A 72,089-nucleotide genomic window follows, 5' to 3' on the forward strand; every position below is an offset into this window, starting at 1 on the left:
ACCCACAAAGCCAACACGGAGCAATGGGCGGAGTGCGGAGATCCATACAGTTCTGGTCAAAGCTCCCGCTCTCCATGATGGGGAGGGCGGCGATAGCTAAAATGATAATCCTCCCCAGGTTCCTCTACTATTTCACCAACGTGGTGTATTACATTCCCCCACCCTTTTTCAGGACACTCGACTCTCTGATCAGGGACTTCCTCTGGGGACGAGCCCGCCACCGACTCACACTAAATACCCTCACACTCCCTTACGCAGAGGGCGGCATTCAGCTCCCCGACTTCCAGAGATACTTTCTGGCGGCTCAGTCGACACACCTAGCAAAATGGCTCTCAGATGAACCTTCAGCTGAGCTAGAACTTCTATCCCACTCCTCTTCACCACTGTATCCCAAGGAGCTGCTCTGGAACCCTCGACTTGGACCCCCCAACCCACCCACTATACTAGAGGTTGGAAGACGGGTATGGAACAAGGTGAGATCCGTGGCGGGCCTGCAACGCTCTTATACACCCGACACCCCCATGATGACGGATGTCTGCAAAACCTCCACCGACCTGGCAACTATGAGGAGATGGGAGAACCATGGTCTCTACACATGGGGGGACATGTTTCATGATGGCCTCTTCAGGGACTTCGAGTCGCTTCGAGAAGGAGATGGACTGCCACTGGGCCATTTCCTCTGGTACCAAAAAGTGAGACATGTGGCCAGAAAGAACTGGGTCGCATGGCCTGAGGAACCAGAAACTCACCCCCTCCTGAGAGAAATGTATGACGTTGGTGACGGATGGAGACCGACGTCCAGGTTGTACACTCAACTGAACAATCGACCCAACCCAAAGAGCGCCCGGCTGAAGGTAAAATGGGAGGCAGACCTCCGGACTGAAATCACAGAGGCCGAATGGGCGAGAGCCCTGATATATCCAAAGGAGGTATCCAGAAACGCCAGGTTTAGACTGATCCAACTGAACGTACTCTACAGAACGTATATGACCCCTCACCGGATATCCACCTTCAACAACAAAGCGGACTCAAGGTGCCCCTGGTGCTCCTCAGACCTGGCGGACATGATTCACATGTTTTGGACTTGTTCCAAATCTCAGAAACTCTGGCAGGCCGCTGAACGGACCTGCAGGAATGCTGGCCTAGAAACTTACGAGTGGACACCCAAGGAGTGCCTACTGGGCACCTACCCGAGACTTGGTAAAATCAAACACTTGACGAAGCTTATGGATATGGCCTGCCTTCTAGTTAAGAGAACATTTGCCATGGCCTGGAAGGCCCCAGCGGGCCCCAGGTATGACCCCTGGATCAGGGAAATGGAAAGATGGACTACGGCTGAGACTGTAGCTTGGGAGGAGGGAAACAGATGCGGCGGCGACGATGTGAGCAATGTGCTGGAGGCCTGGAAAGCCCTCCTTAGAGAAATGGTCCTTGCAACGAGCTACAAACCTCCTTGAACCCATCCCCCTTGCATCCTAGAAAGCAACAGACACTACAGATTAGCCCACCACACCCAAGGGCTCCACCCAGCAACTGTACTGAGGGAGCAAAGCTGATACCCGCCTCCGGACCCATTCCCCGAACCTGGCGACATCGATTAAGAAACCACACCGAGAGTTGGGACAGTCACTGTTACTGTTATTGTTATTTCTTTTCTCTTCTTTTCTCTTTTTTCCTTAGTTTGTTTGTTCTTTATTAATAGTTTTGTCGTTGGTTATAAGCTGATCACCATATCACATTTGCGCCAGTTATTGCATTTTGAATGTAACTGCTTCCAGAATCTTATCCTTGTACTAGTTTATTCACAAATGCCAATAAAGACATTTAAAAATAAATAAAATTACTCATAAAGGTAGTCCCCTGATCTGTTAGGATTTCCTTCTGGAACCCAACCTGTAAGAAATGGGGGATTAACTGTTTAAGAATGTGTTGCGTCTTATTATTGTGTAAAGGGAATGCCTTGGGATAGTGAGTTGCACAATCCACTATCACCGATATATGCCAGTTCCCTAGCTATGATGGTTCAAGGGACCCTACTGTGTCCATGCCTATCTGTGAAAAGGGCACATCATTGATTGGTAAGGGTTGCAATGGAGCTGGAGGTGGTATCTGAAAACGAGTCTTCTGGCATAAGGCTAAAGTAAGCACAGAGTTGTTTACTTCGATCCCTCACCAATAAAAATGGCTTAATGGTTGGGCTTGGGTTTTAGCTGTCCCCAAGTGACCGCCTGTTAGATAGGAGTGAGGAATCTCTAACAATATTTCCTTGTGACTACTTGTGACCAATGATTGCCATCAGGACCAATATTGCCTCCATATAGTAGCCCAGTTTTCAGGAAGAAATAGCCCCCCCTTTCTCTCTGCCCTCCTCCTCCTCAGGTAACACCTTAAGGAAGGGTTCTCCAAGGAAGGGATAATTTCTTTGGGCAAATGCCAAGTCTGGGATAATTTCATCTTCTCCTCTAAGTGCTCTATGTGGAATTAGCTCAGATGTAGAGGGGGTATCTATGTCTGCCTCTCCAATAGCTAGGTTTCCCCTCCTGGTCTTATACGTGTTTTTAATTTCCCTTGTCTTGGGACATAGAGCCCTCTCTGGAATCCCCTGAGCTATTTTTTCTCCTACCTTTAGTTGATATGCCTCCTTTCCGCTGTTTGAACCAAAACTTTGGTGTTGCCTCTACAATCAGGATCTAGTACACCAGTTAACATGTTTAGAACATATCGCCAGTATAGGTCTGATTGTGAGTTGAGTCTATTGTAGGTTCCGTTTGGGGGTATTAGGACCAAATCAGTTGGTGTGAAAACGCAGGGTTGTATCCACTCTCCCATGCTACTACATAAATCATACCCAATCAAATTGTTTTTAGCTACTGATGGATCGGATGCTCTGTTGGTATGCTTCTCAAACCTGAGGGTCCCCCACTTTGTGTCAACTGAGCACGATCCCACTGCTGATATCATATGTAAGGAGTCAGTAATGAAACTTAGACACAAGTTGGACAGGTTTTTGGTTGAAGACTTTTATTGATAAAAAGGATTGGAACAAAACATCTCTGTTCCTTCCTAAACCAAAACAAAGGGTCTGCCTGTGTCAGGATGTCAACATCTATACTGTCCAGTGTGCAAAGTTCTATTCTGGCCCTCACACTAAAACAAAACTCTGCAGTGAAACGAGAAATGTCTTTAACCTTGGAAGGATTAGAAAAGTGTTCACAAAAGAAGAATACATGGATCCAACATAAATGTACTTCCATGATATAGATCCTGGTTCCAGAGGGTGGTTCCCTTCCCCAGGCTTCGTCTTGGCTCTCTGAAGTTTCGCATACAACAGTTCTTTGTGCCTTTCTAGGCTCACACCAATTGACTTAGAAACTTGTTTGACTTTGCAACTGTATTTCCAGAACAGTTGGTATACTTTTCTACTCTCCTGGTTCACATATCTCTTTTCTAGTCCTGATAGTCCCTCTAAGGATCTCTTTATATCATACAGTTATTGTTGCCTGGTATACTCCCATATCAGGGATTCTTGCTTTCACACGCTTGTGGTTGCCTGTTATACTTGCCTGCCAGGACATCTGCTGTTCGCACACTCGTGATTGCCTGGTATACTCTCCTGCCAGGAATTCTGCTGTTCACACACTTGTAATTGCCTGGTGTAATTTCTTGCCAGGTCTTCTTGTTTTCACACGGGACATTTGGTCTTCCCCAAAGTTGCAAATCTTCACATGGGGCTTCTGCCCTACCCCAAATTTTCAAACACTCTTGGCTTGTCAATCTGTCCTCTAGATATATTATCTGGTTTGGGTTCTCCCCATATCTGCATAACATATATCCTTTTGCTTGAAAGGAGTTTGTTTGTTGCTTAATCCCCCTTTTTACATTAAGGTAATTGGTTCCCTCTCACTTGTTTTTTGTGTGTTAACTACTTTCACTCGCCCCATGGTCCCCAGTGGCTCATCATGGACTCACTGGCTCTTGATGTCATTTTTTGTTTCTTCCGCAGTCAACCAGAGAAGCAAGACCATCTGCTTTCTTTTTTCGACCTCCTCATGTTCATTCCTTTGTCTCTTATGGCTTCTACTCCATGCGTCTGCTTCTCCCTGGGATCTGGTAAGTAAAGCGCTGCTCTCTTTGACCTGAAAACACCCAGGGAATTTCACTGGCACCTAGCATTCCCACATCGTGTCTTTCTTGCACAGCCTTTCCATATTCATTGGTGAGCCACCTGGCTCCATCACACCGGTAACTGCCTTTCGGTTTCTTCATCTTCACAGAGAGATGTGGCTCTTTCCACCAGCAGCAGAGCTTGTATGCCTGCCTCAGTTGTATTTTAAAGTTCCTGGCACAGGTGTTTTTGCGAGCAACAAATGCAGCTCTTGCTAAGCTTGTAGCTTCTCTCGCTCTGTACTGCTCGTTTCCTCGTCTTCATCCCAGTGTTTTGGTCATTCTGGGGGATGAAGTTCACTTTTGAGAAATGTTTTGAAAACTGAAATAACCATTTCGCAAAGTCTTAAATTGTGAATGAGTTCTGGATGGTTGGTTAGTGGAACTGAAGAGGGTAATGTTCCCTAGTCTTCATGTGAGAAGGACTGGATGTATCACAATGTGCCATGAGGCTGTTGGATATGGAAGGGGTATTTTCAACAGAAAATGGGGGATACCATGTCTCATCCGATGACATCTCCCTGGAGGCTGTCCCCCCCATGTGATCCTCCTTCATATAGTCACCCACAGGGTCAGGATCATGTAGCGGCTGCCATCTGCTCGCCACATAGGAGGAGGTCACTGCCGGGGAATCAGTGATGACTCCATCGGATTCATCACAGCTACTAATTTTAATTTTTGTTTTTCTTTCTTTGAATGTGAATTTGATGTCAATGTGATATCAAGACATAAAATAAACCGTAATGCATTGCTATTGATATGATATGATATGAGGTGGCATTCATAACGCGCGTGTACACAAGTGTTTCTAGACAAGGAGGGAAAACAAGGGAGGACACAATAACGTTCTTACTGGGCCTTGTGTCATTCAGATTGTGCAAGAGGGAATGGGAGAAGTGACCGCGGGGAGGGGAAAGGGGCAGTGCAGTTAACTCACTAGTGCAGCCAGAGGGTGGCTCATAAGTGCAGAGAGAAGGGACGGTAAGGTTGCAGATTCAAACCCTTAAGTGCTGGGGAACCCGTAGGCAGTGCAAGGGCAACTGGACATGCAGGAGCCTGGGCCTGAATTCAGATGTTGACCAGGTGACCATTGCGCAAAGCAGTCAGGTGCATCAGCAGGGGAGAGCAAGGGAGAAAACGAAAAGAAAGGTTTTGAGTTGCTTCCAGAACCAGAAGTGGTTCTCCTCAAGTTTGAGAGAGGCAGGGACCCTGTTCCATTGGGAGGCTCCAGCCGAGGAAATAGAGCTTCCCCCAACTCTCTGCTTGGAGAAGCTTCTGACCCTCAGAGAGTTGGAGATGGATGAGCAGAGAGCTCGAGAAGGAAGAGGTTTTGGCAGAGAACATTGGAGGCAGTGCAGGCCCAGGCCCCAGAAAGCCTTGTGGACAATACAGATGGTCTTGAAGTTGATCCTTGCAACCACGGGGAGTCAGTGAAGAGATTTCAGAGCTGGAAAGATATGATCCCTGGGCTTGAGGCTAAGGACAAGTCTCACAGTCCTGTTCAGGATGTAACGCTCAAAGAGTAGAGGCAGTAAGATTTAGAAAGAGGCTGTTGCAATAGTCCAGCCTAGAGAGGACCAGAGCTCTGGAGACAGTGAGCTTTTGGGGGAAGTGAGAACATGAAGAATACCTCTGAGGAGATGCAGCTGATAGTTTGACTTCTTAGAGACGTCGGAAATATGAGGAGAGAAGGAGAGGGTGGAGTCGAAGATCACCCCAAAGTTCCCAGCCTCACAGGAAGGAGCAGGAAGAGGATTCAGAGTGGGTGGCCAGAGGGAGAGAGAGAGAAAGAGAGAGAAGAAAGAAGGGAGCAGGAGTCCTAATGAGGAGGGTCTCAGTCTTACTGGCATTAAAGCAGAGATCATTAATGGCATATCATTCCTGAATTGCGGCCAGAGAGTCTGGTATTAGAGAAAAAGCAGAGGTGGCTGAGGGGAGCCTGAAAGAGTGCTTAGTGTCATCCATGTAACATTGATAATTGGAGCAGAAAGTAGCAGTGCGGTGGGAAAGAGGTGCCAGGTGGTGGTTGAAGAGCCAGGGAGAGAGGTTAGGCCCCTTGGGAACACCAGAAGTAGAGAGAGAGGTAGAAGAGAGGAAAGACCCCACATGGACCTGGGAGGGTCGGTCAGTAAAACAGTTCAACCAGGCCAGGGCCTGATCAGTAACACCAAGGTTGTCCTGGAGACGATTGAGCAGAATGACATGGTTGACCATGTCAAAAGCAGAGGATAGATCAAGGAGAGCGAGCACAGAAGGGAGATTAGAGTCAAGATTGGAGAGTAAGTCCTCATGGGTGTTCAGGAGAGCAGTTTCTGTGCTTCTGGCAGCTCTAAAGCCGTACTGGTTGTCATGGAGGCAACCAACAGATTCTGTATGTAGATTAAGCTGGGAGATGGCCAGCTTTTCCAAGAGTTTTGCCCAAGAAAGCAGTGATAGAGATCGGGCGATAGTTAGCTGGAGAGGATGGATCCACAGAAGGCTTCTTTAGAAGTGGGGGGGCACAAGAGAGTACTTAAGGGATGAGGGGAAAGTTCCAGTGGCAAAAGAGTGATTGTAGAAAACAGCCAACGCTGGAGCAAGGGTGTGTATGTGGTCCGTGATTGTTCTGGATGAGCAGGGGAGAACCTGCTTTGATGAGGCTTTTCATAGATGCAATACAATGCTAATTAGTCGTGTTTCATTTCATTTATGATGTGTCAGTAAGTGCAACATGATTTCGAGAGTGATGGCAGTCTGTGTTTATGTGAGACCCAGCGCTGTGCTGCAGTCGCATTGTCAGCCGAGTTTGCAGACTGTTCAGAAGATGCAGACATTCCCAAGCTGGTCTGACACATAGTCCGAGTACATTGTATCAATTCAGGTGCAAGCAAGGGCTGTCTCCATAAAGCTCATGTACAGAGCTTGTGGAGCAGAAGTCATTCCACCTGCTGGCTCTGGTAAACTAGGGCAACAGCACTGGGCACATTTTATTTGGGGGATTGCCAGTTCTGACATTTGAATGCTTGGTGAGGGAGCAGATGTGCTGTCTCTGATTTATTACTGGGGAGGGGACGGGGGCCTGGAAGCCTGACTTCTTCGGACCACCTGAAATTCAAATATGCCTTCAACACACAGGTTTGGATTTGTGGGCAGATTGTCTGCTAAATCCGTCCTGGGGGGGGAGTTTTAATGCACACATCCTTTAACACTGCAGTACAGTTTAGGGTGCTGGAGCATTTACAGTTTCATCCTGACAGCCAAGAGGGCAATTAGCGCGCACTTCAGGAATAGATTATTCGGAGCCAAAAAACAAAAGATCAGCACACTTGTTTTGCTCACATTTTACCAGGCGTCTGATAAGTCCAAATGCTGACTTCCTATAGCTATCGCCGTTTGCACTTGTCAAAACGCTCTCTAGAGTTCCAACTATTTCACCCTCACAAGTTCCTCACTCCTGCTGATTCATGAGTTTCTTGCTTCACTTCACACTCCCTTTAGTCGTGCCAGATTATGTCACTCACTATCACCTTGTCTTTTACCTTCATCCTGCCTAAACAATCTCTCCCTGCACCCCTCTCTCTTCAGCACACTCTTCCTTTGTTTACCTTGTTCCCCTTTTTCTCCTTCGCAACCCCCTCTTCAAAATTTTCTATAAACAGTTTCAACTTTCCCCTTCTTTCCCCAAACATTTTCTACCCCTCCCCTGAGCAGCTTTGCCATTTCATCCCTTTTTACTCTCTCCCTCCCCAATGCCACCCTTTTCTTCTACCTGTAGGATTTGCTCGACCCTCTGTAGCAAAGATGTGTAAGAGTCCCAACTCGGCATCCCGGGATTGACATACATCATGCAAGGTCACCATACTAAAATGACATGCACTCCGAACTAAAACAAAAAGCGCTTGAACTGCAGAAGGGGACACATGCACCTAATTCCTCCCTGCTTATCAAAGGTGGATTCAACAGATGGCAACACCAAAATCAACATCAGAAGACCATAGAGAAATCAGTCAGTGTGGAAGGGGAGTGTGTTTATCACTAGGATGTAAACACGTGTTTTACTTTCACTCTCAGAACTCTGTTGTAAGTATATTTACTAACTGAGCTATCACACGTGCAATAACAGCAAACATGTATCTGTATAAGTTATAATTAACTGCAAACAACATTCAAGGGCTTTAACAGGATTCTGCACCTGTAAACAAAATACACAGTTTTTCCTTGCTCTATTCTGGGGTAGAGAGTGTGGGTATGGGGCACTCTCCACTTCCTTTCTCCTTGTACTTCGCAGAGCTATGGAGGGAGGCCCAAGGCCCATAACTTCCCTAGTCATACTTCTAAAGCCAGTGCAACGGACAGTGCAGCGGCACCCTCACTTCAAAATAACATTCATGAGATGGATAAAAACGGACAAAACACACTCTATAGGTATAGCTTGTAAAGTAAATTAGTTGATGTGCTTCACTTACACTGCCACACATTGTTACACGAGACCTTGTGAATGGAATGGTCACTTCATTATAAAGAAAGCAATGCTAAACTGGTAAACTATTGCGGCTTTTCGGAAAAGCGTACAATGCATTGCATAATTTGCCCAAGGTCACATACTTTAGTTGGTGGTGAAGCTGTGATTTTAGTACAATTTACAATTCAACCACTGACTGAACACACATATTCTCACCTCCAGCTGGTAAAATATACCACCTGACAAATATAGAAATAATGATGGTTTACTTGCCATTCTGAATGGACGCAATAGTAGTGGAATGCAAATGTTTCATGGTTAGACTGCTCAGAAAAAAGGGAAAAGGGTTTATTGCACAGATTTCGGTACCCAACTAGATGTGTGTGTGGGGGCTTTTAAGTTGAAAAACAAAAACAACAGTTCTGATCACCCAAACCTTAACGTTAAATCAGGGAGACTTCCCATTCCTCCCTGACGAGGGTCTTCCCTTTCGAATATGCAGAGACCTGTTAAGATATTTAAGAGTGTTCTAGGTTTGTTGGGGTGACACATGCTAATCATAGTTCTGGAGAGCAGTGGGGAGTGGTGGAGTATGAAGAGGGTGAGGAGGGCACCAATTGAAAGTTTAGTCTTGTAGTAGTTGCTTAGATTAAGAAAATCATGAATTTTCTATAAAGAACATTCTTTTATAATGTTCTCGCCTGGAGCTGCCAATCCAAAAAATGGTCCTGTAGCACTAGGACCTAATCGAACAAAAAACCTCCAGGAAACAAAGTGACTCCACTTTGTTAGGAAAGGCGCTTCACAGTTAGCCCCAGTTAGGTTGCTAAATATTTAGTATGCTGTAGATTAAGTATCAAGTTTTCGATATGAAAGTAATGAAATTCAAAAAATTGTTTGATTCTTGGCAGGAATTGTTTAATTCACATTCCTGTAATATTTGCTGCCAAGGTTTGTCTTTGTAAATCACACAATGAGTTTGCATCTCAAATTGCCCATAATACTCTGGTGCCAATGCATTTAGGATAAAACCTTCATCAGGGCGGTATTATAGCAAAAAACAAATTATATAGCATGACTTATATTTCATCATTGTTAACAGTATATGTATACACATAACAGCCATTATTTAAAGGTAATTACAAAAGCACATACCAATCCGCGAGCCACGTTCATTTGAAGAGATAATGAACAAAAATAAAACAAAATGGCATCCCAATTAGTTAACTGAAGTAAATGTGCATTTTCTCTCTATCTTTAAACTATATGTGCATGTCCTACCTTGGTCAAGCCGAACGCTTGGATCGTGGTGTTGTACGGTAGTACAACAAGATCTACAAGAAAGTTAAACAATAATACTGAGTCATCCTCAAGAACTTCAGTAAGTGAAGCAAGTAAAGCCTAATAGTTACTGCTGTACTTACTAAGCATCTGCTGTTCACAAACCGTGACCGCAGAGTGAGCCGCTTGCAACGCGCTCGCGTTAGTTTACCTTTCGTTTTAAAGGTTACCATGGAGACGGTGCGAGGCGTCGTGGTCCAACTGGAGCATGTACGCCTCGCGCCCCACCCTCGGGCACGAGCCCGAGGGCGGGGATGTCTCCATGGTGACCGTCGCATTGAGATTCAATGCGCGTGATTGTAATCTTGTGTCTTCGAAGCCTTAAAGGCGCAGTTACTTGTGCAGGAAGGGTAATAGAAATGTGTATTCTTTACATGGATCGCAACAATGTATTAAAAACTATGGGTCCGCAACGAACCAGCGACTAAATATAAGGAAGTAGAGCGTATGGAGGAATTAGTTGATCCAGTGTAATCCATCACTAGGACATGTATTCTGTTAATTGTGCATTGGTCACTATGATGTCATTTAAGCAATGAGTTCAGAGCGAACCAACGACTAAAATTAAAATGGAAAAATAAAAATGTGTGAAAGAAGAGCGTTTGGGGAAATGTGTTGATCCAGTGAGGAATGCCACTTGGACGTGCTTGATCCAAAATTATGTTATTTAAGCATTGTGTCCAAAACGAACCAACAAATCAGACTGAAATGTATGGAAGTAGAGCGTGTTTTGTTGATCCAGTATAAACTACCACTTGTGCAGGGTCATCAAGACTTAATTATGTGCATGTGAAATACATCAGGATAAGCAATTATTGGTGTACCTAAGGTATGAACTGAATCAAATAATTGATCCAAATGTGTGCAAGTAGAGCAACAGTTATGTGTAGTGCATTCCACTATTATGAAGAAATCAACCCAGGTATAGTCCAATCATAAAAAATTACGGCAAAAATTGTAAAGTGCAGTTATATAACGGAGCGTTAAAAACAGATGGCAGGGAACCAAAGCTCCACGTTTACATGGAAAAATGTCAATATTCTGTCAATAAAATATAAAGTTAGTTCAGTTCTTCAAAAATAATTTTACAAGAAACACATATAGTTTATTTCTTCATTGAGCCCTCTTGGAGTGAGAGAACTCAGACCGTCTATCCAAAAGGTTTCCCTTTGGTCCATTTTCCTTTGGAAGTTCTCGTGAGTGTCTCTTTTAGAAACCACTTCTAGAATTACAAAGCGGATCTGAGCCAGGTTGTGTTTCCTCTCATCCCAATGTCTTGACACCGCTGAGTTCGAATTGTGATTCCTTATGCATGATCTATGTTCATTCCATCTAATTTTTGCTACTCGTAATGTCTGACCCACATAGTACAGTCCACACGGACACTTGATGGCATAAATCACGTTATTAAAGTCACATGTAGCAAAATCTTTCAATCTGATTGTCTGATTGTCTCTCCTGTATGGGGATGCTTTACTGTTTCTCCTTTCATCACATAGCCACAATTGCTACAATTCAAACAAGGAAATGTTCCAATTCTTTCTGTGAGTTTCTTATTAAGTGCTGGTTTGGTTTGAACTAGTCTATCTTTTAGGTTTTGACTCCGCTGGTAGGCGAATGTGGGTACTTCCTTAAACAAGTGTTCTACTCTTTGATCACATAATAATGTGTTCCAATGTTTTTTGATAATGCACCTAATGCGGTTGCTTTGGACACAAAGACCAGTGGAGGAGCCGACTCTTGCTTAGTCTTTATCTTCAATAAGTCTTCTCTGCTTTGTGTAGCTACTCGTGATTGAGCTGTGTTTATTTCTTCTTCCGAATATCCCCTGTCCAGGAACTTCTTCCCCATCTCTTGGATGGCTATCTTGTAGTCTTCTGGGTCACTTACCAATCTTTTTACCCTGACCATCTGGCTATATGGAAGGTTTTTTATAAGACTCGGTTGATGGAAGCTGAGGCATTTTAATAGATTGTTCCGATCTGTAGGTTTTCGAAAGATGGTGGTCTGATAGCCTATGTTGGTAATCTTAATGTCTACATCCAGAAAATGGATGTTAGTTAGGGAGTGTTCCTGAGTAAATTGGATGCAGGCATCTATGTTGTTGAGATATGTAAAGAAGTTGAGCAGTTCTTCTTCCGTGCCTTTCCATACTCCAAATATATCATCAATATACCTAATCCAAAGGCCCAATTTGGGGTACCAGTGTTCATTCTGTAGTATGTTTTCAAATTCGAATTTGTACATGAATGAGTTAGCATAGGAAGGGGCCATAGTGGCTCCCATGGCTGTCCCAGCCACTTAGAGATAGTAGTCGTCCTTATATCGGAAATACGAGTTGTTGCTAATAAACTCCAGAAGTACCATTATGAATTCTTTCTGAGCTGGTATCTCTTCAGCATTGAGTAGCATCCATTCCACCGCCTCACCCCCTAGATCGTGGGGGATCGATGTGTAGAGACTTTTAACATCAATGGTAAAATAGATGTTATTGCAATTGAATGGAGTTCTGTTCAAGAGTTGTAAAAAATTGGTTGAGTCCTTGATGTATGTATTAGTTTTTTGGATGAGTGGTTGTAAAAAATAATCCACATATTTGCCTAGGGGTTCTAGTATACTGTTTATCCCTGCTACAATAGGACTCCCAGGGGGTTTGATGAGATCTTTATGCACCTTTGGAAGCGTATAAAAGTGTGGAATTTCCGTGTGTGAATTAATCAAAAATGTCTTTGTGTGGTGATTAATCCACTCCAATTCCTCCGCTTTATCTAGTAAAGTATTCAAGTTCTCTTTTATCTCAGGTGTTGGATCATGTGTCAATCTGGCATATGTATTGACATCACTCAGTTGTCTCTCACATTCTTCTACATCCTCTTTAGTGTTAAGCGGTACTAGACCTCCTCCTTTATCCACAGCCCTTATTGTGATTGCTGGATCTCCATATAAGTCACGTATCAGCTTTAGTTCATGAGGTTTCATATTGCGAGGTAACTGACCTTTAAACTTAAGTTTTTCAAAGTCTCTCGTAACTTGTTTTTGGAAGATTTCTATTGAGGGTATACTTATTGGAGGGATGAAGGTACTTTTGCTTCTGAATTCCTTGAGTTGTGCTTCTTCCCTAGCTTCTTGATGGTCCAGTTCGCTAAAAAACACCTTCAGCTTCATCTTTCTGATTAGTTTATAGAGTTCTATTTTAGACTCTAATAATGTGCTGTCATACGTAGGAACAAAGCTTAGGCCTTTTTGTAGTGTTTCTGTTTCTTTACTGGTCAACACTCTAGATGATAAGTTTATTACTATGTTCTCTGTTGTTGAAGTCTCGTGTTGGGTTTCCCTTTTGGTCTTTCTCCTCCCCCGTCTCGTTCTCTTCTTCCTTTGTCTAAAAAAGAAGACGTGTGCCCTTCGCTGGTGTCTCTTCTGTTGCTCTCGAGGAACCTGAAGTACTTGCCGTGCTGGCTTCTTCTCGGTTCGGGGGGTCCCTTTCTGCATCTGTTCCTGAGCTTGATGTTTCACTTGAATTTGTAGGCTTGGGTTTCCTTAGTGGGGGGCAATATTTGTCCATCCAATTATAGACTTCATCTTTAAGATAGTCGTAAGTGTCCCTTTTAAATTTGCAGATTTTTTTGGACTCTAATTCTGTTTTGTAATCTGCCAGTTTCTCATTAATATCTTGAAGGATAGAATCAACTTCCTCTCTGTTCAATGTTGTTACCAAAGCCTCTTCAATCTCTTGGATTTCTTTACTGAGATCCGTTATGTCCTTCTCCATTAAGCTGGGAGATGGCCAGTTGTTCCTAGCCATCTGTTTTTATGGCTCCATTATATAACTGCACATTACAATTTTTGCCATAATTTTTTATGATTGGACTATACCTGGGTTGATTTCTTCATAATAGTGGAATGCACTACACATAACTGTTGCTCTACTTGCACACATTTGGATCAATTATTTGATTCAGTTCATACCTTAGGTACACCAATGATTGCTTATCCTGATGTATTTCACATGCACATAATTAAATCTTGATGACCCTGCACAAGTCGTAGTTTATAGTGGATCAACAAAACACGCTCTACTTCCATACATTTCAATCTGATTCGTTGGTTCGGTTTGGACACAATGCTTAAATAACATGATTTTGGATCAAGCACGTCTAAGTGGCATTCCTCACTGGATCAACAAATTTCCCCAAACGCTCTTCTTTCACACATTTTTTATTTTTCCATTTTAATTTTAGTCGTTGGTTCGCTCTGAACTCATTGCTTAAATGACATCATAGCGATCAATGCACAATTAACAGAATACATGTCCTAGTGATGGATTACACTGGATCAACTAATTCCTCCATACGCTCTACTTCCTTATATTTAGTCGCTGGTTCGTTGCGGACCCATATTTTTTAATACATCTTTTGCAATCCATGAAAAGAATACACATTTCTATTACCCTTCCTGCACAAGTAACTGCGCCTTTAAGGCTTCGAAGACACGAGATTACAATCACGCACATTGAATCTCAATGCAACGGTCACCATGGAGACATCCCCGCCCCCGGGCTCGCGCCCGAGGGTGGGGCGCGAGGCCTACGTGCTCCAGTTGGACCACGACACCTCTCACCGTCTCCATGGTAACCGTTAAAACGAAAGGTAAACTAACACGAGCGCGTTGCAAGCGGCTCACTCTGCGGTCACGGTTTGTGAACAGCAGATGCTTAGTAAGTACAGCAGCAATTATTAGGCTTGACTTGCTTCAATTACTGAAGTTCTTGAGGATGGCTCAGTATTATTGTTTAACTTTCTTGTAGATCTTGTTGTACTACCATACAACACCACAATCCAAGCGTTCGTCATGACCAAGGTAAGACATGCACATATAGTTTAAAGATAGAGAGAAAATGCACATTTACTTCAGTTAACTAATTGGGATGCCGTTTTGTTTTATTTGTGTTCATTATCTCTTCAAATGGACGTGGCTCGCGGGTTGGTATGTGCTTTTGTAATTACCTTTAAATAATGGCTGTTATGTGTATACATATACTGTTAACAATGATGAAATACAAGTCATGCTATATAATTTGTTTTTTGCTATAATACCGCCCTGATGAAGGTTTTATCCGAAATGCATTGGCACCAGAGTACTATGGGCAATTTGAGATGCAAACTCATTGTGTGATTTACAAAGACAAACTTTGGCAGCAAATATTACAGGAATGTGATTTAAACAATTCCTGCCAAGAATCAAACAATTCTTTGAATTTCATTGCTTTCATATCGAAAACTTGATACTTAATCTACAGCATACTAAATATTTAGCAACCTAACTGGGGCTAACTGTCACTTTGTTTCCTGGAGTGGTGGAGTATGGCCACAATGTGAGGTCTCTGAGTGCAGGGCCTGGCACCACACATGTGGGCCATATGCTGTGCACTGGCCATGCATTGCATTTCATGGAGAGACCAATGTGTACTGTGTCGGTGCACCTGGAATGTCTGTGTCACCCTTCATGGTAACAGCTTCGGCAGTCTGTTAATTTGCTGGCTCACGAGCAGGAGTTCTGACTTCTGTAAAAGCAGCAGGAAATGCAGCCAATATCTTGAGGGATGTCTGTTTATCCACAATGCTTTGTGGCATGTGCACCTTTCTGCTGTGCACTGTCATTGCCTTGGCTGGGTTGGGGAAATGTGTACGGGGTATCAAAGGATGTTTTCAAATGTGTTATAGAGCTGACCCCACAATCCTTTTACTCCTGTCTATGTAAGGGTAGGAAATCGGTGCTCAGCATGTGCAGTTTTATATCTTTCATTGAAGAGTTCTTTGGCTGTGTACTAGTACCTTGTAGCTGCATGGGTCTCCGGTGCCCCCTAGGTGCTGGCTCTGTTTACATGCAACTACCGCCACCTGACTCATGGACCTCTTCATCCCAGGCAATCACACGCTGCACCAACAGCCATGTAATTTTTTTTTCATGAGATGCAACGTTCTGCAGAACCTTTACTGAGCCCAAAACCTGCAGATGCATTTGAGAAAAAAGAAGGCTGTGATTTTGGATTTGCCCCATTTGTATTTGCTGCAGATATTTTAGTGGGAGGATTGAATGGAAACTTGGAATGTAATTCCCTGGGAGCTCTTTATCTCCCATTTTTAGCATGGGAAAGCCAAGTTAGTTTAGCATCAACAGCTGCCAGGGATTACTTTACTCATCCAGTTGGACTGATGACTGCGCTAATAAAACAAACGGTACACTCACACAAACAGATGTCAGATCTTTATTGATGACTTGCAATGATTAAGCTCTTGTCCCATTGAAACTAATCATCTTAAAGTTGCTAATCATTTAAATTGAATTGCTAATCAAAATTGGGTTATTTAGCAATCTCGACTAATCAATTTTGCAAAACTAATGTATGCCTTGGATATGTAGATCCATGGTTTTGTTAATATGTGAGAGACTTGTATTGTGAAATCAAACACAGCAATACAAAAAAGCATACATTTTTATAGAAACTTCATTGAACATTTATTTAGTTTGGACTGTTATACTTCGCTCTTAGGATTGCTACTGAACCACATTCACACCCCTCTAAGGAGTATAGCCTTTCCTCAGGCCACGTAAGAAGGAGGTGTATCTCTTGACTGTGCCTGTTCTTCCTTTATAATTGTGCTGGCTCTTGGTTTGTAGAAGTACCAGGGCTGAGTGGGCAATGTAGTCTCTACTAATCCTTGTACTCCTGGAGGAGCAGAAGTAAATTTGTCACAAGGGATCTGCAACATGTGGCTCTCCGGATGTTCTGAACTACACCTCCCAAGACTCCTCACCATGGACTATGCCGGATAGGGCTGATGGGATTGGTAGTCCAAAACCTCTGGCGAGCCAAAGGTTGCAGGCCCCTCTTCTACAGGAGTTCAGGATCTACTGGGAGAGGCTTAATGTAACTGAAAACCTCTATCAGGTTCTCACAGTTGTGAACTCCATAGCAGAAAGGTTGGATGGGTTATGTAAAGCTTAACAGTGGTACGCCAAGAGCTCAATTTAAGCACTGTGAAGGATATTTGCGTTTTGTTTTCCTGCTACGCAACTGATTCTTTGTCTCGGGAGGATAGCTCAGGGGCAGCGTGCTCACCTTGGAAGCAAGAAGACACGGAGCACCACAGGTTCGATCTCCGGGTCCGCACTTTGAAACCTCTGGGTATTAAGCGCCTTATAAATAACCTATAATATCATCATATCATAACCTTGCCAGCTTCTATGCTGAAATATCTTGCAGCTTGCTGAAAGCCTACTTGTCTTTCCCTGTCACTGGCCGAAAACTGAGGACTGCTAGGAGTCCATTCTTGGAGCATCTGCTTCTCCTTTCCTGTTGTCCTGCAGCCTTTTAGTGCCCCTTTTCAGCGTGATTGGCCTGTTTATGACAAGGGCATGTAAATCCAAACTTTGGAAAATTTGCACTTTCCATAATCCTTAAACTAAGAAACTAACTGGATTATTACTCTATTAACAAGATAAGCACCAAACCCAAATGACTGTTATGTGATGAGAATTTACGTTGTCCTCAGTTGGAATGCAAAGCAAACGTGTGCACTGTTCATGTGGCAAGGTCCCCTGAAGGGCCCTTCTGTTTGCATTATATCAACATTTGGAGCTTGACCTTCAGGACACTGAATCCTCATTTTCATATTTCCACCATGCATATGCTCTGAATAGGTTCTGCTAAACTCCCGGGAGCTTGGCCCCAGCCAGCCTTTGAAAGAAAATGAATACACAAACTGAGAGACTGGGATAAACTTTGGAAATGCTGAGCTCTCACGGCTGTGGTTTCGGAGAATCAATATGGCCGGCGTCCCGGCGGGAAGGTCTTCAGAAAGCAGCTTTAAGGACTGGAAGCTTTTGCAAGTGTTGGCTCAATCTGCACAGGCAATCTGCTTGGATCTGTGTGAAGGGCTTGGGGGATTGCGTAAACAAAGAGAGAAAATCCAATATCATCCGCTGCTTGCCCTCCTTCGCGCTTCAACATTTCCCTTTTTCGCGACCTGTTCATGTTGATTGAGGTAGAGAATGTGCTTTTGTGTGGACACTGCACTTCCAGTAATGCTTTTCCCATCATGAACACAGGAGTAAATGTGACATAAGTAAATATATATGTTTTCAAATTAAAAAACGTGGTCCACCTCCAACCAAAAATAGGATCACCTAAAATATCTGGTTTAACCAATTTTTCCCTCATTCACCATGCTTTAGTTATTTGGAATGCATTCACTGCCAATAACAAATATTGGCAGTGCTGGGAGTATCGCTAGTTCAATTAATTCGAAACTCTGCAGTGAGTTGTACAGCAATAATTATTTCCGGATGAGACAGGGCAGGCCATTTATTCCAGGAATGAGTATTCATCTGGAACGCCATTCCACATTACATTTTGGCATATGAGTGAGTTGGTATTGTCAGCTCATTTATCTCAAGAACACGTTTGTAGTTTGTGCTCATAAAAACTATGGGGTTGGAAGAGGTAAGGGAGCAGTTGGCCCAACGAGTGGATCCATTTCCCTTTCTCTAGCGACAGTGCACTCAGTCTGCCTCGGGTGCATTTGCTTGCCGAGACTGTTCCTTTGGGAGCATAGTGGCACAAATCATCTGCCCGCTCATTCATAGTGGAATAAAAGGTTGCTTCAATTGGGGGTTATCAAAAAGTACATATTCCAAATCTTGTGTCTCTCAGAATCCACATAAACATGCCCGTATCAACTTGCTAAAGAATTGAGGTGCTATACCACTCTTGACCCAACTACCTTCTTATAGCCCCACTTTTCCATTGCCTTTCATCCCTACCCAGCCTCGTTCTACCCTACCAGCCCCTCGTGGCCCGTATTTCTTTCAAGACACTCTGACCGTGATCTCCCCCGACCCTATCTTATTCAAACTGTAAGGCCCCACTTTAAACTTTATAATGTGTAACTCTTTACACTCCTATGTGACGATATGTATAGCATCCAGAAAAATGCTATCCAGACCCCACTCCCCAAAAATTACAGCCTGCACCCTTCAACAACATTCTCCCAGTCCAATTTGTACAGATATAATCCGGTCAGTGCACATTTTGCTTACTGGAACATACACACCAAATCCCTGTCACACGACGTAGCGTAGCAAACCACCGTTTCCTGTATTTTTCCCTCACAACCTGTTAAACGGTAAGCCCTACTTCACTGCTTTAGCATACACAGGAAACACAGCAATGCAGAAACATGTCACAGCATTCCAGCCTCCACATGGCTAAAGTCTTTTAGCATGACTATAAAAAAAAATAACATTTCTGTGCTTGTCCCCTGTAGGAGTACATGTGTTTCTCAGAATGTGCCATGTTAGAGAGTTTTTTTGGGCAGGTTCAATCCACCCTGTAGGGATTACCGTGGAATTTGCCAATTGTCGGCTTTGAGGTTTGCTGAGACTCGAAAAGGAATGTCAACCAGCCAATCAGAGACATTCTAAATGTGAGTGCCCAGTTTGCTTCCTTCTTGTTGAATTAGGAGTGAATAGAACAGGTGCACACATTGGGAGTTTGGGATGAGATCTGGCCTGTTTTGATGAGTCTAGGGGAGTGTAGACGTGTGTTGGAGGAGTTAGCTAGTTACTGATGTTTGTGGTATTTTTTTATCCTTGTTTTATCCCCCTTTGTCTGTTTCGTGTGGGTTTTAAGATCCTGTCTAGTCTTCCCTTTTTACCCTGTATCTCTTCAAAAGAAACTCTCCTGTACTTTCCTCTGCTCCATTTTGACACCAAAAACATTAAAAAGAAAAATGCAATCACCCTTTTCCAGTCATTTGAGTTGTGCAGGGCATCCCTTTTTTGATTTTGATTTGATTTGAGTATTTATATAGCGCTAGTAAACCTGACAGAATTAACTGCATATGGGCACAGGTGGTGCTTCGTTCGTGATGTCTCCAAGGTCAAATATAGGGCCCTAATTTGTCCGTCAGGGCATTTTTGTTCACTTTTATGTGTTGCTAACATCGTTTCAATTGGTGCTGCAGTCCAACTATCTTCATAGCCCAGGGGAGCTCCTTATTACTAGTGGCCATAGTTTCACTCAAACATGTCCACAACCACTGTAGTCGTTCCAGGCACCGGAGTGCCTCATCTACCACTACCATTGTGGTTGCTCTGATTGGCCAATCTACTTTTTTAAAACCAATTGGTGAGCTGGGAGGTGAGTGCCAGTTACTATCCAAGGCCCTTCTAAGGCCGCTATCTGAGCCTGTCTGGAGTGGAATGGAGCACCTCTCCCTTTAACTTCTTCCAGACTCTCACCCCTAAAGGATTCCTAAGGACTTCCACTTGCCCTTGTAAGCAGCCATGGAGCATATTGATCCATCCTACTTCCTTGACACTATCCCGTTTGAAACTGCTGCCTGCTCCTTTCCCCACTGCCTATCTGTAACTTTGGATCTAGCCAAAACAGCATTACCTCCATGTTATGCCTCATAAAGTCTGCTTATCTATTGCTCTCCTAACTCCCTGCTCCAAAAGAAGATGAATCCTTCCCATTTTTCTATACTCTCTGTTTCCATCTGTGCAGCCATTTCGTTTGATTGCCATAGAGTGCTTTCTACAAACTTTTTGATTTAGGTGTGATTTCCATCAGTGCAGCCTTTTCATTTTGTATGCTTTAAAGTGCTTCCTGCAAAACTCGATTTTAGGTACGTTTACAAACTTGTCCTTGATCTATACATCTGGGCACTTGCAGCACACCTATTGTTTTCTGTCTGCTTGGCCACCTGGTTCGATTCCATTGCAGCATAGTGCCCCTGACCCTCTCCCTGCTATCATCCTACCTGCCACCCTCTTGTTCCCTTCCCCGGTGGTGCTATCCGTACCCCTATCTTTTCTAACAATTTCACCACCTCTTACTCTCCTTTTCTCACAAAGTCTGGAAGGAAGAAACTAAAAAAGGCACTCCAAAGATCCAACCCCCGGTCACCCCATCGCAGACGTCTACAACAATGCTTCCTTCAGACTTTCACTGACACCCACTAGTCCATGGAGCCCCCATATAGTCTCTGTCCTCTCCCCTTACTCCTTCCCACCCATTACTGTCGGCACAAGATGGGATGTGCTCTTGGCTCACTTTGCATCTTCCAAATGCACCATTAACGTCTATCACGATGGCAATGTCATTGCCCAGGGCACTCAACCCTAACTTTCTCCTTTACGGATAGACATCTTCCTTCCCTCTTCAACTTTCCACCCTCTCCTTCCACCCCTCCTTCCCTCATCTGCCCATCCTCCTCTCGCCCCCTAGGGCTAGCATTGCACCACTCTACTCCCCTCACAAATCTTTTAAAGGGGAGTCTCCAGCTTCACTTAGCTACCCTCAATTCTAGCTCTGCCATTAAACACCCCTTTGACATCTGTCGCCTCCTTTGTCACTGATGGCTAGATCTTTCTCACCTGAGTCTTCATTGCTGGAGGGGGCTGATGACTCGTCTAGAGGTGGGGATGATCCTTTCTTCTAGGACAAACGTCTGCCCATGTAGCAGTATGGTCTACCTCTGGGGGAAGCCACTATGCCTGCTGAAGTTCACAGCTAAGGTAGGAGGCACTTGCCCAATACCAACCAGGCAGACAAGGGAAAATGCCAAGATGGCATAAAAAACCCTTGTATCCTGAAGGTGTGCTGGAACGGTGATGTTGAGAGATCCAGGAGTTGGGAGTCCAAAGGAAAGCAGCTGCGCAAGAATGTGGAGCCAAGGTACTGAGATCCGGGAGGCATGAGAGTCCAAAGGAAAACAGCAGCACAGAATATGGAGCCAAGGTTCTGAGATCCGGGAGGTGTGCGAGTCCAAGAAAAGCAGCAGCCATATAATGCAGACAAGGATAATGAATTGCCGAAAAGGTAAGAGAACGTGAACACTCACAAAAGTAGTAAGTGTAAACACAGCACTGCGCGAGGAGGCAAGAGACAGGGAAACAAGAATCACAAGCATGGACTGAAAAGGAGCAGGGAGAAGCAAGGCTGATTACAAGTGTTAGAAAAGCAATTCAAGCAGGAGCAGAGGAATAACACAGAGGAAAACAGCATCTCACCACAAAGGAGAAGAAAAGCTGTTGCAATGCGCTGAACAGGGACCACGAAATGCAACTGAAGGAAACTGGTGGCGGCCATCTTGGAAAGAACTAGACTGGCAATGCACATACTGGAGAACGTGATGGCACAATAATGTTGCCACACCTCTCCAGCGATGCCATCATTTCCAGGAGGGGTGGCTGCTGACATCCTTGAAGACCTGGACATTCCTCGCCCTCACTGAGATATGGTTCAAGGCCAGCTCTGTCACTGCTTATGACAATCTTCATCCTGATGGCTACAAGATCAAATCCAACTCCAGACCATCCCGATCTGGTGGTGGAGTAACTTTGATCTTCCCTGAGTGGGTTCTTGCCTCCATCATCCCCACTCAATCCTACTTTTCCTTTGAAAGCCTAGACTGCAGGTTGTATGTGTCCCTTTCTTTCTCTGTGACTCTCAATACCATCTACAGATCGCCCAGTCCTTCCCCCTCTTCCCCTCTGAATGGGATGACCTCTCCTCCTCTCTTCATACCTTCTGCCCCAAACTAATCTTCCTTGGGGACTTCAACATCCATCTCGACTCCCTGATGTGGCCACCATTCTCTTCTGTGTCCTTTGCAACACTCTCTCCCTCACTATCCTCCCCTCTGGCCCAATTCACTCTGCAGGGCACACCCTGGAAGCCCACATCTTGACAGACATCTCTCTTTCCAACCCCCTCACTACCCGTCTCTACTGAGCTGACCACTCTCTCCTCTCTTCCTTCCTTGACCTCCCCAGTCCTCAGTCTCCTTCCCCGGCACTGCCAGTTGCCTTCTCTGTCATTCGACGGATGAATACTGTTTCAGTTGCTGCCTTTGCTTCCTTCTTCATGCCTCCCCTGTCCCTTTCTTTGGACTCTCCTTCTGACTCTGTCCTAACTAACCTCCTACTCTCTATCTCTAACACTCTGGACATCCTTCACCCTGTTATGAGGATAAACATAAAGCCTGCCTCCAAATGCCATTCTTGGTATGACTCTGACTTAGCCGCTTTGAAGCAAAAGTGGAAAGCAGCAGAGTGGAAGTGGCAGACATCTAACCGATACCGTGACCAATTGGCCTGACCTCTACTCCAAATTCATTACCGTCTTACCATCTGCTCCAAGAAAAGATCTTATGTCCAAGCTTGCATCTCTGGAGCCACAAATAATATGGCTGAATTATTTAAAATGTGCAAGGAACTCACCCATCCTACTGCAGTCTCCTCTTCTCCTCCTCCCTCCAAGGCCTTATGCTCTGAATTGGCCTCCCACTTTTCATCCAAAACTCTTGACATCCTGACCTCACTGTCATCTGCTCCCCCCGACCTTCCTCCTTCTTTCAACTCTTTGGGCCCCACTCTCAACCCCCCATACTCTCCACTCTCCTCCGTCTCTCCATTGTACCAGATGAAATCTCTAGAGTTGTCTTCTCTATGAGTGTCTCCTCTAAACAGGTGTTACCCTGCTCCTCCCTCCAGAACCATCTAGGATAACAACAACACTCTCACACTGCCTTGGCTGACCTCTGTAACCACTCTTTCACCACATAATCTTGTCCTCAACCCCTCAAGCACTCTCTTGTGCAACCTCTCATAAAAAGCAACCTATCTCTATCACCTCTTTCTTGGGCAAACTCATGGAGAAGCTGGTCATACCCCAACTGACCCTCCAAAATGAAATGGCACTGAAACTGCTCTCCTGAATTTCTGTGAAGTCTTACTCTCTAATTTGGACTACAAGGCTCCTTCAGTTCTGATCCTTCTTGATCTTTCCTCTGCTTTTGACACTGTCAACTACTCCATCCTCATAAACCGTCTCCGTGATACCCTAGGAATCATGGACAGGGCAATGGCGTGGCTTACCTCTTTCCTCTCTAACAGACCAACCTAAGGTCAAATGGGTCCTTTTCTCTCCTCCACCTTACTCTCCACCTGTCGAGTCCCTCAGGGATCTATCCTATCACCATGGCTTTTCAACATCTACCTGGCCCCACTGGCCAACCTGATTTCCACCTCATTTCCAGTGTTACTCAGATGACACAGAGCTCTCTATCTGGGTGCCTTCCCCTACATCCTTCTCTTCCTCTTCCTGCCTTACAACTGCCTGCCTGACTGCTATTTATGCATGATGCTTTGCCAATGACCTCTTCCCCAACTCCAGCATGGCAGAAATCCTTCTATTTGGGATGCCTGCTCCTAGTTTCCCCCTCACTCCCTGGCCAGACTCCTTGGGTCCCCTCCCCTAACCCATTTGTGAGGCAAATAACCTTGAGATCATATTTGGCTCCTCTCTCTCTTTCTCTCCACACATCACATACCTTGCCAATAAGTCCAATGTTCAGCTTCATCTCCTCGGGGGCATTCTACCATTCCTCACGTTACCCCAAAAGCTCAATGTCTCCAGAGCCCTGGTTCTCTCTAGGCTTGACTACTGCAATAGCGTTCCTCAACCTTCCTCTTTCCTCCCTTCGCCCCGTCAAATAATCCAGCTTTCTCTCACAAAATACCTCACAGCCAGAATCCTTTAGTCTTCTGGCTCCAACTCTCTGCAGGTCAAACATTTCTCCAAGCAAAGAGTGGGAAGTAGATCCCTCTCCTTGGCAGCTGTATCCCGATGGAACAGGCTCCCTCCCCCTCAGACTTGAGCAGCATCTTCATAAGTTTGGGAAACTTCCCAAGAACTTCCTTTTCTCCTCTTCCTTGCCTCTACCCCTACTGTGCTAAACTCTCCACCTGCCGCTGTGACTGGTGCCTGGTCCCTTCAGAGTCATACAGAGATCAGACAAGGCCCCCACCAGTCCCTCCCAGCATCCTTTGCCAGCGCTTGCCCTCAGGCTCCCTTTCCCAGACTATCCCAACCCAGTCCTCCTGTCCACTGCACCCCCCCTCTTTCCCCTGGCACTTGCCGCCTTGGCATGACCAGCACTTGCCCCCCCATGGCAGTATCCCACTCTTGCACTTATGCCTCTACCCCCCCCATTGCAGTTATTGTACTTGCACAGTAGAATTGTCACAAGGCCAATATAACTGTTTTTTTGTACTTTCGTTGTTGTGTTCTTATGATTCTTATGCACCCCCCATATTGTCTTGTGGCACTGGGAAACACCTGTGGATAGGTGCCATATTAATATCCAATAAATAAATAAATACATAGGCTCTCAGCAAACCTCAAATACATATTACTAAGTAGATGCCAAGTTTAATTAAACAAAAATATTTTAAAGATTTCCGAAAACAGATCAAATCTGTGATGTTGCATAAATGCAAGGGTAGCCAATTTCATAACTTGTGACCATAAACTACAAACCTTCGCCCACTCCTGAAGGAGCAGGTGGACAGGGGTACCACCAACAACAACTTGTCTGAAGATCGAAGAAATCGACATGGCCTGTACCGATTCAATTTGTCTCCGAGGTAAGGAGGTACAACGTTTTGCAGACATTGAAAAAACAAATACCAAATCTCAAAATTATTATTATCCTGCACAAGGAGCCAATGTAAGGACCAGCAGAGGTTTGAGATAACTGTTCTTTCAGGAACTTTAATAATGAGCTGAACTGCAGCATCCAATGCTCTCTGAAGTCTGGATCCCTGTTTCACTGGATATCCTATAAGTAGGTTGTTACCATAATCCAGGTAGGAATTAAGGAGTGTGCCCACAACTGTGGCATGATCATTTAGCAGCATAAAGAGCAAGGTGCAGAAGTTGAAGAGAATGAAAAACTCACTGCACATTTGCACCAACCTGGTTTTCACTGCCAAGTTTTGCTTGCCAGTTACAGCCCAAGTTGTAGATTTTAGAGGCATACTCAAGGATTCTAGCCATCAGACATGGAGATGGAGGGAGTTTAAAAATATCTTTAAACAGATTGATGGAGGCAAATAAAGCCACTTCTACTTTGTTGGCATTCAATTGCAAATGATTTTGGGACATCCAGAGGGTGACTTCATTCAGACACATATTGCATTTCTTAAATGAATCTTTTTTATTGTCAACCTTCAAAAAGACCTGGGTGACATCTGCATAAGAATGATAATTAACGTTGGGCTTCCTGAATAAATCTGCCAAGTCTTTCATATACAATTTAAAAAAGAAGTGTCGAAGTGGCACAGCATGGGGGACACCACAATTCAACTCAAGGGTGTCTGAAATATACTCATCACATCTGACTTGTTGAAGTTGATTGGATAGGAATGAATTAAACTATGGCAGGGCTATTTCTGACACTCCGTCAACTAAATTTAAATTAAAGAGTGAAGTGATGTGGTTGACCATGTCAAAGGCTGCAGAACAATTGAACATCACCAGGAGGGAAAGTTCCTTTTGTTTGACCAGTCAAGAAGATCATCCCAAACTGTCAATAGTGTTGTTTCCATCACGTGCTTCAGATAGAAGTGGGATTGGAATGTGTCCAAGAGAGAGTGAGTCTCAGCATGATCGTGGATCTGAGTGGTCACAATTTTTTCCAGTATCTCTCCTGGCCAGCGGAGGCCAGCAACCAGATGATCATTTTTTAGGACACTGGATTGGATTTTTTAAAAGGGAAGATATTATAGGGATATTGAAGATATTGTAGCCGGTTTAAGTTCCGAGGAAACCATTCCTTGAGACAGAGAAAGATTTGCAAACTTAGTCAAAAAAGGTGTTAGGTCAGCTACATGATGCTTTGTGGCACAAGATGGAAAAGCAAAGCAGTTTTCATTGGTAGGTTTTAAATTGTTTAATAATAGTATAATGGTATCCACAGATAGAGGTTTAAAATCAAACTGTAGGGTTGTGAAAATGCACAGGATTGAAGAAGGGCTAAGTAGGGGGAGTCGGGTAACTGTAACCTGTGCCAGATTGTGGTATTTTGAATTTAAAGAATTGTATTCAAGAAAAAGACATTGAAAGCGTTGGCTTGAGTGGATGAAGGTGCAGGGGTAGATAGGCTGCAACTAGGGTTAAAGAAATTATTGAGGTAGTAAACAGTTCCCAAGGATCGTTATAGAATGTCTGAATTTTATTATGTCAGAATTTTGATTTAGCATCAAAATAGCGATTTTATACTCTTATAGAGTCAATTTAACTTTCAAAGTAGATTATGTACATCCCTGCTTTCTCCATAGCTTCTCCAGTTGACGATACATTTTCTTCAAAGAGGCTAAATATGGGGAGTAAAGGGATTGGAGAGTTTTTGTGGTATCTTCTTGGGAGTTTGTCAAAAACCCTTCTCTCTTGCATAAATAGTTCCTCACAGTAGTATTTAATAGTACTAATAGGAGCTAAAGCACTTGATAGTGTATTATTAGGTATAGCCTCGAGATCCTTCCTCTTTCGGGTGACTTGAGTTAGCTTCTTATGAATCGAGATGGGTGGTTTAGAGATCACAAAGATGAAAACCCCAACAAAATATTAATACCATGAAACCGGACAAGTAGAGTTCAGAGTAACTCCTGATCTAGGAACAAGAATAGGCTCTAGACAATGGCCATGAAGAGGAATGGGAGATGTATTACAAGGCGTTAAAACATGGCTATTTAAAATGTTCCAAAGCATGGATGAGTCCAGTGAGGAGTTGTTCTCTAACCAGATGTCAAAATCTCCAATACATGCCATCTGCTGATGTTTAATGCCCGTGTTGGAGAGATAGAGATCCCAGCTGGTGAGAAAGGTCTTTGCAAGACCAGGAGGCCCATACACTAAAATAACTTTCATAGAAGAGGTAGGGGAAAACCAAATATTTAGATGACCTACCTGAGAGGTATTTTCCCGTTCTGAGGCTCCATATGGGTGATCTTCAGTTTAGATCTTTGAATAACTGCAATGCCATCACCTCTTTTTAAGGGGTGATTAATACTGTGAATTAGATCCTCTGAAGGGACTAGCAGAAGGTACATGGCGATGGATTCATGGTTCAGCCATGTTTCGATACTAAATAAAAGGTCTAGGCAGTGATCTATAATTAAATCATGCAATTCAACTGTATGTGCCACCGCAGAGCTTGCATTTACAACTGTCACTACAACTGAAAGTGGAGAAGTAGTCTTAGTGTTCAGGAAGGTGTCTGATGACAGGGTCCTGATGTCTAATTTGCGGAGTCTGTTTAAAGTCTTAAGTGATAAGCCTGATGGGCTGTGTCTAAAATCAAGTAGTACTAATTTGCTAAAATACCTGGAGTTAGCCATGAATATCAGTCTAGTGTCTCAAAGGCACCATTTAAAAGTCGGTTATTCAGAATGTGGGGAAAAAGTAGCCTGAACAGGCCAGAACAGGCGTTGCGTCAACGTGATGGCTGTGGGCAGCTGAGATTGGTGTTGCAACTAGGTGATGCTATGTTTGATGAGATGTGTAGTACCAGTGCCACACAAAGGAAAGTAGGATCAGGATTGCAGCAAACACAGCAAGATGAAACACAAGTATTCACAGCTAATCACAATAAGACTGTTCATGTGCAGTTATTAAGACCAATATAAAATTGTAACAATTTACATTTTTAAAAGTGGTTTCATAAAACAATTATTCAATTGAACTTGTGGCAGTTACAATAATGAAAAGTGCACATTTAACATACAGAATGTCCTAAAATATTTCAAAACATTTAAAATCCAGCAGAACTGGTAGAGCGATCCAAGAAGTGAGAGACAGCAAGGTGCCACCCAAAAGGTTCAGGCCAGCTTGTCTTTATTTAAGTAGTGAAAGATTCATTCATTACTTATTTATGTATATATACAGGCAAGAACAATGATCTTTTGATCACAAAAGAATATTCAATTGATAAGATATCAGATTTGATGGAAAACAGTGAGCTACTTTGGCAGGGAAGAAGAGTGCCAGTGTTTCGGAAGAGTTTAGCATCAGAGAGTGCAAAATCATCCAATATTTAATGGAAGAGAGACAGTTTGACATTTTGATATAGAGATCAGAGGAGAGTTCAGGAAAAGAGAAGAAGATTTGGCTGTTGTCCATAAAGAGTAGGTACAAGAACCCATAGGAGGAGATTGGTGCTGCAAGAGCAGAGGTGTAGAGTGTAAATAGGAGAGGACGCAAGACAGAGCCTTGTGGAATGGCAATAGTTAGAGAAGTGAGCTGAGAGGTGATGTTGATCTAGGAGACAGAGAATTGGTGAGGTGCTAGGTATGAGTAAATCCAGGCAAGGGCTTGATTGTGAATTCCAAAAAGAGAGGGCGTCCTAAGGAGATTAGTGTGATCAAAAGTGTCAAAGGCAGTGGACTGGCCAAGGACAGTTTGAATAGAGGATAGGGTGAAATGCTTAGCAGAGGCAATGAAGTTTGAGACATTCATAAATTAAGTTTCTGTGTAGTGACAGTAGCGGAAAGCTGCTTGCATGGGGTCTTCAAGGGTTAAGGATGTCAAAGAAATTGATAAGACAGTTGAACAAAACCCTTTCCAGCACTTTAATCTAGGGGTGTACTGAAATTCAAGTATTGCTTTTACTGTGCCTGGAACCGTCCAGGAATGCCATGTTATTCCTTTAAAATTATCATTAAACAGGTGCTGCTGTCACTTTTGTGATTGAGTACAGACAGAGCAAAGGTCTGAAAGTGCAAACCAAGTCTCAGCCCTTCGTGTGCTGGGAAGACAGACTTTAATCTCGCGGTTTTCTGTGGAGGAGTGAGTTGAAGCAAACCTCTCAATATTTTGAATGTGCAATGAGATGTTTCTGGCCTCCCCTGTATGTTGCACTTGAAAACCATTGAGCAGGAACAATAGTTTATGAAGTCGCTATTGGAAAAATGTATTTTCTTTAGGGGCTTATTGATTTCCATATGACCTGTTTGATCAATCTGAAAGTTTCAGGTTCCAACCCCACCAATTCCCAATCCAAATAATGTAATGAAGTGGATTAATATGACTGCTGAAGAGATGTCAGGAAGTTCCAAACCCTGCTCAGGAGGTAGTGTGCCTGCAGCAAAGAACCGTATTCAGCCTGCAGGCCAAGCTTATAAAGAAAGTAAGATGGCTCAGTGTGCCTGCAGCAGAGATGGATAGTGTGTAAATGAACAATAGTATACAAGGTTACTTATGGAAAATTGTATTTTCTTTATGGGCTTATTGATTTGCTAATGACCAGTGTGAGTAATCTGAATGTTAAAGGTTCCAATTCCCAAACCAAGTAAAATAATTACATGGATTAATTGAACTACTGAAATATAGTAGGACATTATAACAACTCAGTAAAATAGCTCAGGAGGTACTTGCCCTGTAGCAAAGAACTGTATTCATCCTGAAGGCTAAGGTTATACATCAAGTAAGAAGGCACAGTGCGAATGTGGCAGAGATGTTCTTCTAGTGACAAAACATAGGTTACACTTCCTACCCTCCAACTTTCTCTTGTTGCCAGAATGGGTCCATTTGAATTGGGTAAAAGTGACAGATGTTACTAAAGAATGTAAAGAATGAGAGTTAAAAAAGAGGGATATTTGTGTAATAAAGATGAGGAGATATAAGTTTCCAATTTATAAACAGTGGATCAAATGGATGCACAATCTAAACAAGTACAATAAACATGCCCATGCCAATTAAAGATCTGGAAATCAATAGTGTATCTTCCATATAGGATCGTATGAGAAACAGGGAGGACTCAGCATTCCCTATATGTGTTTTGCTGTTGTCATTTACCATGCCCCAAAACATCACAAACATATCACACCCAAAAAACAAAGACAAATACTATTAATGAAAAGACATTTTTCAAATGTCTCATCCCCTCAACGTACCACAGGTTGAAAGCATGGCTTTATCTTTCCAAAGGTTTGGATTCAGTAGCAGACAGCAGGTTGCTAATTGGTGTAATCAATCCTTTTGTTTTTCAGTGTCTTGTTGCAGCCAAAAGTCTAAACACACACAGGCCCAAAAGGAAAATTTTAAAGTACCCACTCACAGTGATTGCATAGATCCACACTGTACTTTTGAGCTAGTCTTAGTTACTTGGGCCCTACCCAATAAGCGACACCAATGAATGCGCAAAAATGCTAACTGTGCTGTTATTGAACACTTGATTTTCTCATAATATATCCCTTTCATGGTTTACACAATCATGTTCGGTAGACAACAAAGAAGAGAAAAGCAATAAAGAATGGCTGTACACATTTTAAAGTGTGTTTTTAATGTACAAAGTGTTTTTCTTGTCGACGTAACTTTATTTATTAAAAAGAAAACTATTTAGCTCCATATTTGGCCCCGGTCAAATACTTGTCCAACTATGCGGTATTCGGCAGAATAATTAAATCTACTATTCGGTACACCACTACTTTAGGGTAATGTGCAAGGACAGACATAGGGCAAATGTTAGCGGCACAATAGGGTCAGCCCCTTGGTTTTGTAGGAGAGGAATCAATGGGGCCATTTTGAAAATAGAGGGAAAGCAAACAGAGTCAAGTGGCAGGCAGATGAGTAGAGTGAGATAAGAAGTAACTGAAGGGGCAATAGGTTTGACTAGCTGAGAAACAAGAGGGCTGAGGAACAAGAGGATCTGATGGGGCACAAGAGGGGTTTGCCTTCATCAGTAGATATAGGACTCCTTCAGTATTAGTGTCACTAAAGTCAATGATAGAGGCAGAGGATAATAGTAGACTAGGCAGAGTGTAGAAAGTAGGAGGAAGGGGTGTGAGAAAGGTCAGGACAAAGGTTCTCATTTTTGGAAGATTTTGTATCAAAGTATTCACCTGGTTGGAGTTGATTGTTCTAGGTATAGGAGGAGTGAGCAGTGAGTTAATGTCCAAATGCAAATGGGTACGCCTCCATTTATGGTGCAGTCAATCCATGTCTGTGTGGAGACAGAGTATGGATGAGATGACCCATGGTTGGAGATGTTGAAACTTAGGGGTGGAAAGTTAATGGTGGGATGTGAGGGCGGAATGAGTCATGTAATAGGGATTGGAAGCTGGTAACGGTAGTGATTGTGGAAGAGGCATCAGATGTGATGGAGGAGATTGAGAATTGTAGGTCAGAGAGAAGGATTGTCACAAGGTTTAATTTTTCTTAGTAACAGGTGTGACAAGTGGATAGGAGAGGTCAGAAGGTGGAAAGGATATTGTTAAACTGTATTTGTATAATACCACCTTTTTATGAATATTGTCCGAAGCCCATTTGCGTTGCACGGAAAACCACGTTCGAAATGTTTCGATTTTTGATCAACTTTTCCGCCATTTTAGTAATCATCCGCCATTTTGATTTCAACTCTTGTTTTGTGTTCTAAAATGGTGGACTGTGTTTCCAACTTGCAGCTGAGCCGAACAACCTTTGAGTTGTGTGAACATGTAGGCTGACCGAGAGCAGACTGTTTGTTCTATGCAAAGAAACCTTGTGACTCGTATGAACTGCAAATCAAGTGTTGTCTGCACTCACAAGCCTCATCCTCATATAAACAATGAGCCAATGTAGAACAAACTCAGATTGTGTGTTTTAGCTGAACTGTATTGTAGCAATTCTTGAAGCAAGGCTTAAAGTGGTTCAGAGAACCTATGTCACCATTGTAAATTCATGGACATGCAAAGTTGTTAAATCCATTGTACAATATAGTAATATTTGTTATGTGAACTGGGCACAAACCCTAGCATATAAATTATTTGTTTGGAGAGGGGCTGGACAATGTTGGAAAATTGTATAAAAACGTCTGTGTTAAGATGTCGGCACTCTCACCCCTCACTGTGTCTGCTGGTACACACTATGAGGTGTTGGGAGCCAGATAGCTATCTGTTTGCTTGGAACCTGTACAGAATAAAAGATAATTGTATCTTTTCGACCCGTGACTGGCGTATTTCATTTTGTGGTACTAAGCCTCAATATTTCTTTGGTCTTTCAATATGGTGGTGGAAAACAATTGAGTGATCAGATTGGGATGGCATGACAGTAGTATTAGTGGCTGAGAGAGAGGTGGAGATGAATAAGAAATCCAAAGAGTTGCCACCCCTGGTGTAGTTTGGGAGGTTATCGATAGAGTAGAGAGCATGGTCAATAAGAAAAGACAAGTTCAGATTCCTGAGAAGTGGCTGGAGAGGGCAGGTTAAAGTCACCAAAGAGAATGAGGTGATGTTTAGTGAAAAGGAAATCAAGGAGTTGCCTGCATTCATCAAAGAATGGTCCAGTGGAACCGGGAGGGCCAAAGGTGAGGATGATGTATGAGGATGATGTAAACCGAGTGAGGTGGATCAATAGCAGTGATGGTGAATTCAAAAGAGGTAGGAGAGGATGGGGCATTGGAGATTTGTGAGGCAATGAGGTGGGAAGAGAGCAGGTGTCTGACACCTCTCTCTCTGCAAGAAGATCTAGGGGAAGAGAGCTGGCATGCAAGTAGTCAGTGATAAATGACATTTTATTGGATACAGACTGAGCATTCCAGAGTGCAAAGTTCAGTTGATGCGGTATGGAAGTGAAGAAATAGGGGCATGGTAGAAAGATGTTAGGGGAAGTGTGTTTTGATCATTGCCTTTGTCTGTTGGAAGTAGGAAGCACAAGAGAGATTGAGTAGTGGGAGTTTTGAGACATTTGTTTTATGATAGGGATAGGAAAGGAGAAGTTGTCTCATGATTGGAGAATGTATAGAGAGAGGTGTATAGGTGAAGTAGCAGGAGCAAATCTATTATAGGTGAGTACAGCATTGTGGAGAGACAGCACATCATTAGAGAACTATGTGTACTCATAGGTGCAGCAGGTAAGAAGAATAAGAATAAGGAAGGCAGTATCATTATCTTGATGAATGCAACATATTGACAGTTTACAGGAACTTGGTGACATTTATTTGGGAAAAATGTCTAAACATATTTATGACTTTCCTTTTTAAAAATGTTAAATAAGATGAGTAGTCTCCCACAGAATGTATAAAGATCATAGAAGTTGTTTTAACATACACTTTGTAGGCATTAATCCAGATATATTCCACTTTCTTTTTTGTAATCGGCATGGTGAGTTAGGATTGGTTGACGTTTCTTCTATTTCTATTAGATCTGCATGGCACATATTCATTGCTATAGGGAACAGTTCATAAAAGGGAAGTTAGAGTTTTCAGGCATTGCAATTACATTTAGTTGGTAGCAAGTGGTCAGCATAACCTTACCCAGTGGCACCATTTATTAACATGGCTACCTTACCACCACTAGCAGTAGTATTAATAATCTGTATTCAGGATATACATTTCATGAAAGATTCATCATAAAATCCATGCTACATTAAAACAATTAAATATGCATACCAACAAATAATAATTAATAACATAAATTAAAATCAAACTCAAACTACAAGTTACACACAGAATTCCTAGGATGAACAGTCAATAAAAATTCCCCAAAATACAAATAAATTCTAATTGGTAAAATTCAATAAATGGACACCATAAAGTTAAGAGGAGACGTGTGGGGGGTCTTGCTCAACCAGCTGAAGCTTATTCAATCTGGTCTTCATTAGAGCTGGGATAATACATTCAGAAACCAGCACACTCTAAAGCCATTCACCATCATAAAGTAATAAAGAGCCACACAACACTGTCTAAAACCAAGAGTTGTTCAAAGAGGAATCAAACATTTCCAGCTTGATAGATCGTACCATTGGCAAAAGAACAAAACATGAATATTAGTCTCCTGTGAGAAGTTATCACACTTATAGTTTGATTAATTGTAATGGTTCCAGAGCTGTCTGTTAGCTGCAAAGGGGAATTGGTTCAATTTTAATATTGTTCAAAATGTCCTTCCCCAGCATTGTAGACACATGACCAATAAAATTCCTTGCTAAAATATAAGTGCATAAAAGAGTCCTAATTTAAGTCAGTGCAGATCCGCTGCTTTTGCCTAAACAAGTCCAAAATGAGTAGGCAGGACAAAAACAGGAATGTTAAGCATGACATGAAGGAGATAGCTAAACTAGTTGGATTTCTCTTTATTTTGCTAGATTAAAAAGGTCTCTTGCGATGATTTTATTGAGGATGGCCATATTGTTTGTACAGACCGAGAACCATAATGAAATGGACGCTATTTTTAATTGATCCATCAGTGGTGTAAGGCCACTTTCATAATACAAACATTCATTGCATGTTGCTGGGAAGATGGCCATTCATAAACTGCAAACTTAAGCACCGCAATGAGCAAAGCCATAAGACTTTGCCTGGTAGGCCTTAATTTGTGGGGGTAATGCACCACCTCTTTTGGAGGAGGAGAATCGTAATTGTCGGACCAGCTTATGACGTTTTTGAGTCAAAAATATGTTCCTTTAATTTGTAGACTGTATCTGAGAAATAACAGTATGTATCTGGGAGCCAGGTGAAGATATGTTTTAGAGAATTCATCCCCGTAAGAAAATCATAATCTAATGAACATTTCTCAGTGACATACTGTGAGTATTTTATCTCCTGAAGAATGTCCAGCATATAGAGCCAAATGGAAACATACGTGTGTAGGGAAAGTCTAAGATTACAAATGGCTGTTTAGGTAGAGGATACATTGTGCAACCTATATGGAGTTCCAACCAGAGAGACTGGACACAAATTAATGTTTCCTTATCACTGGGCCTCATTACAAGTTTACTGGTCTGGAAACTACAGTACCCGTAAGTATGCCATAGGTACAGACTACTCTTCTTAATTGTTTCTTGGAAGCTGGACTAAGCCTGGTTTTGAGAAATTATAGGCATGATGTGACCTCTCGTTTTGAACACATCACTGAAGGATCATCTCCCAGGTTTGGGAAACGAGATTATTTTAAAACTGTTTGGTTACTGATAGGAGGGGCAGAAGTGAAATATGCATGATTAAACTCACAAGTACAAAATATATCAAGGCTGTCCCACCTACCCTTCAACAAACACTGATGAATTTATCGGACAGATGTACAAAAGTTGATGGATGAATTATTTTTTATTATATCTCTAGAGAAGACATTTTGAGGGAAATGATAATTATATCACCTACTCTCATCACTTTCAACAATAGTTCAAAATTGATTTAATGGTGGGCGTTGAAATTCTTCTTCAGATCGCCAAAACAAAAGTATGCTCAATGTCTTAAAATGAATAAACAGCAATTTTGCAATGTCAATACCAATCTTGCAACATTTTTCCATCCTTACAAAATTATTCCATCCTTGAGAGAATTCTGGCAACCTAAGTACACTTTTGTACATCAATTACTTCAGGAAACAGACCACACAGTCACCTGGAAAACACAGGTAGAAGAATACACTCTTAATGATGAAGCTGTGAAAACTTACTAAGGGCAGAAGTTAAACATTATTTCTTAGCATGAAAATCCTTGAGATCAGACAGGGAGAGGCAGTGAATGCAGATGCTACTGCATCTGTTAAATTCAGTCGTTAAACAGTGATACACAAACCTGTATTGAAAAATCAATGGGACACATTTTCCAGTTGAAACGGGGAGAGCCACGAGACAGCACTACTTTTCGAGCACTTGCACAGCCGGAACATCATAAGGTCAATTTTCCAGATTTACTGACTTGAAGTCTCCTATGCAACAACAACATTCCGTACACAACGACAGGCTTTCCTAACCTCGAGACATGATTTATGGATGTTTTGAACTGCCACACAGAGAATAATTGCAGTTCCTGAGGATGCTTCACCGACACTGAGAGACTGTTTACACTGGATCTACTCCCTTGTAGTCAACACAAGTGAACTGGGACTTTTACTTAATTTAAGTGCCCGTTGGGATATACCATTCAAGACTCCACACCTCTATGACCACTTCAATTCTTCAAGTTTTATCTTGATACCACTGCTGGGTGGGCTGTGGGTGCCCTTTGGCCCTAGCTCACGCGTTCCCCTGAAGAAGTTCCTGTTACTAGTTTTAATAACTGAAGGAATGAAACATGTACGGTTTCTATAGGTACAATTGAGAAGTATCTTGTGTAGTAACAAATATACATGATGCACTCTAGGTATATGTCAACTCAGGCATCCTAATTAGAGTCAATTTAGAGTCACTCTATAATAATGGTCTTTGATTGTAGATACCGTGTGATTTGATGTATAATGAAGAGCAAAGTGATAAGTATTTGAAAATGTTTTTATGTTCACATGTACACTTTATGTGAAAACATTATCTCAGAGAAGAGATACAGTCCAATTGCGAATTGCACATTGTCAGTTCTCTAGTGACGATCACCTAGCACCTAGCACTTTCGGAAGCACTTGTCACTTTTGTCCATTACCGATTGATTTTCCAACAAATTTGGCAGCAACAGACTTCCTTCCTGCTGGCATAATATTATCCATATTTACACCCCATCAGAGATGGTATCTGCAGACATAACTATAGCAGTCCAACTACAGCTAAAGTAAAGGCAGTGATAGGAGTACTGTCGAATCTAAAAGCTGCTGGACGAGGTGTTTTGCCAAAGAATTTCATGCATAATTTGCATCTTCTTTTCCCTGGTTGAAAACTGTGTGGCTCATAGACAGAATGTTTTGCCATTTGTCCTATTCTTTTAATATTCATTCCCTGATGAAATCTATGAAATCTAAGCTTAGAGTTCATCAGAGACATACATACTACCAGGATACACTGTTTCCCCTGTTTTCGCTATCTAGGTAGATTTGAATAACTCGATATGAAGGCACAACTTTTAGGATTGAGTGTTTTTTATCAACTTCAGGAAATACAGCCTCACTACTGTGAGTATAATCAAATGGCCATTGTGAGAAACCTAGGGGTATTCTCCCATGTAGACCCTGAGAATCCTCTATTCAGGTTGCCTGGGGAGGGCCGTCACTTTCAGGTACCAACCATGGGGGTGGACGAGCGAGGGAGGATCACCTGGGTAGGGGAGCCTGGGGCTGTGATCATGAAAATACTCAAGGTGAGATTGTGTATCCCGACAGGATAATAGGCCATGAGGAAGAGGTCCCTGAAGCCTTTATGGGATATGCAGGCCCCATTGTCCCTGATCCAAGAGAGAGGCCAGAATACCATATTAGAACAAAAGCAGACATGGAGGTTGGTCAACAACAACAATATGACTTTAAACCTAACATCTATTTGTCTCTGGGTGGCCGTCAAGATCAGTACCTTTATGGCAGCGGACCAGGAGTAGGAAACAATTTAACACAACAAGAATCACCCCATTGGTATAAAACAGGGCCAGGAGATTCCTCTTTTTCTTCTGTCAGTCATCCTTTGATTATTCCACCCATAAAGATCATTTTCAATTCCATTTCATCTCTCCCTTCCCATTTCTAAGCAATACTCCACTTGACAGCTTTTTTCAACTATAAATGGTGTTGTTTTTCACAAGGAGGAGAGGGAGCTGGAGATGCTGTCAGGACCCGAGAAGTCAAGGAGCAGAGAGCAGCAGGAGTAATAATCTGGAGGAGAATGGAGTGCAGAGACGCTGGCCCGGTGTTTGTGAGGGGCTGCAGCGTGGCTAGGGAGCCGTGCTGCCAATTAGTCGGAGTAAGGCAGCCTGTATCCTGCTGGTGGTTTTTGAGAAAATGCTTGTTCCCTTGGGACTTGTGTCAGTCCCAAGTGTGTGTGAGGGGCAGGTGGTGAGACCCTGACCACAACCCTGTGTATCCAGATGAGCTGCTTGTCAACACAGTGCTACCTGGTGAGAGAGAGAGAGACACACAGACACAGGAGCATTCGTTTGACTGAAGCTGAGCAAGAGAAAGACACTGTTTTAATGCGGCACGGAGCAGAAAGGTTTATGATATGATATGATATGATATGGCATTTGTAACGCGCCTATACACAAGTGTTTCAAGGCGCGACGAGGCAGGGGGGGGAACAAGGGGAGACAGACAACGATCTTACTAGGCCAGGTGTCATTCAGATCGCGCAAGTGCAAGGGTAGAGGGGAAGGGAAAAGTGCATGGGGGAAAGGGAGAGGGGAAAGTGCAGTACAGGGTTATAAGCATACAGCATACAGGATAAATAACAAGGGCCAGCTGGTGGCAAGTGCGAGGTAAGTGCAAACAAGTGCTGGGAAGGGGGGCTGTATGGATACAGACACAGTCCCGTAGTGCAGGGGTTGCCGTGGAGGCAGTGCAGGGGAGAGTGGCTGGGCCGAGAACGGTGAATGGCCCAGTTGCAGATTCAGTGCAGTTTCAGTAGTATTAGCAGGGGAGAGGGGGAGAGAAAGCGGAGGCAAAGAGGAAGGTTTTGAGGTGCTTCCGGAACCGGAGGTGGTTCTCCTCAAGTTTCAGGGAGGTAGGAAGGCTGTTCCAGAGGGAGGCCCCTGCAGTGGAAAGAGATCTGCCCCCAACTCGTTGTTTGGAGAAGCGGCTGACCCTGAGGGAGTTGGAGGCGGAAGAGCGAAGAGCTCGAGAAGGAAGATATTTAGGAAGAGAGAGTTGAAGGTATTTTGGCCCAAGGCCCCAGACGGCCTTGTGGACAATGCAGAGGGTTTTGAACTTGATCCTCGCAGTCACTGGGAGCCAGTGTAGTGATTTCAGTCCTGGAGAGATACGGTCCCTGGGCTTGAGGCCAAGGACAAGTCTTGCAGTCCTGTTCTGGATGAGTTGCAAAGGGCGGAGAGTAGAGGCGGGCAGATTAAGATAGAGGCTGTTACAGTAGTCCAGCTTAGAGAGAACCAGGGCTCTAGAGACAGTGAGCTTCTGGGGGAAGGAGAGGAAAGGAAGGATACCTCTGAGGAGGTGTAGCTGGTAGTGTGACTTCTTAGATACGTCGGATATGTGAGGAGAGAAGGAGAGTGTGGAGTCAAAGATGACCCCAAGGTTTTTTGCCTTGCAGGTAGGAGTAGGAAGAGGGCCCAGAGAGGCCGGCCAGAGAGCAGCAGGGAAGGAGGGAGTGGGAGTGCCGATGAGTAGAATCTCAGTCTTACTGGCATTAAGGCAGAGGTCGTTGGCGGCACACCATTCCTGGATAGCAGAAAGACAGTCAGAGATGAGGGAAGGAGAAGAGGAGGCCAAGGGTAGCCTGAAAATGAGTTGGGTATCATCCGCATAGCACTGAAAGTAGGGGCAGAGAGCGGCGATGTGGTGGGCGAGAAGTGCCAGATACTGGTTGAACAGCCAGGGAGAGAGGTTAGATCCCTGGGGGACACCACAGGTAGAGAAGAAGATGTCAGAGAGGAAAGACCCCAGTTGGACCTGGGAGGGTCGATTTGAGAGGAAAGAGGTCAGCCACGCCAGAGCCTGACCAGTGATACCGAGGTTATCACGGAGACGGTTGAGCAGGATGGTATGGTTGACAGTATCAAAGGCAGAAGAGAGATCAAGCAAAATGAGAACACATGGAATGTTAGAGTCAAGGTTCGAGAGCAGGTCCTCACGGATGTTCAGGAGAGCAGTTTCCGTGCTTCTGGCAGCTCTGAAGCCAGACTGATGGTCATGAAGACTACCAACACATTCAGCATGGAGATTAAGCTGGGAGATGGCCAGTTTCTCCAGGAGCTTTCCCAGGAAGGGAGTGATAGAGATTGGGCGATAGTTAGCTGGGCAGGAAGGGTCGGAAGAGGGTTTCTTAAGAATGGGGTGCACAAGGGAGTGCTTGAGAGGGGTTGGGAAGACTCCATAGGCGAAGGAGTGATTGCAGAAGTCAGCAAGGGCAGGAGCCAAGGAGTCAATGTGGTCCTTGATAGTTTTGGAGGAACAGGGGTGGGCCTGTTTTGATGAGACTTTCATAGATCGGACTTGTCTTGAAACCTCGTCAGCAGAAAAAAGGGGAAAGGAAGAGAAGGAGAGAGGAGGGGTGGCTGCAGAAGAGCCAGAGGAAGGGCAGGGAATAGAGGGGGGAAGGTTAGGAGGAGAGTGAGGACAGGATGTCCTGAGTTTTTGAAATGAAGTGAGAGGCCAGTGCCGTGCAGAGGGCCTGGGAGTGGACAGGAGAGGTAGAGACTGCAGCAGGGTTGGCCAGCTCCTTGCAGATTTTAAAGAGTTCGGCCGAATTGTTAGATGCCGCAGAGATGCGGGCTTGGATAAGGGCTCTCTTCTTGGTGAGAACGGAGAGCCGGTATTGCCTTTGGAGCAGGCGACAGGCCAGTTTGTCAGAGGATGAACATGAAGCACGCCATTTCCTCTCTGCCACCCTGCACTTGCGCTTAAGGGTGACGAGATCCGAGTCATACCAGGAGTTACATTTGGCTTTGGGCTTCAGGCGGATTCTCATGACAGGGGCAAGGATATCAAGAGTATCAGATATAGCGGAGTGGAGAGTGGAGAGGGCTGTGTCAGGGTGGGAGTCAGCCGAAGGGGGCGGAGGGGGCAAGAAGGTGGCAGCGAAAGCCTCAACTGACACGCGCTTCATGGGTCGGATGACCGAGAAGGAAGGTGGCAGTGATGGGGGTGGCTTTGCCTGTGGGGTAGGGAGGGTGAGGTGGGAGGAGAGGAGAAAGTGATCACTCCAGGAGAGAGGAGTGGAGAGAGGGACAGAGAGGGGAAGGTCAGAGGAGATCAGGGCATCAAGAGTGTGCCCTGCAGAATGAGTCGGCCCAGACGGGAGAATAGAGAGTGAGAGAGAGTCGCAGAGGTTGCGAAAGAGTCCAGAGGGGGGACAGGAGGCATCCAGGTGGATGTTGAAGTCTCCAAGAAAGAGGAGTTGAGTGGTTGAGGACAGGAGTGAGGAGGAGAGGTCCGCCCACTCGGAGAGGAAGGAGGAAATTTGACCAGGTGGCTGATAGATAGTAGCCACGGTAAGGGAATGGCTAGGAGAGAGAGAGAGTCGGCAGACAAGACATTCAAAAGAGGAGTAGGTCTGCATGGGAGTAACAGTGGCAGGAATCCACTCAGGGAAGATAAGGGCCACACCTCCCCCCGCACGGTTGGGCCTGGGCACAGAGAGGATCTTGTAACCGTCGGGTAGGAGTGTGTCAAAGCTGGTGACAGAGCTGGCCGTGAACCATGTCTCAGTGAGACCGAGTACGTCAAGGTCAAGTTCCTCAAGAAGGCGGCAGATATCAGAGGAATGTTTGACGGCAGAGCGAGAGTTAAGAGTGGCAATGTGGAGAAGTTTGCCATCTTTGAAGGACTTCCGGGGAGGGGTACAGATCAGAGGTACGCCCTGCGGAGGTGAAGAAGGAGCATGAGAGGGGGTGGGGAGGGAGGGAAGAGGCAAGTTAGTCGAGGACAGAGGAGGGGGCACAGCAGGAGAGGAGAGGAAGTTGATGAGGCGTGGGAAGCGTCTATCGAAGAGGTGAAGGTTGGCCTGAGGGCCTTGGACCAAGACGGTCCCATTAGCATAGACATTAATGATGGCCTTAGAGGAGTGGAAGGAAGCCAAGAGGACATCCCAACGGGTGCCACCATTAATGGGGGAAGAGGAGAAAGGAGAGAGCACAGAGACCATATGAAGGGTCCATAGGTCAGGAGAAGGCACGAAAAAGAGGATGTCAGTGAGAGTTTCCTTGGAGGAGGCACTAGTGTAGGTGTCAGCGATAGGGAGGCCTGGGTTGGAGACCAGGATGTCCTTTTTAAACTTTTTCCTACCAGATTTAGTGAGGAGAGCAGGATAGTCAATGGAGAAGCAGTTAGAAAAGATTGGTGAGATAGAGAGCACCATAGAATAGGAGGGAGTGGGTGGGGGAAGACAGGACAAGCGCAAGTGGATAGGAAGAGAGCGGCAGCCGTTCGTTTACCACAAATTCAGAACACAGTAAGGGGTATCAGGTACACAGTGGAGAGGCCACCTAAGTTTGAAAATCCTGCAGAGGGAGAAAACCCTAGTTTACCACAAATTCGGAACACGGTGAACACAGTAAGGGGTATCAGGTACACAGTGGAGAGGCCACCTAAGTTTGAAAATCCTGCAGAGGGAGAAAAACCCTAGTTTACCACAAATTCGGATCACGGTGAACACAGTAAGGGGTATCAGGTACACAGTGGAGAGGCCACCTAAGTTTGAAAATCCTGCAGAGGGAGAAAAACCCTAGTTTACCACAAATTCGGAACACGGTGAACACAGTAAGGGGGTATCAGGTACACAGTGGAGAGGCCACCTAAGTTTGAAAATCCTGCAGAGGGAGAAAAACCCTAGTTTACCACAAATTCAGAACACAAAGAAGTGTAGCCACACTACGAGGAAGTGAACAGGTAGGGGTGGGGTGGGCCGGGGGAGCAGGTGGAGCTCACAAGATGAAGCGGTGGAATGGCCCTGGCGTCCCCTGCGGACACCTGCAGACACACCGGGAGCCGCAAAGGAGGGAGCCGCCCTTTGCCTAAGGGGGCCCTTAGCCGCTGGGGCTGCCCTGGTAGCACCAATAAGAGGAAAGTTTGAAAGTTTGCGAAGGACAGAAAGCATATGAAATAAACAGACAACAAGAAATAGAAGGAAAAAAGAGGCACTAGCAGCACGGAAGAAAAGAAAATGTGAATGAAATCCATGTGCGGAGATAAAAGAGGGCAAAGCATGTATGATGAAGAGAAGTGCAAAGCATGCACGCTAAAGAGAACAGTGTGTTAAGCATGCAGGAGGCACAAGAAATAAACTGACAAGTGCAAGAGTGCCCATTGAAACCAAAAGGATGTGAGGTGTGCAAGAGGCATGATAAGAAAGTAAAGGAAAGTGCAAGAGTGCCCTATGAAAGAAAAGGAACAGCAAACCGAAGGTGCAAGTGTGCACAAGCAAGAAGCCAATGAAAACAAGAAGGGGTGCAGGAAGCACCTGAAGGTGAACAGTTTAAAAAGAAGAGCAAGGAATAAACAGAGGGGTTACAGATCAGAGTGATCACACCTAGGAGGAGCAAAGAACCTGGCGGTTTCAAAAGGTCTCTGATTGTGCCCCACAAGCAAAGTGTGTGTGAAAGAACTGTGTTTACAAGTAAATGTACATCCTGACAAGTTGAACTTGGATTTGAAACCAAAATGGGGCCAAATCCTGGGGAAGGGATCCCTGAGAGGCTAACCAAGAAAGCAAAGTACACCATGGCAAAACTGAATTTGTGTTGGAAAGCTTCAAAAGGAACTGTGTTATAATTCTATTGTGGTGATTGGAACTTGAACAAGTTGAAGCTTGGGGAAGGGAACCCAAGGAATCCAGTGACACTGAACATATTTGACAATACTGTAAGGGCTCTATGACAACATTTTTACAAACAGCCCTTTTTGATTTAACTCAATTTTGTGACAATGACTAAACTACACCTGATGACAAGACCACCTGAAACCAACCTTGGTTTCCAATTTTCTGTTGAAGCAATATTTCCTTTTTAAAAACATCCTATCACATTTTATAGGGCAAGCATAGGTTTAAACACAGACAGACTTTTATTTTGGACAATTAGACATGGATGTCCTTTAGAAACATCAGTTATGGGAACCATCCCTTTAGAGTGAGAGTCAGTCAGGCATTACACCAAACCAGGAACGTTAGTAAATAAAGATTTTGAAACAAATACTTTTGAGTCTGTGTTGCTCTTTTACCATGCCTCTCTCAATCCACCCAGCTGTAAAATTCAGTTCAGGGTTCTACATCCAGGCTTTGTTTCGTAATACAGATAGTCTATGGTAATGATATGGCCATACATGCTCACGGCTCTGATATTTTAGGAATGCCACGGTCTTCAATTGTCAGGATCAGATTAGAGCAGTTTGAATGTGTCTGTTCATTGAGGGGTGAAGCCACATCTGGAGAATTTGTTAGGGAAGAAGCTTCCAAAGTGTCAGTGAAGTGCCCCACTGATTAGTAGCCACCACATTTTTAGAATGGATGTACCACCTCTGATTCTAGCACCCTAGCTCCAGTTCCTCATAAAAGTCTAAGGTCTGCTCTAGTTATCCTTATACAAACTGAGATTGCAAAAAGATGTTCCTTTCTTTCATACACCCATTGAGTCCTATGGAATTTCATCTGCACTTAACACATGTATAGTGCACTTCCCCTTAACACGTATAAACACAGCATGTGTACATTGAGGAACCTGGAGCTATGTGAAGGCTGTTCAGTTTCGCGCAAGATATTTCTGAAAAATAATACAAGTCAAGAAGGACATTGCTTGGCACTTTCTGAACTGTTCTACATCAGTGAGCAAACTATCTCAGCGTGTTAATGTATCTGCTGAACCAAAGGATGGAATATTCACATTGCAGGAGTAAATATCTCTAGGGATGAGTGATGCCTTTATCTTTATGAGTTGAAGAATAGAAATACCATTCAGATGTGCAATAAGTAGAGCTGCCCGAGTGATGCAGAGCTGCAAGACTGTTAGTAAGCACTGCACAGACAGATAGCATTACTTTACATTCCATATGAAGGGAAGGACTGGTTCAGATAAGTGCTGGTGAAGCAGTGCTGTTGAAATAGCTCATCACTCATTCTGTGATTTTTGTTCAACCTGAATTCACAGGTGTGAATTCCAGTAGGGCCGAGTAAGAACAACACATTAAGTGCCATTGCATTGTGTAATACAAACGTCTGCTTTTACAGTGCTTAGAAGGATGAGTTTACCACATGAAGCTCTACATATAAATGCCATATTGTTAATAAAGGCTGTACTGCCCTCCTGTTGTTTTTGAACATTTCCACTGCTTTCGACCTCGTGGATCATACACTGTTGGTTACAAAACTGGTGGAAGTGGCGCGATGCCCACAGAGTGCCGCAGCTTGCATCAAGTCTTTCTGTGGGCCCTGGTCGGAAATAGTGGTGGTGGGTGACTTCAATCTTGCCATGTCAACCTAACTTGTGGGGTCCCCGAAGGCTCCTGCTTATCGCCAACTCCTTTCAATATTTACACCCAGCCCCCCTTTCATCTTTTGGACACTATGGGGGGGGGGGTTTGTCAGCTACACAAATTATGCTGGTGATACTCAAATACTCTTTGAACTTTCGGGTGACCATATCCAGCGCTCTATTTCCATCAGTCAGATTTACACCTTGATTCAGTCCTCTATGGCATTAAATTAATTAGCGCTTAATGACAACATGATAAAACTCTTGATTGAAGGCTCTGGTCCAAGGTTGAAAAAACTGGATTCTCGCTACAATCAGTTTGTAATAGCTGGCTGCCCCCTCACAGTGGCCCTGCATGTAAAAGCTCTTGGAGTATTGTTTGTCTCTCAATGGTCATTAAATCAACATACTGCCCAGCTATGCTCTTCCTGTGCCTATATCACCAGCTTGCTGAGACAGATTCGACATACCTGTCCCAGGAGAGCAGATCTCTCATGTCCTCTGCTTTTAATTCCAGGTTGGACTTTTGCAACAGCCTACTGGTTTGCACCTCCATAGCTAACCTGAATAAACTGCAGACAATCATGCAGAATGAGATGGCACGCGGTCTGCGGTCATAGTAGGCAAGAATCATATCACTGCAGCCAGATGTTCCGTTCACTGGCTTCCAGTGAAGCATAGGATTCGGCATAAAGTCCTCACCCTGACTGATACATTTTTCTTAGGGAATGCTTCCTGTTACTTGACCGACCGCCTGAAATTCGTGCCCCACAGAAGAGCACTGAATTCTAATAAGAGTAATTTACTCATCCAACCTCGGATTAAATTGCAAAAATACAGGGGAGTCAGATTTGACACCAGGGCACCTAGTGCATGGAATGAGCTTCCATCTGCCCTTTCGAGACATTCCCTGCCTGACTCGATTCAAAAGAGCGATTAAGAGGCATCTTTTAAACAATGGAGGTGATTAGTGGATTTTGGCATCGCCCTACCATCATTTCCTTCCTCTCTTTTTGTTTTGTTTGTTATGCACTTGTCTTATGTGCATTCTGAGGCCTTTGGGCGTGTGGTGCTGTATACATATTTAAAACAAAATACATAAATAAATACGATTTCAGGTCATTTGGTATAGAGCATGAATGACCCAGATTTCATTACTATGTTATGGCACTGCAATTGGTAATCGAGGGATACATTTGTTCCTGCTTTTAATGCTCAATGTAGCTCAAGCTCAAATAAAAAGGGAAAGGCATAGGGCAGTTATACTCATCATAAGTATTCTAGTGCTGTAAGAGTATTGGCACCCGGGAAGGGTGCTTAGGCAATCTAGTGGCTGGAACAGAGGGAGTGAATGCCCTCCACCCACTTCTTCCAGCCACCCGAGGCCCTTCCCTGGGTGGCGCCATTTTTTTTTTAATGCGGGGAAGCAATAAGGAGTATTTCCCTGTTGCCTCCCAAACTCCCCACCCCCCAAAACAATCCTTACCCCTTTCCCAACCCCTAGCTCCCTCCCCACTTACCTGCTGGACCAGAGCTTTGTGCTCCGGTCCTGGCACACTTCCTGTCTGCCACCACAGAAATAGAAAAGGTACTTAATCCCCAATCCCTATGATGGGAGCCAACTTTTTTTTCATTTTTTTGGAAAAAGTAGGTAGGCCCGACTGAAGGGTTTATCTGGAGTGCAAATGCCCCCCACTCCCACCCCCTCTAGAAGATTGCAGCCAGTCTCCTGAGGGAAAAAACCCCAAAAATGTTCACCCCAAATAAACTTTGCTTCACTCGTGCCTACCTGGGATTGGGCTGGCGGGCCATTACCAGTCATGTCCGACCCACACAGTGGGGGTGAAAGCCAGATTCAAATTACTAAGAACCCAATGTTAAAACTCATATTAGCACCGTAGATTGAACATTATGATTGGCTCTGCCAGTCAGCCTGGTAGATTCCGAGCAACTTCCAGGTACTATTATCCTGTATTTTCTCTGAATCTGCCTTGATGCCTGACTGAGTCAAGAGCAAACTCCAGAATGCTCTGCTGGCCCCCCTCTCATATCCCTAAGCTGTACCTCCCTCTCCCCTCAGCCTGCCAAACCTTTTTCCTGTCCTAGTGAAGTGGGAAAAGTGAACAAAAGGCTCCCACCAATCCCCTCTCAACCATGGCCTAGAGGATCACGGCCCAGACACCCGCCACGAGAGGAGTTTGCCCATCTCCCAGACGACCAAATACCCTGGTACAAGAACATATGGATGTGCCCACTCGCATGCCCACCCGCATGCCCACCTGCCTGCCCTGCACATGCCGACACCTGCGGCATGGATGAACTCGACTAAACCATCCAGCACCAAATCAACACATCGTTAGAGATGCCATGACGACCTAGCTAACGGTCAGCACACTCGTGCAACATACACACCGGACACTCCCACACCAATCCACACGAAGAACATACTCAGTGCTATGACGTAGGCAACGGACACACCCACGGACGTGCATCTTTATTATTTTTAACATAGGCTTTTCAAATGCAGAAACGCAAGACGCATAATGAACTTATCTAAAAAGGCTTGCTCACGCTTCTTCTAAACCATGTACCATAATGAGGAATATAACGGAGACACGATACTGGGGATAGAGCAATATGATACCGTAACCTAAAGCGCTCTGCATCAAATGGTTCCACCCATGCACCAGGCCCAAGTAGGCCGCAAGCAAAAGCTTCCATGAACATTAAATGAGCAAGGGTTCGGTTGCTGACCCTGCAGAATGAGCCCAGTGAAAGCAGACAGTCAAGGGCACAACGTTGCAAACTCTCATTCCGCAAGCCGACGCCAAGGTCGCACCTGCAAGATAAGCCAGGCACACAGTGAGAAATGCAATATTAATTGTGCAGAATTCTGCCTCAACCACGGTCCCCACCTCACGTGACCAAGCCGAACTTGATAGGGTGCCAAGCCCAGGAGGAAGAAGGCGTCTGGATCCCCCCGTCTCAAGACACAGGCAGATACAATTAAGCGACTCAATGGACATCTGCGGCGGTGGGAGTAGTCGGCCTTCCTGCTTATGAATAAATACTCACATTGTCTGCACATACCCTGGGTGAAACATTGTTGCAAATGACAGGTGCACCGCGAGCTGGGAACAGCGATGGTCCCAGACTGGGGGGCTCGCGGGTGAACCAATCAGAACATGGGACCCTTATCACTGACGCCATTAACATTGACCAATTTATGTATCAAACTGAAGGGACAACCCAAGTATACCACCCGACTGACCCTTAACCAATAACCACGTCCTCTATATGTATGCTATACTAACCCTACCACTCGGGGAACCAATCCAGAGTGGCGATAGGTTTTTTGCTAATTTTGCTAAGGTGACGCAAGTAGCGCGTCATGCTAAGGTAAAAAGGGCCTGCGAGCCCCACGCTGCTGAGAGAGTGTCAGGACGGACCCGTACGATCCTTGGCCATCCCTGCCGTTTTGTTTAATAAACAGCAGAATCACCTTGCTTCTTGCGTGTGTCTCATACTCTATCTCTTTGGGATATAGGGGAGGAGTTGGGGCCTCCCTGCCCGGAGGTCCGCGGACGGCCCAGCCGGCCCCGGGAGAATTTACCCCCCGACAAGTTGGAGGCACTGCTGAGATCTGTTTAAGGTCCGCTTTTATTTTTATTTTTCCAAGTACTCCCGTTGCGAGGAGGCCCGGCGGCGCGGCCCCCTCTGCCGCTGCCCCCTTTTGAGGACTACAGGACCATCGCGGAACTGCGAGAAGACCGGACAGCGCAATCCGGATATTGGCCCTCGGGAGCCGGTTGAGAAGTATCCCACCCGCGGTTGGCGAGTGTCCAGACGTAGTCCAGACGAGGGGAGGTGGCGAGCCGCTTGGAGGGGTGCACGCAGTCGAGCGGCCCCGCATCAAGAGAACTTGGTGAGTATGCCACGCCCAACAAACAATGTGAAATTGTGAGGGAGGGGGGAGGAATTGAATACGGGAGGTGGGAGGTGTTGCACAGGTGCGCGGCGAAGGTTTGATAATTTAGTGTTGGAAATGAAATGAATGGTAGCCGGACGAGTGCGAGAGCAGTCCGCTACGTTACAGGAGAAAAGGGGGCGGAGCACGAAAACATCACGTGCGGCCGCTCATAGACACTGATTGGCCTAGGTCGCGACCACGTGTAAGGGTGTGTGTGTGCGGTTTCCTACGATTTGGCAATTATTGATCAATGAGTAGATGAGGATCCCTATTGTTCGAGTAGGAAACTCGATAGATAGATGACGTTTCCCTGTAGGCGGTAGCTAGCTAGTTGCCCAATACGGAAGATAATTGGCTGGTTAAGCCCTCCTGTTGAGGGGCGTATCACACGCGAGGCGACGCAGTGTGCGCAGTCCGATTATATTATTGATTACCTTGTTCCAGGAGTGACAGGAAGACAGCTGTGGGGTAACGGGGGTAGATTGCAAGTGTATTTTGGACTTAAAGAATATATGAAGAACTTACCAGTAGTCTGAAGGGATCGGTGACGTCACCAGCAGGGCTTACATAGGACATCTCGAGAACCAGGAATCTTTTATTTTTGAGTGGCGGGGAGGAGAGCTGTGTTAAGGGTGTGGAAACGGAGGTACACGGTAATGAGTTGATCGGGGGAAGGCTAAAGGAGGTACGTGGCTGCGCACGGAGAACGCCGGCCACGGCAAGTGCAGAGGAGGGAGGAGGAGCAAGTGAAAGTAGGACGGCGGTATAAGAACGTCACAAGGGGCACGCAGCCGCAGGGGGCTGCGTGCGCCCCGGCCGCAGGGGGCCGTAAGGGTGTTGTATAAAGGAAGAAACGAAAGAAAAGAATATACAAATGTAAATACTATATTTTACTAATTCTTCCTTAGCGGACTATCGCAAGTCCCCAAACTTACGGGGCCAGGTAAAGATACAAGGCTGCATATTGTAAACTGCTAGTGAGATAACCGCTACCAAATAGGGGAAGGGTAAGAAGTGGAGTGCTACTATGTCATACGGAACAGGATCGGGGGGGTGGGGGAACACCCTCACTACCCCGCTGCAACACATATGTAAAACACTATCACCCCATAGGGAGAAATTGATCAAGTACAGCATAGAATGGACACAGGGGACGGACAACAAAATGACGACACCATGGCCGCCTAATGGTAGCTTCGATCCATATACCCAACACTCACTATTAAACCATCTGCACAATACATACAAGGGGAAGAAGTTAACGCACCACGTGGAGGTGTTCAACTTATGGAGGATGTTCCAAGGGTCCCGACCAGGACCGAACAGAATGTTCATTGTAGGGGAAACAACGGGAGATAAGGAGATTAAGGAGGAGAGAGAGAATGGGGAAAAGGAAAGTGAAGGAACACAGAACACGGGGAAAGGACAAGAGGGAGGAGAAAAGAGTGACAACTCAACCGAAAATGAAATAAAAAAGGAACAGAGCGACGATTTACCTCTAGCGAAAGTAGTGAAAACAGAGGGAGGGGGATTGTATCCTTTAAGAGAACTAGGGGAAATAGCAAGAGAACAATTAAGGGCGGCTGAGGGGTACTCGAACCCGGCATACAGCCCGCCTCCATATACAGTCACAGGTGGCCACACGGGAGGGGAGCGGACTAGTACAACGGGATCAGCCCATGGGACGATGCTAGTAGGGGAGGGGAGGACTGAAGAAGAGCAGACTACGGACATACGAAATGATGAGTGGGTAGCTGTGCAGATACTATTAAAATTACAAGGTTCATTAACAGGAGAAGAGAAGGAGGTGGTGAGGAAAATGGAGGAGGATAATGCAAGGGAGAGTGAAATGGAAGGGGAAGAAGGGAAAGGAAAGGGGGAAGAGCCGTTAAGACAAAAGGAAGAGACCTTGGAGGAACGATTAGCAGAATTAAGGGATGAACAGAATGCACTGATCAAGCAGCTCGAGAGGGGGGAAAGAGAGAGAGCATGGGAAAGGAAAGAAGGTAAGAATGAGTTGGGAAAAATGAGAGAACGAACTGAGGAGCAAAGGAGAGAAGCCGAAAGGTTAAAGGCAGCGGCAGAAAGGGTATCAAGAGCAGCACTGCGCGACAGGAAAAAAGAGGAAGAGGAGAAAGAAAAAGAAATGGCAATATGGAAGAGGAGATTACTGTCAGAAACGACAAGGAAATACGAAGAAGGGAGGATGATAGAGAGTATATTAGAAAGGGAGAGGGAGAGATGGGAAAGGAAGAAAGAAGATGAAAAGATATTGGAAAAAATTAGTTGTGAAGTAATGGAAGAATTAAAAAAGAAAAGAGAGGAAATTGGTAGAGGAATAGCGGAGAGAAAGGAAGGGGAAAGAAAAGGTAGGAGGGGGGAGAGTGAAGTAAGGAGGAATGTATATAGAGGCACAGAAGTAGCAACAACATCGGCACAAAGGGGAGCGATTAGCAAAGAAGAAAAGGGAGGAACAGACCTAATAGACTTAAGAACAGTAACGATTGGGGGGAAAAAGACAGTTTGGGGGTTGCCATTTCTGAATGACTTTTGTAGTGAGGAAGAGGAAGGAATGGAGAAGGAAGGAAGAAACAGTGAAAGGGAAAGCTTAGATAAACTATACACCACCCAGACAAATAAAGACTCACCATGGATCTGCAGGAGAAAGGAAGAACTGCAGAGAAGTGAGGAGGAGGAGCATGGAATGGCGGGGGGCAGACACGTGAAGCCACGCCGTCACCGTCCCGTCATGCATACTCCACCACCTCACGCTCATTACGTGCAACATGCCCATCTAAACTCGCGCCCTTCACAAACGAACTGACACCCTATGCAGGAAGGCTTAGAGACCTCCCTGGACGCAGGCAGGGAGAACAAGTACACACGCCCACAATAAATAAAGGAAATAATGAAAGAAGGGGTAGTGGTGGAGGAGACAGAGTAAAGACAAGGAGAAATATGGACGAAGCTGACGATGTAGAAGAGACGGAAGAAGAGGAGGGGTGTGAGGACTCGATTTTGTGGAACCCAGGGGGTAAAACGGGACACAACTTAATGCCTCTTCTTTAGAGGGGAGGGGTTAGACCACAATACGTCGCTTGGAAGCATGCAGACAAGGAAAATATAAAATGCAGACTCCCATCATTAAGTGGAGGTGCGGGTAAATGGATATATGAAATGGAAAAACACCCTGCAGGACAGAAGTTGGCAGTGGGAGATGTAAAGGGCCTTCTAATATCAATATTAGGTGATGCTTGCGGATGACATCTGGAAGAGAGCGGGCTTCCCCGGGGTAACAATAACAAACACATCTCACGATGGGGCACCATTCGCAAACTGCAGACATGCATTATGGCAGGCACTGAGGGTACAGTATCCGGACACATCGGACATAGGAGCTATTACCTTGCACAAGATGCGTGAGAACGAAGATCCTGTTGATAATATCCAGGAAATTCAAGAGAAGTGGCGTATGGAAACTAGAGAACAATGAGACAAAACACCAGAAATATTCTATCATATACTAGTACAGGGGCTCCCAGAAGCAGTCCAGAAACAACTGAAGAAAGTAGTGGGGATGGAAGCAAAACCATGGCCAGAAATACAACTGACTATAGTGCATCATTGCCGGACATGGCAAGAAAAAATGAAAAAAAAGGAAGAGGATAGGAAAACGGAAGAGGCTAAACTAGTACAGAAGAAACTCACTAAATACACGATGGACGGCGCACTAATAACTACACCTGCCACAATAACTCAAAGCCCCACACAAGTAGTGGCTGCACAAGACCACTCCCAAATACAATCATCGCAGACTGTAACACAACAGATGCCGCCACTCCAACCATACACGACTAACATGGAGGAGGATACTCAACGCCAGGAGCTGGGTATTATAATTACAACAGGGGAAGGGGAGGAGTAATGAGAGGGAGAGGATACGGATTTAACACACAACAAAAGGTGGGGGGACTTAGAAATTCCTACCCCACCGGGCACCCAGTACACCAGGACAACACAGGAAGCTTTCCATGGCAGAACAGGGAACCACCGGTGTGTTGGATTTGTGGATTGGTGGGTCACATGTCACGTACGTGTAGAGTGAGACCAGGCACACCGTTGTGGAATGACCAGGGACAACAAGAGCTCCCACAGGAACAGCAGGGCATCCAGCAACAGCAGACATTGCAACAGGGAAATGGACAGCAACAACTAGTAACACAACAACAGCCACGGACATACCCACCGCCTCAACAACAGGTAGCGATTACACAACAACACCTAGCACAGCAAGTACAGCCACCTGCACAAGTCCAAGACCATAACATAACCTCAACCAATACCCAACTACAGCAAACACAACTGGGTAGGGTGACAGTGCTGGGACACAACCCTTACATGGGAAGTTGGTCAATCATTACCCCCAATAGGACAGCCCACAGACGACCTTGGTGTGTCCCATCCTGTCGGTAACACCTAATAGTGCGGAGGAACCACGCATAGAGGTAACGATAGGTGACAAAAAATTATCATTCCTTGTTGACACCGGGGCAACCCGGTCTTGCATAAGGGAAGGTAAATTTAAGATGTCAGGTGAAGCCATGAACACCCAAGGATTCTCTGGGGCTAGGGGGTTGGTTCCCTTTACTGATAACATTCCCTTATCAATAGGGGATTATGACATGTCAGTCCCACTTTTATATTCTAGGGCCTCACCAGTAAATATAATGGGGAGAGACATAATGAGCAGGTTGAATATGACGATCTCCTTTACGGAGGACGGCATAATTTGCTCCACTCCAGGAATTAACATGCTCACTGCGCGACAGATCATGCAGGCATACTGTGGACAGACAGTGATTAGGGCTGAGCCAGTAGATGGTGAACTGTTCCAGTACGGGACGGACATGGCATTTGCATGGATGCCAGGGATAGAGGGAAAGATCTGGAGGAGGCCAGCAGCCTACTTGTTTAGACCAGAAACGCCAGCCAACGAACCAGAAGGAAAGGTGATTTCAGTGGACATAGAGAGCATTATAGCAACCGCTGATTACATTGCAGTGCATGCCCAAGACAGAGAAGGAAGAGCGTGGAGGGCAGGGATAGCACTAGCAGAGGGATGTAGACTCACCCAGGTGTCAGATGAGGAGCTCTTCTCAGGAGAAAAGGAAGAAGGTGAAATGGTATTTATGATGAGTGTGGAAATATGGCTAAGGGTGACATACAAACAAGTGGCACAGAAAATTGCAATGGCACTTGAGGCACCCACGTCCACCCCAGTTCCCTTTTTTGAGGAAGACATGGCTAAAGAACCCACATCATTATGGACTACTAGCCCCTATGATGTGGGGTGCATAAAAAGCATAGGGGGGGTACGAATAAAATTGAAAAAGGGTGCAATACTCCCCAGAGTAAAACAGTACCCACTATCAAAAGAGGCAGATGAGGGCATATGTGAAACAATAACGGCCCTTATAAATAATGGCATATTGGTCCCATCAGAATCTCCATGCAACACAGCTGTATACCCAGTGCGCAAGGCTAAAGGTGGATCTTGGCGCTTCATACAGGACCTCAGGCCTTTGAACAACATAGTGGAAGCAGAATACCCCATAGCAGCAAACCCGGCCACAATATTGTGTGGCATTCCGGCAGAGGCATCACGGTTTACAGTGATCGACCTTAAAAATGCCTTTTTCTCAATACCACTGCACCCAGACTCACAAGATCTGACAAGCTTCACTTACAGAAACACAAAGTGGAAACACACCAGACTGCCACAAGGGTACTGCGAGTCACCCTCAATATTCAACAGAGTAATACAGATGGATTTGGGTAACATTGAGGTAGAAAGCACAGTGTTACAGTATGTTGACGACATAATCATTTGCAGCACAAACGAAAAAAGATGCAGGGAGGACTCATTAAAGATGCTGACAATATTGGCTGAAAAAGGTTACAAGGTGGACAAGGAAAAGCTACAATACTGTCAGGAACAAGTACTTTACATTGGACAATTAACTCATATCCCAATATGGAAGACAGATTGCACCACAAAGAGCACTGGCAATTTTAAAAACACCATTGCCACAAACAGTGAGAGAATTACAGCAGTTCCTTGGCCTGTGCAACTACTGCAGAGCATGGGTATTTGATTACAGCTCATACATAGGACCCCTACTTGAGGGGTTAAAAGAAGCTAACAAAGGGGAGAAAAAGTTGGGGTGGACAATGGAAATGAAAGAGGCTTTTGATGAACTGAAAAATGCAATATCAACCGCTCCAGTTCTGGCCACCCCAGATTATGAACGACAATTTTTTATATTTTCACATTGCGACTCAACAGTAATGAAAGCAGTGTTGGCTCAAAAAACAAGCATGGGCTACAACCAGTAGCGTTTTACAGCGGCCACTTGGATCCCGTGATGCTAGGTCATTTCCCTTGCGAACAAGGTCTCGCCGCAGCTGCCTTTGCGGTAGAGAAAGCATCAGCAATCACCATGGGGTGTCCAACCACACTATTTGTGAAACATGCACTATTTGCAATGTTGAACAAGCCTAAGTCCACACTAACAACGCAGAGGGCGTCAGGTTATGAGATAATATTATCTAGAGCTGAAATATCAATTGTTAGATGCAGCACCGTCAACCCTGCAAGGTTTATAGCAGAAGCAATTGAGGAAGGAGACTATGCACACGATTGTACAAAGGTTACTGAAATGTATTCATGCACTAGAAGGGTTGAAGAGAATGCACTAGACGGAGGTGATCTCTTGTTCATTGATGGGTCATCAACAATTGACCAAAGTGACGGGATTAGGAGAACTGGGGCAGCAGTGGTGAAAATGACAGAGGTGCCGGTGTGTGTGGCGATGAAATGCGTACAATTACCACAGCATTACTCTGCCCAAGCAGCGGAATTGGTCGCACTGATCTTGGCGTTGAAGGAAAGCTTTGACAAGCGAGTGACCATATATTCCGACAGTGCATATGTCACATCTACTGTCCATTCCGGGTTGTCCAAGTGGAGGAGAAGAGGGTTTAGGAGAGCTGACGGCACCCCAGTGCAACATGCCCTCTTATTAGCTGAACTAATTGAAGTAATAAATGACCCCCAAGAATTAGCCTTGGTCAAATGCACCGCACACACTAATGGAGAAGATCATATTTCAAAAGGGAATGCAGCAGCAGATGCACACGCGAAGTATGCTGCATATTTTGGCGAGATATGGAACCCCCCAGAGTCAGAGAGAGGGAGAGGGAGGGGAATAGCTAAGGAGCTGTTAATAAGAGAAGGGTACACCCATCTCCCAGCCACACAGATAATGGAGCTACAAGCGGCTGCACCAATGGCAGAAAAAGAAATATGGGTAAAAAGAGGATGTACAATGTCACCAACTGACGCACTATGGCGCCAGGCTAGCACTGGAAAGATGGTAATGCCACTGGCACTATTGAACATCGCCCTGAGCCAACTACACCACCCAGCCCACACAGGCAAGGAAGTCATCGCAGCACGAATTAGGGAATATTGGTTCTGCCCGAGTTAAATTCCCATGTGTCAAATTTTGTCAGCAATTGTCTCACATGTCAGCAGTTCACGGCCGGTCACACGCTGAAGGTGATAAAAGGTACTATACCCCAGCCAGAGGGACCCTTCCGACACATCCATATTGACTATGTTGATATGATCAACGTATGTTAAGAAAATAGGTATATGATTGTAGTTGTGTGCCCATTCTCGAGGTGGATCGAGGCAGGGCCCTGCTCACACCCAGATGCATTCCGAGCAGCTAAATTCCTAGTGAGGGAGGTCTTCCCCAGGTGGGGAGTGTGCGAAATACTGCGGTCAGACAATGGGCCGCATTTCGCCAATGAAATGTTCCAGCATATCACGTCCTTACTGAGCATCAAGCATAAATTTGCATGTGCATATCACCCGCAGGCCAACGGTTAATGCGAACGCCTGAATGGCCTATTAAAAGAGGCAATTGCAAAAATACAGCAAACAACAAAGAAGAGTTGGCTGTATTGCCTTCAGCTAGCCCTATTTGAGTTAAGGAATAGACCAGGCTCCGACCACCACCTCACCCCTCACGAGGTGGTGACCGGACGCCAAATGCGCCTTCCTCTGACGCCAACATCAAGAGCATTTACCGACCATGAGAGTACTGCAAGTGTCCTTGGTGATGAAATGTACCAATATGTGTCTTCTTTGATTACTAGTGTAGTGTTTGTGTCTCAACAGCTCGAGCGCACGCGGGGCGGGTCTAAGAGTGATCAACAAGAAGACGCGAATGAAGAATTGGAAAAGGGAAAACTGTGCAAAATTGCCAAAGGTGACCACGTACTACTCCGCAATTTCAACAGAAAGTGGAACAGCTCACGCTTCACTGGCCCCCACCTGGTAGAGGAGGTATCAACGAGAGCAGTAAAGCTACAGGACAAACGTGCTTGGAACCACCTACACGACGTAAAGATCTGCAAAATCCAGACCCGCCCTAGCGTCACCGACAGGGCCATTGGAAGAGCAGCAACAGCGTCGCCAACGGAGGAAGGGACTTCTACCGCAACTAACGGCCAAAGTGTCCCCATACCCTGCCACCCCCCTGATTCCCCAGAGACAACTACCGAAATAAAGAGGGGTAATTACCATACCGCCCACCCCATGGTCACACGTTCAAAGAGTAAAGGAACCACTACCAGTTGAACCCCAAACCCTCTGCCCATTGACCCCCTACCCACTGCAATAATAACCCAACTGAAGGACATTGTTTTGCACATACACATGTAAACACTTGAATGTTCTCTTTTTTTTTCTCTCGCACATGCAGGTACGGTGTATTATTGTACTGTTAAGAAAGCAGATAACTAACAAAGTTGACTGCCCAGGAGGAGTAGATGATACCCTCAGACAATAACTACCCTGAAGAATTATCGCACCAATTTGTCTATTACATAAAAAGGCCAAAGCACCTGAAAAGGAGGAGGGTACGTGTCTACTACACAGCACTTCTCTTGGCCATAGAACAATCAATGCCCCACATCCAACCATACTTGCCTGTCCTAAGAGATAGATCGTTTAGATTGGCGTGGGAACAGCTCTTCGCCTGGGCACTGAACGACTACTTGATAGGGAGAGCTTGAAAACAACAACTAACACTAATAACAAGCATATTGAGAATTTTCAGGCGGGCAACTTTAACGTTGCAAGAATTAGCTGCCGGATGGCAGCAAGGTAAGAGCAAAATGCCGGTGAAACTAGCCTCTGTAATAAAGATGATAGGGATTTTGATGATCACTGGGTTTGTGGCTGCCTCTGTATGGCGGAACAGTTATGCTATCAATATTTTTGCTGTACCCAAACCTAATATACCCCCACCCCCAGCTGCAACAGGTGTTACGTCAGGTGGTACTAGCAAAATTCCACACAAGGGAAATAGAGTTAAACGCAGCACATACTCAGAGAATAAAGATAATGACAAGTACATACAAAATTCAGCACACGTCTCTAACAACATGTGGTACCAACACATGACCAAAATAGGCAAACAAACAACAGAAGACAGCTGCTACGTCTGCTCATTGATCCCATACACCATGAGTGCTTCCCGAACTTTTGTTGCCACGGAAATAGATGAAAAAACAGCACAGTGTATAATATACCTGGCACTGTTCCAAACAAAAGGGAGATTTCATGGGAACACGGTGCACCTGGTATGGAAATCACGAGACACATACCCGTACGAAAATAACTTCCTTAAGAGTTATTTGAGCTACCACAAGGCCAGTTTACATGCCGAAGCATTCAGATACATAACAAACGGCCCTGAAAAAGGAGAAACGAAGAAAGTTACACTACAGTACCTACCATGTGATTGGTACGCCACTGAAGCTCCTGGTAAACAAGGATGTTGGGAAAGACCACTGATAATAATAACAGGGAAGGTGTACCTGGGTGACAAATGGGACATAGGAGTGGTTGGCAGCAACATGATAACGAGAGAAGATACTACAACTATTGCAGAGCACAACAACAGATGTTGGATGACTTGGGTCAAGTACGTACCCATGCTAACGTGGATAGAGAAGGATGAAGACCCAATAACAATACTGCCGATGACTGCACCTAAGATATGCTACCAACACAAAGGAGAAGTGGACGTAGGATACAACACCAACTGTGCAAGCGTGACAGAGCTACCTGAGGGGGGAGCAGGAACAGCAGTAGTAATGGACCATTACTGCGCCTGTGGAGACAAGGCATACCACACACTGCCCCCTCTGTGGAATGGTGTATGCACAATAGTACACGTTAATGTACCATCACTAGTGGTGCCCCAGAAACATGTGAATGTGGCGAACTTCCCCAGAATGGATGAAGGAAACAAAAGGAAGAAGAGATCTGCACAGCTTCAGAAAGGGCCAGAGAACCGAAACAACGGCAACAACACCGTCCTGAACAGAAGGAAAAGACAAGGAGAACCTCTGACAGGAAATTACTTGTGGGGAAGGTCGGAAACAGCACTCACTTCAATCCCGCCAGAACACAGACTATTCAGCAGAGCAGCTATGTTCTTCTCCTCAATAATACATCCTGGACTACAGGCCTACGCAAACGCAAAATGGCTCCAGATAACTAGGTGGGAACTAATGATGACAATTAACTCTACTGTAAATGGATTCAACGCAATAAAAGAGGAATTGCGAGCAGTGAGGATGGTAGCACTACAGAACAGATATGTACTAGACCTCCTCACAGCAATGGAAGGAGGAGTTTGCGCGAAGATAGGACAATCATGCTGCACATTCATTCCTGCTAACGATGCTGACAATGGTACACTGACAGAAGCAGTATCACAATTGGCCCAGATGCACTCCAAAATGATGGATGAAAGTAAAGGTGTAAAAAAGGATGAGAGCTGGTTTTCGACGCTATGGTCATGGATGCCGTCTTGGCTGTCAGATGGACTGAAGATCATAGTTGGATGCATTATTTTGGCTGGAGCTGCACTTATCATAATAAGATTTTGGAAGGCCCGGAAGGCACGCACCACAGACGAGATGATCGAAATGGTCGGTATGCACCCCTTGATGCCAGCAGATGACGGCCAACACGCAGGCACAATAATTAAAGAGAGAGAGAGGTTGCGCAACCAGATCATCACTAACCACCTGGACCCACCATCTGTGAAGCTCGAAAACCCAAGAAACCCAAGGAGCTACATAGGGAAATGGGTATACTGCACACCTGGAGGAACCTGTGTATATATGTACTGGTCGTTTGAGGACCATGTCAACCACTATGGACATTTGGGAGGAGTAACTAAAATATGGAGAGTGAGAGGAGATAAGGAAAAGGATATGTTTGTGGTCGACAAGTCGACCAGAGGGGGGACTGAAGTGGGAAAAGTGAACAAAAGGCTCCCACCAATCCCCTCTCAACCATGGCCTAGAGGATCACGGCCCAGACACCCGCCACGAGAGGAGTTTGCCCATCTCCCAGACGACCAAATACCCTGGTACAAGAACATACGGATGTGCCCACTCGCATGCCCACCCGCATGCCCACCTGCCTGCCCTGCACATGCCGACACCTGCGGCATGGATGAACTCGACTAAACCATCCAGCACCAAATCAACACATCGTTAGAGATGCCATGACGACCTAGCTAACGGTCAGCACACTCGTGCAACATACACACCGGACACTCCCACACCAATCCACACGAAGAACATACTCAGTGCTATGACGTAGGCGACGGACCCACCCACGGACGTGCATCTTTATTATTTTTAACATAGGCTTTTCAAATGCAGAAACGCAAGACGCATAATGAACTTATCTAAAAAGGCTTGCTCACGCTTCTTCTAAACCATGTACCATAATGAGGAATATAACGGAGACACGATACTGGGGATAGAGCAATATGATACCATAACCTAAAGCGCTCTGCATCAAATGGTTCCACCCATGCACCAGGCCTAAGTAGACCGCAAGCAAAAACTTCCATGAACATTAAATGAGCAAGGGTTCGGTTGCTGACCCTGCAGAATGAGCCCAGTGAAAGCAGACAGTCAAGGGCACAACGTTGCAAACTCTCATTCCGCAAGCCGACGCCAAGGTCGCACCTGTAAGATAAGCCAGGCACACAGTGAGAAATGCAATATTAATTGTGCAGAATTCTGCCTCAACCACGGTCCCCACCTCACGTGACCAAGCCGAACTTGATAGGGTGCCAAGCCCAGGAGGAAGAAGGCGTCTGGATCCCCCCGTCTCAAGACACAGGCAGATACAATTAAGCGACTCAATGGACATCTGCGGCGGTGGGAGTAGTCGGCCTTCCTGCTTATGAATAAATCCTCACATTGTCTGCACATACCCATAGTGAAACATTGTTGCAAATGACAGGTGCACCGCGAGCTGGGAACAGCGATGGTCCCAGACTGGGGGGCTCGCGGGTGAACCAATCAGAACATGGGACCCTTATCACTGACGCCATTAACATTGACCAATCCTCAGGGGTCTTCATGTAACAATTGTTATGTATCAAACTGAAGGGACAACCCAAGTATACCACCTGACTGACCCTTAACCAAAAACCACGTCCTCTATATGTATGCTATACTAACCCTACCACTTGGGGAACCAATCCAGAGTGGCGATAGGTTTTTTGCTAATTTTGCTAAGGTGACGCAAGTAGCGCGTCATGCTAAGGTAAAAAGGGCCTGCGAGCCCCACGCTGCTGAGAGAGTGTCAGGACGGACGCGTACGATCCTTGGCCATCCCTGCCGTTTTGTTTAATAAACAGCAGAATCACCTTGCTTCTTGCGTGTGTCTCATACTCTATCTCTTTGGGATATACCGGAGGAGTTGGGGCCTCCCTGCCCGGAGGTCCGCGGACGCCCAGCTGGCCCCGGGAGAATTTACCCCCCGACACTAGACTTCCCCACCACTCTTCGATATTTTTTTGACATTCTATGGTCCACCTTATGCCACCACATCAAGTAGACACAGCTTCCAACAGTATGGCCGTGTTGCTATGGCTGTGCTGTTCAGAAGCCATGCTCAGCCCAGTCATGGCTTTGCACGTGCACACATTGGAATTCTCAAAGCCCTCCTTAATTCCCTTACTTCATTTGGGACATTAAGTTTGGCTTCCGGCCAGTCCCAATTTCTGGTAATTCCAGTGCCCCCTCAGCCACGCACTAAAGCTTATTGGGAGAGACAGAGGAAAAACACGATGGCTTTTATGAGCCATTATTAGTCCTAGGCCACTTCATTGTCTTCGAGGAATCTCTCATCATGCCATTGCTCCAAAGTTCCAGAGCCATGCAGAAATCTATAAATATTGAATATCAATAATACAGTAAATTTCAAGAAAACCCATTTTGTCCTGTGGAAATATAGGTGGAGGAATTACAATTCTAAGGGCAATTCTAAGGGCAACTGTGACGTTTCTTTTTTTACGCGATGTTGACTGAAAATGAGTTTTCCTCCAGTAATATTCTGTACATTCTTGCATTCTATTAGTGTTGGGCAGCAAACCTAATAATACATTCACTACAAGGTGGGATTTTGACAATCATTAAATACAGACATTTGGATCGCTGTTCGCTCTGCCACAGTGTTATATATTTTCAACATTCAGAAGCTAAGGCTGACCTAAAAAATGGAAAGCATTCTGCAGTAGAAAGGGTGCGCAGAAAAAAATCCACACCGTTTATTGCCTCAGTATAAGTTAGGCCATGGGTTATATTGGTTTAAAATAATGGCACTTCTGGCAGTTCTCTGCCTCCAGATATGAAATTGTGGATGTACTTAAGCAACTGCAAAGCGGGCCAAGAAGTTTGAAATAAGCAGATTCCCCTTCATTGAAAAGGGGGAAGAAGTAGCATTATTCGAAAGAGAGCAATACTGAAGGGGGAGATTTTTCATAGTTTACAGTATTTGGGCCTGGTTTACAATGTTGCAATCCCATTGAAAAACACTTTGTACATAAGGCCCTTGGGCTTCAAAGCGTTGTCTTAACTTTTGTTGCAATAGCTCAGAAAGTCGAGTATTTTCCCCTAACATTTGGCTTTGACCTCGAGAACAAAGTTTCGGATCTCTGCTGAATTGACTCAGCCCTTAATTCTTCAGAGATCAGTAAATTGAGTAGTACTATTAAGTTCTATGATAAATAATGCATATTATCAGCCGTTTGGAATTTGGGCCAATCGTTCATCTCCAGTAGCCTGCGCTCCTCCTTGCCCTCATGAATCAATTTCCAACTCAATGCAGAAGCATTGTTTGAAATTGTAGGTGGTTATCATGCAGTCCAACAAACCCCTATTGTGCACCTTCCAAATACCCCTACTAGAAAAGTTCAGGGGCAAATTACTCCAATGAAAGTTACAAATTGTGTTGCAAATCATTTAGTGAACTGAAGAATGACCACAGATGGTTGCATTTGTAAACATGTGCCTCTGATAAAAAGGCGGATTCCTCAAGTTAATGAGTACATCTTGCACAATGGGCTTGGTGTTCATTTTATGTTCCACAAAACTCACCCTAACATTACAGTGCTTGCAAATATGAACAATATATTAATTCAGACAGCTTTAGAATTTGGATGTGAGCATACACTGGTTGTGCAACATCAACTCCCTTGTGGTCCAAAGTGAGCCAACATGTTAGAAGAGGAGGTGCTCCTAGGGGAAGCTTAAGCACATATGTCCTTACAGAACTTTACATTTAGGATGTGTAGTGTTAGCACATGTGAGACACCACTAAAATTCTGGAAAGCATCCTAATGTAAAAGGCAAAGCTTTTTGCATTGTTAGTGCTTGTTTTATTTGAAACTCCCCCTTCCAGCAACAATTTTACAGTTTCACAATGTTCATTTACTGTGCACATCCTGATCACTTTAGAGATGTGCACAGCCTCCAACAGACCTCACATAGCATGACACATACGCTTTTATAGCCCTGCAAACAAGCTCACACAATTCAAGAAAACACTCAGATTCCCTCAAAAGACCACCATGCCAACATCAACTGACCGTCAAATAGCTCTGCTATTTAAGAGTATACCTTTCCACTTCCTTCTTTTCTAACAGTATACGATTTTTGCAAGCAACCACCAAAAGTTAAAATCACACTGCCTTGTTTACTCTCCTGCATCTGTTTTCGTTTTCAACTGTTATCGGGCTTACTCTGTGCTCATCTACCTGAGCAGAACCTATGGTAGTGCAGGCCCTACACAAGTCACACTCATAAAACAACTTCATAATGCCACCTTTCCTCTGCTGTTCACACCTTCGATCTCTCTTGCTTTCGTATGCTACATGCCTTGAAACCTTTCAGCCAATCTTTAGAGCAGTAAAAGCCATCACGAAATAAGCATTAAATATGCCCAAACACATCTTTGATGAAGCCTATCAGATTTCCTCAAAGCTATTGATCAACGACCCTTACAAAACACACACACAACCCATTCTCAACCACATTCCCACAAGAGTCTTCAATAACCACATTCATGACCACAACAGACCCTGAATGCCTCCAAACACCACCCTAAATGCACTTGCAGTGGCACAGGAAGCTTTTGATGCCAGGTGGACGAGTGGGTTCTGAGGTAGAACCAGCATTCCAAATGATTCAAGGTTAGTGGTGGCTACTGAGTATTGTCAGCAGGACAGTCATATATCCCCCAAATTAGAGTGAGTGACCAAGTGTAGCGAGGGAGGACTACATTATGTAGAAGGGCTTGGGGCCTTCTACTGAAGAAACCTTTTGAAGTAATGTGCTGAAATGAAGTATTTTACAGAACACCTTTTGGGAAAAGTGGAGTAAAAAGCTGTACAATTTAAATTGGTGTTCTGTTTTGCAGCATTTTTTTATGCTTGCATCCATAATATATGCCGACTTTACTATTGTAATTCATTTTCATGACGTTAATCTCACAATGTATACCAACATTTCCCCTGTAAATCACTCTCATCAAGCTGTGCTCAGAATATGTGCTAGTTTTAACACTGTAAATGCCCTTCATGATGTTCTGCCAGCATTCACAATCAAGGCTCACAGTTTTATATGGTATTTATTTTGTCTACATGTTTGTCTGTATTTCTCCATATTTAGTTATTTGCTCATTTAAATGTGTCCATACTTATTTTCTGCTGTATAGAAAAAACAACTAGTATTTGTCTACATAGATTTAAATGAAAATTTGGTGCGTCATTCACATTGTAAATTACTTTGATGATAAGCAAGCATTGACAATGTAAATTGTTTTTGATATGATGATGTTGTATAAACAGGATTTGACACTTTAAAAACGATTTATGATTCTGCACCTTCTTTATATGCACATGCACCCATTGAAAATCTCTTTCATGATGGTGTGTACACAAAATACACTCGCATTATCATTGTAAATCACTTTCTTGAAACTGTGGCCACAAACTATGGCAACATTGCCACTGTTAATCATTTTCATGATGCTGCCCAATACGGCAGGGCAGCATTCCTAGTGTAAATAACTTTGATGCAGAATATGTTCCCTTTTGTCCAAAATGTATAGCTATATTGCCACTGGGAATGTTTTCATGAGTTAGCACATGCAATGTAGACTCTGTATGTAGAATATATGTAGACCTTGGCAATGTATATAACTGTCATAATGATTTGCACGCAGAGATTGAAGTGTAATATAAATCACTGGAATGTCGAACCACTAGTTTGTTTGCTTTTCTACAGAGCATACCTTTAGTTCAAAGGCTCAAGAAAAGTGTCCTGGATGCTTTTTCCTTCAAGCAAAAGTCAGTTTGGTCTGGACATTGAAGCACTGCCAATGTCTCAAGTCACGCCCAGGCATAGGTACACACACACGTCTGTCAGTTTATGACTCTGCAGCCTTAGCACCTTAAACACCTTGAAAAAACACTTCTTGTATAGGCAGCACAGATTTTCATATACACATATGGATATTGGAACATTTCCAAATGAAAGACCTCATAATGCACCAGTTGTCTTGCAAATCTGTGATAGTTAAAGTGAGCAACACAAAGCACCAATTTAAAGATTTGTTTATATCCATAATGTCTACTAGCTTGACATGCAAAAAAAGTCAAGTTGCTTTGTGTCACTAATCAAATGTTCTCAACATCATGAATAACAACTAGCTGGAAGTTTGTGACAACAAATCGCCATATCTATCTGAGTTTATTACACAATGGCCCTCATTACGACCCTGGCGGAAATCGAAAAACGATGGCGGAAATGCAATACCGCCATCGAATAGCGCTCGGTGCGACTATGACCCGTCACCGTAAAGTACGATGCCATTAGCGACACCGTAGTGAACGCCAACGCTAACTGCACCAAGTATGCGCGCGCGCGCCATGCCAAACCGTAATCAGCACCATGGCGCAAGGGTACGCGAATTCCGACCCTAGCGGACATGTACTTAACGCCATCAAGCACGGCGGAAAGTACCATTCCGCCATGGTGAGAAGTACGGCATCGCGAATCAACCGTAAACGGCCCCACTGAGTGCCTGTACACCGCTCCCTGGCCACATAGTACAACTCCCCGTAGGTGCAACGAAGTCACAATGCAACCAGTGAAATGTACAAGTCACCCTTGCATGCCAACGAACAAAAGAATCACAAGAGGGGCCAATGGGAGCTGCAGGGCACAGATGGCACGAATACAGAAGCTATACCAATGGACATGACCCCACTCTCCCACCAAGAAACGCACGCAAACACAGGCACCTGTGACCAGCAATATTCCGATAATCACATCATTCCACCAATCCACCTGGCTGACCGGCATCTGTTACACAAAACCTAATCCCCCGCCCCTGAGCATGACATCATCCAAACAGTCATATTGGCAGCCCTCACCCCTGACCTCACTGGGCTTCGTAGGCAAACGCGCCCAGCACAGTACCACGCAACTATACTCCGAAGCTGGAACCCAATGCAGATCTCCTCACAATACATCGCTCCCCAAATAGGAATATGCCACATCACTTGCAAAGAAGAACGCTACACGGCCCATATCAGAATAGAAATTTAATGCACAACAAATTCACCAAGCCCATACAGCCATTAGGCCATGAACTCCAAAACACATTTCACCATTGTGGGCTGCATCCGCAATAAATGACCAGCTACTTCTTGTGTGACGCCCTGTTCCTTCATGGTACACAGGGGCTACATTCCGTACGAAAAGGCAACATGGAAGCGCCTAGAACCGCAGGGCCGTCCCAATAGGGAGGCACTAGTCCAGCTGAAAGGCCGAAATGTTGCTCCGAGCCACTAGTACTGCGTAAGGGCATGTGGCCCATTGGCGATCGTCCCATAAGATCGTAATGCTGCTCCACTGATTAACACGAAGCAGCAGGTGTCGGGAGTAAAACCCATCTGCAGGAGTGGCATACAGATGGCAGTGGCAAAAGGGGAGGAGATAAATGTCAACCAAAAGAAAAGAAAAAGAAAAGAATGGCCATCAGAACTACATCCGAACAACTCACCTCAATGATCACACTAGATCCACAGCCATATGCATGCTAGCCCACTCCAAAGGATCATCACCACCCCAAAACCACTTGCGACTCATAACTATCCATATCGAAGTGAAAACACCATCACAAACGAGTGTACCTGTGCATGCGTCTGTGAAAACAGAATCCATCAGATGGGATTGGTAACGTGCATGGACACAAGTGTCTGAAGGCGCGTCGAGCCCGGGAGGGCTCAACAAGGCCAGATAGACGATGGTCCCACTATGGCAGCCCTGCATCACATAGCGCAGGGACAGATTCCAAGAAGCCCTGTACATGGCAAACACCGTATCAAATCATCTGCCCATGCATCCATTCATCATTCCCTCATCCCGTAATGATAACGCCTGTTACCATACTCACATAACATGTGAGAATTCCATTGAGTCTGTGCGTTATGCAGCCTGCAAAATCCACTGTGCCCCAGCCCGTAATTCCAGTGTTGTGAAGTAACATGTATTTGGGAACGTCCGGCCTCATCATCCACTTCGCTATTGCGCATCCCAAACTATTCATATCAATCATTGCATCCTCGCCATGGCCCCTGTCCCAAGGACACTGAACAATAGAACGTTATATTTGCAGTCAGACCTGTGGGCATCTCCTCGCCGCTAGCTGAAGACCGAAAGCGCCGCCCTTCGAATTCCTCATTTGCAACATCACGTCGAAAAGGCATCTGTGGCCGCTTGAAATCACAAATTAATCCATCTAGTGCGGGTGTGTGTGAAAATGGCAACTGCCTTCACTCACAAATGGGAGGCCCCGCCCGTAGGTGAACCTCGGTACAGTGATGCATGAGGGTCCACCGTTACTCGAGTACTACGTTCCACTGACCCTTCACAAGTCTGTTCGCGACTGCAAAGAATGCATGTGAAACAATGGGACCATAGCCGAATGAACATATCAACCAATGTTACACGGCCATCGGGTACTAATACATGATTGCAATAGCAAGATGCCATTCCTCGAATTGCAGCGTTGTGTGTGGGACGTGCTCGCCCAAAGGGGAGAGCAGCTTGCACAGGTGGAATGAATCACCACAGGTGGAGGCCATACAGCCTGAAAACACATAAATTGCACGCCCAGTCTCCTCCCACAACCACTCCGAAATGCTACCGGCAGGACTCGCGATGTTGGCCCTGGGGGACCTGATAGCACTGCAAGTACTCCAACTCCAAGAAGAAGACGAACACCAACTACAACCGGCCGCACGGAGGAGACGCAGGAGGAGGAGGAGGGCAAGGCAGGGCCAGCAAGGGCTGCCAGCACAGCCACTACCACCACGCAGGCAGCCCGCAATCCCACGCCTCCGAGCACATCCGTTCAACCTCACTGATGAGCAGATCCACACCCTCTACCGTTTGGACCGGGACACCATAGCCGCCATTGTGGACATGACACAGGCTGACCTTGTCAGCATGATAGATAGCCCAACCGCCATCCCACCCCTACTGAAGGTGGTGTCTGTACTCCACTTCCTGGCCACAGGCACCTACCAGCACAGTTGCATGGCATTTCTCAGCCACTGTTCTCACGGACACTATTGCAAGTGCTCGATGCCCTCCTGCAGCACGCAGACGACTACATCTCTCTACCACGCTCGGAGCAGGAAATTACCAACACAAAAGTGGGATTCCATGCACTTGGCGGCATACCGGGTTGCATTGGTGCCATCGACTGCACCCATGTGGAATTGGTCGTCCCACATGCCATGGAGGCCCAGTACCGCAACCGAAAACAATTTCATTCACTGAATGTACAAATGGTGTGTGACTCCAACAGGATCATTACACATTGTTGTGCCCGATTCCCTGGATCAACCCATGATTCTATGGTCTTGAGGAACTCTACAATACCACGCTACATGGAGCGACACGCAGGGAACAGATCCTGGCTACTCGTTGAGTCTCATTTCATGCATGATGATGTGGGGTATGTGATGCGGCAATGACCTGGCAGGAAGGGGGGGGTGCGTACGTAGCAATGGCATTCCACATAATTCGTTTATCGTCCACATACAGGTGATGCTGGATATCCACTGAAGAGATGGCTCCTCACACCAGTCCGGAACCCACGGGACCAGCATGAGGAGGACTACAACCATGCCCACTCACGTACCCGTGTAGTCATTGAACAGGCATTCGGCCTACTGAAGACTCGTTTCCGGTGCCTCAGCAGGTCTGGCGGGGCACTCCTGTACCGCCATGAGAAGGTTGCAAAGATGGTGATGGCATGTGTCATGCTCCACAACATGTGCGTACGTAGAAATGTGCCCATGCCCCCTGACGCAGAACTGCAAGCACCTGAAGATGGTCATGATGAGGGTGGGGATGTGGCAGCACCTCAAGGAGTCTGCGAGGCACAGGAGGGCCGTGAAATTCGTCAGCATCTCATAGATGCATGCTTCTAGCACTCACGCCTGGTGGATGATACATGGACACGGGACTCGTGGCACTGTGTGTGTCTGGTACATGCACAATATGGACTGTACGCCTATGATGGCCTAGTACACAAAGATCATTGTCCACACATCTCATTGTTTGATTGTGCATTGTTTATGGCATATGTGATATCATGTTGAACACCCTATCGACCCGCCACCCAAGTGAGCCCAACACACCCCCTCCACCCTCCTACCTCCCCCCCGAACACCAGTGTCCAAAGATGCTCATTGTCAGTGGGCAGTCGCTATTGCAAGCCCCCTCTGCGGGTATCAGGGGCACCCCTGCCTGTGGAGCGCAGGTTCCTCCCAGATCTACGTTGGGGGCTGCCCTGGACGGAACTTGCAACGGATGATGTCTCTGCCTGCTCACGTCCATGCATGTCCCTAAGGGTTTGTGAGAGCTCAGTGAGCACACGGCGCACTGCGGCAAGTTCGGCACATACGTCTTTGGACGTCGCATGCAGTTCCCCCCTCAGGCTCTCGGTGCTTCTCTCCATTTGGACTCTCAGGCTCTCGGTGCTACTCTCCATTTGGACTCTCAGGCTCTCGGTGCTACTCTCCATTTGGACTCTCAGGCTCTCGGTGCTACTCTCCATTTGTGCCCTAAGTGTCTCAGTTGATGTTTCTATGTCTGCCTTAGTGCCCCCACATCCATCGGCATGGTCCTTGAGGAGCGTGGCCAGTTGTTGCTGTTGCACGATTAACTGGTCGAGGGACTGTTGCCTCTGCTGGGCCATGGCCATTTGCGGTGGTGTCACAGAGGGGCTGTTCGCCTCATGTTGCCCTGCCACAGGGCTTGTGGGGGATGGCCAGTCGTCGTCTTGTGGGTGCCCCTGCGTGGTATCCTCATGGTGTACGGGATGGAACAGACAGGGGGATTGGGACAGGTCATGGATGGATCTGACTTCGACATCCCCGTCTTCTGTGTCGGAGCATGCTGCCATTAATGGGGTGTCACCTATGGTGCTGCTGCCACCAGAGGCAGTACCTTCTGTGGCATCCATTGGGGGGACCTGTGGTGGTGCTGTTGTGGGCATGCTGGCTGCTGGGGTGCCTGTTGATGTTCCCTCCTGTGTGCTGCCACTTGATTTGTGCTGCTGCCGTGTCTTGATGCGTGCAGCTGAGGTGGAGGGTCTTTGGCCGTCGGTCTTGGCCCTCTTTGCAGGTGTGCTGGTAGGGGTGTCCTGGAGCTCGTCGTTTGGATCGGACCCTGTGGTGGAGTAAAGGAGGGCGAGCGTTATTAATGGGTCTGTGGGAATTGGAATGGCAATGTATCACATGCATTGGGGTGGTACCTGAGGGTGATTTGGGTCGGGGCCTTGGAGGTGCTTTCATTTGTGTGTGGAGTGAGGGTGCAGTTGTTTGGCAGCCTGCAGTTAGGGTGTGCCTGCTGCACGTCTAGTGGGTGTTTTTGGGGTTTTTACTTATTTATGTATTTATTGTGTGTTTTAAAGTGCGCTATCCGGCCAATGTGTGTGGACGTTCTCCTGGCCATGTGTTGCTGTTGCGCTATGTGG

This window comes from Ambystoma mexicanum, chromosome 11 (assembly GCF_040938575.1).
Source record: "Ambystoma mexicanum isolate Mex_15411 chromosome 11, UKY_AmexF1_1, whole genome shotgun sequence".
Lineage (NCBI taxonomy): Eukaryota > Metazoa > Chordata > Amphibia > Caudata > Ambystomatidae > Ambystoma > Ambystoma mexicanum.